Source organism: Hibiscus syriacus, unplaced genomic scaffold, assembly GCF_006381635.1.
Source record: "Hibiscus syriacus cultivar Baekdansim isolate YM2019G1 unplaced genomic scaffold, ASM638163v2 tig00110633_pilon, whole genome shotgun sequence".
Lineage (NCBI taxonomy): Eukaryota > Viridiplantae > Streptophyta > Magnoliopsida > Malvales > Malvaceae > Hibiscus > Hibiscus syriacus.
Window position 1 is genome coordinate 1,527,872 of NW_024062806.1, and position 72,089 is coordinate 1,599,960.

A 72,089-nucleotide genomic window follows, 5' to 3' on the forward strand; every position below is an offset into this window, starting at 1 on the left:
TACTACTTTCTACTGGCCTATCCTCTCCCACTTCACTTCAGGAGCTACCGTGTCCGGATATCTAATAAGATATAACCACATAGTTCTACTAGCAAAACAGTATACTCGTTACCCTATCAGATCAGAAGTTCTTACTATTTTATTGGCATGTATACATTTAAAGACACTGTAGACTTTGGTTTATGCCTAGAATCGGCTAAACCATAGCTCTGATACCATTAAATGTAACACCCCCAACCCGTAACCGACCCAAATACGAATCCAATGTGTCACATTGACTATTTAAAACGTTTACATTTATATAAATCATGGAAAATTTAAACTTTCATTAAAATAAAGTTAACCGTTTACATAAGTACAATCAAAATATTACAAAATCGATAAGGGCATATGTAAATCACAATTTATCTACATGCCAACACATTTGATACAACAAAATACATACTGTGTAATTTACTTCTGATCTGATCTTTAAGAGGAGGTATGATGTTTTGTATATCCTAGGTCTGATCCTCCTGCTTCTCAGTACCTACGTGTAAAATGCTTACATGCTAAGTCATAGACTTAGTGAGGCATAAAAGTACAATAATGCATTTCCTAAAAATCTGAACATGCAATCTAATTATTTCAAATACAATTACAACTATTATATCATTATTCAATCATGTCATATATGATCCATTATAAACAATAATAACATGATAGAATATAATAATGTAAACACTTTTTATATCTTTTATAGGCCCATGTACATTACTGAGAACTTAAGGTATGTGAGTACATTGAGGTTGTGCACAAATACTGTCACCATAGCTCGTATAAGGGTCCACTGAGTGGCATGTGAAATTTTCTCGAATAACATCAAGTATGTCCCGAAAGACCTAATATAATCCCTCAACTCTTGGCATGTCAAATATACCTATAGCTCTCATCTCACATAACATGGGCTTACATATTTATATGTTATATATTATCACTAATTCATCATATGTTCATGTATTCATATCATTTCTCTTATAATCACATATGACTTATCACATACCATGTATCACATGTAAATATAATCAACTATATCATATCATATAGCTTATGTCAAAACATATAAACATATAACACTTATGCATGTGTTTATAATAATCATAATATATGCATGTTCATAACTATTGAACCATGAACTTTAACATAGAAAATAGACTTATCGCAAGTCTTATTTCCATTAACTACATCTATACTATAACATGCACTCGCGTTAGCCTCACTTGATCCCAATCACTTTTATGACTTACTTTCTCTCTCTTGATCATTTCTAACTCCTTGGTTGTTCCGGAACTTGCTTATGCCCAATATCTACACAATCATACATTTTATATACATATCAGCATTCTAAGTATCATATTTCGATCCTTAATAATCCAAGCTAAAAGAAAGGCTTTATACAATTTTCCACTTGAGTAGTATTGGTACCCCTCAATGGTACCGATACTTCCCTAGCTTTGGTATCGATACCAAGCCTGGGTATCAATACCCAATTTTTATTCTGTGATCCTTATTTTCAAAATGGTACCGAGACATGCCTTATGGTATCGGTACCCTTGGTAACGATACTACCCCTAGGATATCGATACCCCATGAATAACTTATCAAATTCAGGCTGATGGTATCGATATTGTTCAACTAATATCGATACCCCTACTCCAATTTTATTCATTTATCCTTGAGGTATTGGCACTTGATGAAGCAGTACTGATACTCATAGCCTAGAATTCACTTTTAAAACCCGAAAAATTACCCATATTAGCTCAATTCCTTCATGTCTTATTCTCTTTCATACTCTTAACTCAAGTACACATATTCAAACCAATTTATATTCATCTAACACATCCTTATCTTAAAAATCTCGTCTTATATATTGAAACCAAGAATCCTATAAATTTTCCAACACACTCCAACAAATTTAGTTTCAAACTTTACTTACTAACTATATTCCAAGATTTCACTTATAAACCTCTCATCTTTAATCCTTTCTAACTCCTTCATCTTTTGATTTTAAGATAACTTAAGCTTTCCTTAAGCTTAAGTATCATCTAAGGAATATAAACTAAACTTAAATTCAATTCAAAATTAACTAACAAGAAACTCACCTTTGATTTTGGATAACTCACGGCTGAAAGAGGAAAAAGAGTGAAGAAGAGTTCTTTGGAAACTTTCTTTTCCCTCAATCCTTCCATTCCACGTGTATATATCCTTACTATAATACATTTTTAATTCATTTTTGGGTTAAATGACCATTTTTCCTTCCATTCATCATTCTTTGCTATTTAGTCCTACACAAATTTTTATATATAAGTCCCTGAACTATTCAATTTATCTATTTTAGTCATTAAATTCTGAAGTTTTACAATTTGGTCACTAACCCAGTGTTGAGGGTGTTACAATATTTACCTTTAGCAGAATTTGCCTACAACAACAGTTATCAATCGAGCATCAAGATGGCTTCGTAGCTTTATATAGGAGAAAATGTCGAACACCATTAAATTGGTTCGAGTTAAAAGATTAGAATCTTGTTGGCCTAGATTTATTGAAAGAGGTTGAGGATAAAGTGAAGATAATTCAAGATAATCTCAAGATGGCATCTGATTGGAAGAAGTCTTATGCATACTTGAAGCGAAAAGAGATTGAATTTCAAGAAGGCGATAAAGTTTTTCTTAAAGTATCCCCTTCGAAAAAGGTATTGTGTTTTGGGCACAAAGGAAAGCTAAGTCCAAGATTCATTGGACCTTAAGAGATCTTAAAGAGAATCGGACCGATGGCTTACCAGTTAGCATTACCTCCGGAGTTAGACAAAGTTCACAATGTTTTTCATGTGTTGATACTTAGAAAGTATCGATCGGATCCTTCACATGTCATTGCATTGGAGGAAATTGAGACCCGACTAGATTTGAATTATGAAAAATAACCAGTACGGATCTTAGCTCGAGAAATTAAAGAACTGCGTAGCAAGATGATTCCTCTAGTCAAAGTGCTTTGGCAAAATCATAAAGTCGAGGACGTTACTTGGGAAATAAAAGATGACATGAGGAAGCAATATCCATACCTCTTAATATCAGGTACATCTTAAAATTCGAGGACAAATTTTATTTAAGAGGGGGAGAGTTGTAACACACCAAAATTTTAAACCAAAATGCAAATTTTGAAAGTTTAGTGACCAAAGTATAAATCTTGAAAAAGTTTAAGGACCAAAATGATAATTTTAAAAAGATACAAATTAGCCCCTTAAATAAATATTTTATCTTAAGAATAATGTTTATGTGGGAATCAGAATTTTGGAACAAACAACCTTTTGATCCTAAGATTTATGGTCCCTTACTTTCATATTTTTGAATCTCACAATGGAATTTGACTACCCAAGTCGATCCTATTGGCAACGAGCAAACAACGCTTACGCGGGATCTCGGTGCCTTCTCTTGAAAGAATAGAAGTTGAGTTGCCAATTTCATACGACCAGGTGGAGTGGCATAAGATCTGCCTCTTGGCTTATGTCGAGATATTGATTCCTCCACACAACAATTTGCTTCTCGTATCGACGAATTAGAAGAGATGTCAACCGACAACCGTATCTGGAAATAACGATTAATGGATATTGGTACTGTCATTGCATAGCAAGCAAAGGATTGGGGATTCAGTGGTGTAATGTTAAGAGGTCGTGTGACATGAAGACATTGAGAATCAGATTTTTTATACAAGTTTTGTATTAAAAGTTATAAAGCAATGAAGTTGAGAAACAATTCGGTAAATCAGATCGAGTAGAAAATTCAGGAAAATCTGAAGGATGATAAATTAGACCTAAAAATATTATTTCCACATTTTTAAATGTTGTAAAATAATATAAATCTTTATATTTGAGGATTTAAGTCCATGTTTAATTTGGATCGTTGGATTAAAGTGACAAGATTCTGATTTTTGGAAAAAGGCAAGGGTAAAACGGTAAACTAAGATTTTATTTGTTCATCTTTGACTTAAGGAAGATGATAAGGTTGAGGTGTCTTGGTTTGATGGTAATTATGAAGTTTCATTAAGGGTAAATTGATATTTTCCCAATTAAATGAATTTAATATTCATTAAAGGTGAATAAGCATGAAATTAATCTAAAATTCATGCCATTTTGGATCAACTTCTCCAAGTTTTCCGTGAACCTCTCCAAGGGTTACAAAAATATTGGTTTTCCATTTTTGAGCAATTTCTTTTGGATTTCTAGTTATGTTGTGAAATAGAAAAATGATCTATTCGAAAAACGATATCTTTTGGTACCAATTATACTTGCTCAACTTGCTTGATTTTCAAAGATCCCAAATCTTAGGGTTTATGTTCATGCTAGGGTTCATGAAATTGATGATGAATCTTGATATTTTTGAGGTTGTAGATTCATTTTCAAGCTTGATTTATGATTATAAACATGTTCAAACTTCCTAGAAATGATCCTATGAATTTCGATCAAATGAAGAAATTATAGAACTTTTTGTTTTGATGAGAGTTTATTAAGGATTTTATTTTAGATATGTTGTAAGGTTGATTGGAAGTTGATTTCATGCTTGAATCAAGCAAAATCATGAAAACTTAGTTTTATAAGTTTAAAGCATTTAGCCAAGGGTTGTTTGAGCGAGAAAAATTATGAAAGGACTTGAAATTATGCAAAAAGTATTCTACAAGCCTTATAAAAATTTAGGGACCATTATGTAATTTTTTAAATGTTGGGGGACCAATTCAACAATTTTGGAAAAGTTATGAATGGTTGTGTAATTGTCTAATAATTGATGTGATATGCTGGAAATTACTGTTTTGAAATTGAAATGTGTGTTTAGATGTGAATTATGACCATTTTTGGACGTTTGAAATGTTTGGTGACTTAAGTTCAATATTCCAATAGTTGGGGTGCTTAAATGTAATTTTACCTTTGTAAAAGCACTTGGTTGGTAATAATTTCAGTGCTGAAATTTTGGTATTAAAAATTTAAGTGATAAATTGGTGAATGACCATTTTGTGTAAATTAGAAAAGTAGGTGTCAATATTAAAAGAATTATTGAGTGTTGAAGTATTTTGGTACAAAATATGTTTCAAGTATAATTATGGATTTTGTTTTGGAAATGTATTTATGTTGGTACAATACTAACATATGTATCGACATCAATTTGTGATTTTGTACAGAATGTGATTGATTTTTGATCGAAGCAAATCAAGTATAAAAGGATCTAGTGTGGAGCATAATGAGGCACATCATTTGGATATATAAAGTGTCAAGGTGAGTGCAATACATGCATGACACTGTACATAGATGTTTTATACATCATCAGGAATACTTGCAAAAAGTCTACTTTGTTTAGATCAACATGATATTATGTCATGTTTATAAATTTGACATGACAATTATATGTCAGTGTGAAATTATAATGCATTGATCCCAGATAATGTGATATTTTACCATGGATGTTATTTTGGGTATGAATTGCCCTAATGTTAATTATATGGTCATAAGATACCATGGATGAATGAATTAGACTATATGCTCAAGTAAGTCGTTGAAGGACAAAGTATAGTTGGCATGCCATAGAGTATAGCAGTTGTAGGTTTATATTAGCACTATAGTGTGTAAGGGCACTAAGTGTATATGGTGGACACGACCTTATGTGTAAGCACTACGGTGCATATATTACTCGAATACCCAAGGTCTTCATAGGTTTACTTACGGACTATAGTTATTGGTAAAAATGATAATATTTATATCATATCGTTTTGATTATGGTAAAATATTGGACATGCAGGTAACGTGATCTTATGGCATTTGAATATGGCATTAAATTTCATGAATGAGTTGTATTGCACTATTTATTGTTTTAATTGCCTCACTAAGTATATACTTAGCATGTGATAATTTTCACGCGAAGGTGAAAACCAAGATTAGAAGCAAAGAGTACAGAGCAACTCCGGACATCAAGGAATATACTACAATATCAGTAAGACATCCTATGATGTAATGTTGACTTAGCTAGTGGCATGTTCTTACAAATTTCCTATTAACTCTGTTAAATTATTTTGGGAACTGGTTTGTAATGAATAAACTAAATCGTTTTATGCTATTTTAATACGGATAATATGAACCAATGTTATTATTATTATGAGTAAACGTATTTGATTATGATATATCTATGATTTAAATATTATATGATAGTTTTATTTGAGATAATATTTTTATATTATCAATTACGATTTTAAGAAAATAAATTTTTAAATCACTTTTAAATAAAGAAATATTTTAAGAAATCCATGTGACATCTATAATCTGTATTGATATAATTATACGGGTTTTAGGTGTTACAGTTCCCTCCCAAAGTACTCGTATAAAAATGTATTAAAAATTTAAGAATAAAAATATTTAAATAGTACCAATTGAATATTAGTTTGATTGATATCTTTAGGATTCTTAGCTCGATTTTAAGGAACCATAAATAGTTTTGGTATTGTATCAAAACATATGTTTTTTATATGTTATTCACGTTCAAACTCTCTTTTTTATATATATGTTTTAATTGAATGTATAAGTTTTAAAGACTAAATTAATATTATATCGGACCTTATCATATGTATGTTTTATTTTTAACGGAAGAGTATATTTATTATAACAAAATTTTAATTGAATGAAACATAAATAAACTTCAAATGCAAGAAATCTTTTGAACCACAAAAGATAAGGTCTGCAAATGCATTCGTCGATTCGATTCATTTGCAGTTCTTGGTGCTGTTCATGGAGCTCCAAGTTCAAAGATAAGTTTACAACATGTGCCACCAATGGAACTTACAATCTTTTAATAGCTTTCATTGCATGAATGAAACCTTTAAGAGTACCACTGGAGCACAATAAAACCGAGAAATGAAAATTGATTAAAAGAAATCGATCTCTAAATAGTTACCCAAAGGCTTCACATTTAAACCGGGAACCTTATTGTTCGGTACCTTCGGGATGTCGGTTCGGGTGGTTGAAAAGTCCATCATCGCTTGCTTAGGCACTTCAGGTGGATTCGCGCAACGAATGAGTGCCCAGTTTACGCTCTGAAAGAACGGATGTTGCTTAATTTCAGTAGCACCGCGCCTATACGCGAGCCGATGCTGTGGTTCCTTTACGAGTAAACCTCGGATCAAGTCCCTAGCAGCAAAGCTCACATTAGGATACTCTGTAAATCTCAATGGCTGGCCAACAACATTGAAGAGCATTGTTTTGAAAATCGGACCGGATCGGCCGGTTCAATCGGTTCAATCGGAAACCGTTGTCTAGTCCGGTTCAAATTAAACCGGTTGAACCGTTATTAGTGAACCGATTGGAACCGTTCGAACCGGACCAGTTGAAAACCCGGAAAAACCGAAAAAAACCACCAATTTGATTTTTTTTTTTAAAAAAAATTAAACCAATTGACGTTGTTTGTTAAACGAGCCAAGTCGAACTCGAATATTGCTAAGCTTGACTCAAACTTTAAAAGTAAGCTCAACTCGACTCAAACTCACAAACTAAAAATTATCAAGTTCAACTCGAACTCGAAATATAATATTGAAACTTGAACTCGAAAAGGCTTGAACCCAAAAAAAAATTAGAAGCTCGATTGAAGCCTAAAATTCGAGCTTGATTGAAGTGAAAGAATAGTTCACTCTATGCTCACCAAAAGACTCCATGATTTTGGATGTCAAATTACCTCTATTATTTATAGAAGTTAGTTAGGATGCTCTTCTATATTTCTTAACCATGTGAGATTGTTTTGTACTCATATTTTTACTCTTTAGACTTTTGGGATGTTCTTCTATGTTTTTTAGCTATGTGAGATTATTTTTTTTAAAAAAATTAAACCAAACAATATCATTTTGTTATGATTTTTTTAGCCCCAAATTTATTTTTTAATTATAGTTATATAATTATATTTATTATTTAATATGTTTTACCTTAAATATTATGTTGTAGTTAATTTGAATCATTTTGTTTCACTTGATTTTATGATTTTTAACTTATATATGTTATGATTGCTTTGAATATGACTTGTGATATACAAAATTATTTTTTATTAAATATTTTTGGTATTTTTATTTAATTTTTTAAATAATTATGATGTCGTCCGGTTCTTTCGACCGGTCGGACCGGTTCGCTAACCGGTCCGGTTCTGAAAACCATGTTGAAGAGTGTTGCTCGGTTCCCAGACCCCTTAAATGGTGTTTTACCAAACAAAAGCTCATATAAAAAGATCCCGAATGTCCACCAATCTACAGCACTTCCATGGCCTTCACCTTTAATGATCTCGGGTGCCAAGTACTCGTGAGTGCCGACGAACGACATCGATCGAGCATTGGTAGGCTCTGCAATGAGCTCAGGGAGAGGACTCACTTGATGATTCGTCTCATTCTTTAATTTGATCTTCTTGTCTTTCTTTGCCTTGCTCGAGAAAAACCGGGGTCCAAAACATGCAGGTTGGATGCAATCCGGCTGCATTACACGAGTTGGTTCAATGCATGCAGGCTGAGCACAGTAGGCCAAAATTTTCGATTCCTGGTTTGAGTTCGAAGATTTGACAAGAGTCGGGGAGACAGCACATCGAAGAGAGAGGTCGAAATCCGAGAGCATTATGTGACCGTCTTCTCTAACCAAAATATTCTCAGGCTTAAGGTCTCTGTAAATAATCCCAAGCATGTGAAGATACTCCAAAGCAAGGAGAACCTCTGCCACGTAAAATCTGCAAAGAAACATAAAACAATAATGCAGTTTACAATGGTTAGTAGTAAACTACTTGTCTTTTAATCTTCTTTCACTGCAATGCTTCAGTAACAGACTTTGTTATCGTCCGATATGTCGAAGAACACAAGTTATTTTTGAACTGCGAAACTGCAAGAATATAAATACTTGAATTGACAAGACATCGACCAGGGATATGCAAATCGACACAGGGAAGACCTTGTTGACAACAAGAGTGAGGAGGAACATAAAGGTTCAATGATCAATATCTAAAAACGTGAATAACCATCAAAAAGTGGTGTTTACATACAGGATTCCAAACGCACAACCCTCTAAGGATCTTCCAAATTCGATACATACTCGTATTCGATACACACACTCAAATCCTAATTCAAGTCGAGATATCTTCTTCCATCAGAAGTCATCAACAACCTCTCAAATCAGCTACAGTGTGAAAACAAGACCCTGAAGACAAAACTATTGACAGACATGAACAACGTACGAATACAAATTCGAAAAATCTGACTATCATATCGATTTAACCTGTCTGCATATGAATAGTCATGGTATCAGACATCATTAGACAAAACCACTATAAATCCTCCTCAATTATGAGAGAGGAGGGGCTTCTTTTTCCTTTTCCTCCTTTTTCTTCCCCATTCAACGTTTCCTTCCATAAAGAAACACAGACCGAGGGCGGGCCATTTACTCACCACCCACGGCTTTCCATCCAAATAAAAAGAGCTAAACAGTCAACGGACGAGGAGTCAAACTTATTCCCATCAACAAGTTACGACCTAGATGGCAACATTGTCACATTCGGACATGAGAATAGGTTTAAGACTCTCTAAGGAGCTTCCAAATACGATACATACTCGTATTCGATACACGCACTCGAGTCCGAGTAACATAGGTTAACATGAAATGGATCACCTTAAATACATACAACAGTTAGAATTAGAAATCCAACAATGGAAACTTGGGAAATAAAGAGTAATGAATGGTAAACCAGGCAGCTTGTTCTGAGAAGTACTTTCCAGGTTTTCTTTGCCTGAGAGCATGCAAGTCACCACCAGGGCAAAACTCCATAACCAAGCAAGAAAGCTTCTCAGTCTCAAAGTGAGTATACAAAGTTGGAAAAAATGGATGATCCAATGATTGAAGAATCTCCCTCTCAGTCTGAGCTCTAAGAAGCTTCTTTCTACTTGCCAAAAGAGTTTTATCCATAACTTTCATGGCAAAATAAGTCCTAGTTCCAGTCAATTCAGAGAGATAAACACTACCAATATCCCCACATCCCAATCTCCTCAACACTCTAAAGTGCTTAAAGTCCAAATCCCCTTTCCTTGATCTCACAGCTTGGATTGCTTCCCATCTTATATCATTGGCTTTGTGTGGCTTGTAAATGGCACTGCTTAAACAACTTGAACTGCTCTCTTCACTGAAATCACTCCCGGTGCTCCCTCTGTAGATGCTTGTTTTCCTACTCACTTCACCACTGCAGCTCCCACTTTCACTAACTTCAGTGTTGTTGAAACTCGGTTTGCCATTGGACATATTAGTTGAAGGGCTTTGACAAAAGCATGATTCTGATTGAGATACAGTATCATCCATGGGATGTTTTGATGATGAAGAAGATTTGGCTTCCGATGTCAAGTTCTTCATCTGGTTAGCAACAACAACCTCGTTGTTTTTCACCATTGATTCATTATTCTTCTGCATGTGTGAATGCTTTTGATACCCTATGGAACCATTCGGATGTCGGATGATCCGAACACCATCATTGAGATCAGCTAAATGGGATGTTAAAGGACCTGGATTTTTATTCTTTGATGAAGAACTCACAAGTGATTCCATTGAGAAATTTCAACAAACACCAAGCAAACCAAAACTCCAATTTCTTAATAGTTACTGACAAAATGCATGAAAACCCAAAGCTTTAAATCATAAAACAGCAAAAACAATGGAGGACAAGTTGAAATCTTTCATGAAAACCCAGAAAAAGAAGAAGAAAAAGAGCTGTCTTTTAGAAGAGGAAAGTGAAACAGGTTTGGGTTTTGCCTTGTTAATGTGTTTAAGCTATGCCAGATCCGATCCAAACAAGGAACATGAGAGAAAAAGAAGAGAAAATGATGATAATAAATTTAGCTTCTTCTTTTTCTTTCTTTTTTTTAGTTTTTCATTGTTTAATGGAATTAAACAAGAAACAACATAGCCAACATAACAAGCAAAGCTTTAAAGCTGTCTCTGTCTTTTGATTGTTCATTGTTGCCATCTAAGAAACTTAAGTATCAACCAAAATAAATATAACAAAGGGTCAATTACATGGTTAGTATATAAACTACTTTTTATTCTGTTTTGGTACTTAAAACTTTACTTTTTTCAAAATCATACATATTGTTTAGTTTATATCTCATTTTAGTACCCATTGTTAAAAAAACTAACAGTGATGTTACCGCGTCACCATAAGGTAATGCCACATCATTCCATTAAAAACATATCATATCAGTAGTTCTATTATTTTTTAACAATGGGATACCAAATTGAAATTTAAACTAAATATTATGTATATTTTAAAAAATAAAATTTAGACATTAAAACAAAACAAAAATAATAATTCAGATATTAAACTTGTAATTTAACCTATAATAAATTAATCAATAAACAAACAAGTAAAGTTTCTTGCTTTAGTTCTTGTCTCTGATTTGCTTGGATTCGTCATCTTTTTTCTTTTTTCTTGTTTTTATAAATTAAACAAAAAAAATTGTTGCAAGTGAAAAATATAAAAGAATAATTATTACCGAATATCAATCGATCTATTAGGATGAGGTGAGTTAAGTATTCGAAATTTAATTTTGCGAATAAAATAAATTAAATTAAAAAAAACACGTTCATAATAAATTTTTACTATATTCGATATGAAATTATTCAAATACAAATGATTATAAAAATATAAAAATTAAATTGTAGACCACTCAACTTTTTGATATAAACTCTCTCTGACTCTTATTTAGAATTGTAAATGAGATGAGATAAATCGTAAATTATTTGAGTTTGATTTAGTCAAAGTTCAATTAATATTTGAATGGAATAGACTTTATTTGAGCTTGAATTTGACTCAAATTCTTAACGAACTGAAATGAGTTACTTAATACCAGACTCGAAAAAGTCGTGAGCAATTCAAAAAGTAATATTTTATTTTTATTTTTTAAATTAGATTATTAATAATATTAATATTTAAAAATGTTCTTTCTTTAAATATAATATAACATTTTTCATATACTTATGGCTCAAGTTCGAGTTTGAACTTGAACTAAGTTGGAGTTCGAGCTTCGTTTGAGTTAAATATGAGAATATTTCGAGTTCAAATTTTGTTGAACTCGAGTCGAGATTCAATTTTTTATTTTAAGTCTGAATTGAACCTAAAAATTTTAAACTTACAAACTTTGAAGTCGAATCGTAAGATTAAAAATTAAATGGTTATAATTTTTAATAAGGGCCATATCAGAATAATCTTTAAAATTAAAATTATGATTTTTGGAGAAACTATATTTAAAATTATCAATTCTCCCATATTTGCCATGGAGAACGAGGATTAAAAATGAAAGTCTTTGAAATTAATAAATTTTAATTGATCATCATAAGATTAAAAATGGGAAAAATTACCAAATTCAAAGATAAATATTTTTAATGATCGGATTAAAAATATACTATTTAGAATTAAAAAAATTATTAATTTAAAAGTACAAAAAATTAATTAATTATATTTTAGTAATGGAACTTAGTCTACCTCAGAACCTCAGATTATTATTAATTAATTTTGAAGAAATAAGGCAGGTTATAATATTTTAAAAAACAATATATTGCAGCAAAATCTAAGCACAATCACAAAGTATGGAATACTTAAATGTCTATCAATGTAGTCAGGAATAAGATTCTTTCTCCGGGAAAAAATCAAATGTATAGTTTATTTATTTAAGTTTTATATTTTTATTATTTTTTATAAATATGAGAATATAAAATAATATTTATTCAAATGTTATCAATTATTTAACAATGAACGTTCATATCCTTACATATGTGATGCTTTAAGTCGAGACTTAAAATGACAACAGCAAATCCTTAATCACTTAAGTCACTTAATTTATGCTAAGGTGTTTATGGCAACTTATTTTGGCTAAGGTGTTTGCAACGATATTTTATTGTATTTTGATCAATTAGATATGTGCCTATTGACCATCTTGCAGTCGGTTTAAATTCATTTTAACTAGAGCATGTTCTTTTAGAGAGGCTGATAAATTGTGAGTAACTTTTATCACCTCTGAATTATCGGTTTCAAATATAAGCTTTCTGATGTCCAATCTCTTCGCATGTTTACGAATTCCATGGAATACCCATAGTTCCACTATCAAACTCGAACAACTCCCAAGGCTCTTAGTAAAGCCAAATATCCATTTCCCTCGTTCATCTCTAAATGTGTGTGACACCCTTAGTTAAAGGGTAAAGTACACAAATGATCCTCGATTATAGTGTATTATTTTGTTGAGTCATTCGATTATTAAAAGTTATAAAATGGTCCCCTGACTATAAGGTGTTGCTTTGTTGAGTCTCTCGACTATTAAAAGTTAGAAAATTGTCACCCGACTATTCATATGTTCCAAATTCGTTCTTTTTTATTAAAAATTTGACGACAATCTGATTTGTGTGTTAATTTGCTAACTGAGATGTGATGAAAATCTAATATCATAATCTCAAACGACTATCATTTCTCAGTTAGCATGTTAACGTCCAGCTCATAAGACCATTAATTTTCTAATAGAAAAAGACGAGTTTGGAACACAATGAATAATCGAGTGAACATTTTATAACTTTTAATAGTCGATGGACTCAACAAAGTAACGTCTTATAGTCGGGGATCATTTTGTAACTTTTAATAGTCTAGTGACTCAACAAATAGTCGGTGGACCATTTATGTATTTTACCTTTGGTTAAAAGAACTCATTGAGTGGCACCATTGGTTAAAAATGAGTATTATTCTTTCTATAGGCTATGAGTTCGAATAGTTGTATTTGTAAAGTATGTGTCGAAACCGTTTGTCGAAAGGGGAAAAAGGAAGGGGTCTCGTTTCGAAATAATTTTTGATAATCGATTAATTATAAAATGTGGTTTGAGGATTCACCACCAATCTTTGATTAGGGTGTGATTAGGCACCCAAAAACGTATTTTCTATTTTAATAAAATATTAATTTTAATTAAAACCACAAACTTGCAGTCTACGTTACCAAAATTCGAGTTCGTAATTCGGTTACGTGTGGGGAAGGATTAGCACCCCCACAGCACCCTATATCGACACCTAGTCGATTAATTAGTTGTCTTTGTGATGAAATTTACGAGAGTCTAATTTGATTTAAGATCCCCTAAAAATAATATTCTTTGAATTTTTGGACAAAACATGATAATATTTAATTATTTCCTATCAAGAAGAATCGATCTCTCAGACCTTAAAGCAATCGATTCTTACTACAATCAAATAGAGAAAATATTAAAATTCCATTCTAAGTTCATTATTAATTCAAAATAACAACACCCAAAATAATTTTAAGAGAGAAAATGATAATATCTAATTATTTCCAATCGAGAATAAATGACCTTTCATGCCTTAAAATAGTCATTTATTACTCCGATTGAAATGAAGAGATATCACTATTCCGTATTAAAATTCAATATCGATTCGAGTGAAAATGATAATATAAAATAATTTCCAATCGAGAATAAATGATCTCTCATACCTTAAAGCAGTCATTTATTGTTTCAGTCGAAATGAAGAGATATCACTATTCCATCTTAAAAATCAATATTAATTCGAGAGAAATAATAATATTGAATTATTTCCAATCGAGAATAAATGACCTCTCATACCTTAGTGCAGTCATTTATTACTCCAACTGAAATGAAAAGATATTACTATTCTCAATATCGCTTCGAGTGTTATTATTTCTAAAACCCATAGGGGAACACATGCAAAAATAAAGCAAATTAAAAGTATTTATCAAGCAAGTATAATTAATTATTTATTTTACCAATATTTAATGAGAATAAGGATGTTCAATTATTTAAATATCTCGAGACGAGACCTTAGATTCGATTTAATAGTCTTTTCTCGATGAATTTCATTAAAAGAACATGATCTTTTTCTCAATCCCCGAATTTTAAAATGAATTTGATTTAATTTGTGTCACTAAATGGGATATATTTTCGTTTTAAAATTATCGAAAGTAACTTTCTTATAAGTCAAGACAGTAAATTTACGACAATATTAAAATGAACGAATATTACCCTTAGTCAATTTATTTTAATTCGAGTCAATAGATTCTTATGAGGGTATCATGCAAAATTAATTAAGGACTAAAATGAACTAACATGCAAGCAACATGCAAAAATTAAAATAAAATAAAAATAGAACTAAAACATAAACAATCAAATCATCATGTTAAAATTAAAATAAAATAAAAGTATAAAAGTGACTAAAATGAGCATGCTTAATGTTGGGTGCTAAATTACAAAGAATAAAAATAAATAAAACATGGAGACTAAATTAAAATAAACTAAAATTGCATGGCCAAATTAAAATAAATAAAAAGATAGATTCTGTTTTGAAATACAAACATGCAGAAACTACAGGGGCTATTTACTAAATATTCCTTTTTTAGCTTAAAATATGAATTCGAATAAAAAAGGGAAAATTACTAAATCAGTCTATAAGCATTTAAAAAAATTAAACAGTCACTACACATGACCAAAATGAAAAACACACATAAATATATAGGGACTAAATAGTAAATAAACCTAAAAATGTATAGTATGCGTAAAAGTTGGTAAAATACAAAAGCAGTCCTTACAGGTGACTAACATGCAAAAACAAGCTAAAATTAGGGGGACCAAACAATAATTAAACCAAAAATATATAACATGCATAAGAAATGGGTAAATTTTAAAATCAGACCATACAGATGACCATTTTGCAAAAACATGCATAACTTAGGGGACCTAAGTGCAATTTCCCCTTAAATTTTCTATAAAAGTCACTTTATCTTCTTATTCTTTTCTTTTTTTTAAAAAACTAGAGAGATAAGCTCTATCTTCTCTCTAAAAGTCGGTCCCTTCGCCTGCCGTTTGGCTGCCCTTGTCGTCGTCTGTGGTCGTTGGCCACCAAATTTTACCTAGAGATCCATCTCGACCCGCTCGTCTCAAATATAGGGTCTGTTTTTTCGTGAAGGAGGCTCTATCATCGTGAAAATGGTCGAGACTCTTCAGCTTTCTCGGGCTCTGAGCATTATCTTCTGCCGTTGGATCGGGCCCATTCGAAAGTATGTTTCTCTCATCTCTCGGGCACTCCTCCTTGTCGTTCAGATTTGGCGATGGAGGCTCCGAACGTCGGTAAAGCCTCTGAACGAAGGTAACATTTCTATCTTCTTCCTTTTTTTACTCTATTAATGCTAAAAAATACTTCGAATGAAAAGGAAAGAACAAAAAAATTGCTCTGAACTATTTTTTTGTATTATTCCTCTTCGAAAACTAGGAAAAAACCCTAACCCATGTACCATAGTGTTCTCAGGTTTTATAACCCTTTTACAGACTTCTCTTTTTTTCATTTTTTATAAAATAAAATCAAATGGTTTTTGTGGTTTGCGTGTGGATTTGTTGTTTCCTAAAAAGATGTGATTTGGCGTTTTGGAGCAACAAGCTCCTTGTTTGGAGCAGATATCTGTTATTTTGGATTTCGTGAAAATCTGACCCGACTCGGCTTAGTGGCTCTTGTAACATCCTCAATACTGGGTTAGTGACAAAATTGTAAAGTCTTATAATTTGGTGATTAAAATAGAATGATTGAATAGTATAAAGATTTATTTGTAAATTATTGTATAGAATTGAATTGAAAGGAAGAAGGAATGGAAGGGAAAAGATGTCATTTATAAGGAAATAAGAAAGGAAGGGTTATATATTAATCCACGTGGGTTGAAGAAGGGAGAACACAAAGGCTTCAAGAGTTTCTTTTCTTCTTCTTTCTTCCTTGTACGAGTAAAGCAAAACAAATGTGAGTTTTCTGATTATTGAGTTTCTTGTTAAATTTAAGATTGGGTTTTGATTATTAGATGATAACTAAGATTAAGGAAAGCTTAAGTTATCTTAAAATCAAAGGATGATAAAGTTAGAAGAGATTAAAGATAAGAGGTTCTTGAATGAAATCTTGGAATATAGTTCATATCTAGAATTGGAAGTTAAATTTGACTCGCCATCAATCTAGTTAAGACATATTAAGTGTTAGAAGTGGAATTAAATCATGTTGCAAAGTTGGTATAATTCTTGAATTTCATGAGGAGGATAGGATTTTGAAGTTTAAGATGAAATAAGTGAGTATAGATTGGTTTAAGTATGTGTACTGGAGTTAAGAATATAAAAGGGAATGAAAGATGAAGGAATTAAGCTAAAATGGATAAGTTTTTGGGTTCAAGAAGTGAATTCTGGGCAGAGTGCATCGATACACATCCATTATGTACCGATGTATCAAAGATAAAATTCCAGAAATTGTTGAAGGTGCATCGATGCACATGAAGTGTATCGATGCACTCCTTTAAAATAAAAACATCGAATGACATCAGTGTATCGATGCACCCCTTAATATTCAAACATCGAATGGGATTTGTGTACCGATGCACTGGTAGTGCATCGATGCACCCATTAAGGGATGCATCGATACACTGTAGAGTGCATCGATGCATACCTTCATTAAAAGATGAAAATAACTTCCTTTTTAGCCTAAGGAGTAATAGTTTAGAATATATCAATTAGTATTCTGATATGTATCAATGTATTACTATGTAGATATAGAACATAATCTTGTTCCGGAACAATCAAATGACTAGAATCGAATCAAAACAAGGCTAAGGTGAGTGTATTTTATAGTTAAAATGTATAAAGACAAGACTTGTGATAAGTCTATCTCTGATAACTGAATTCATGATTCTATACTCATGTACATGCATACATATACTATTGTGATAGTGATTGCATGTATAATTCATTATGTGTTAATATGATATTAAATGAACAAATGCCATTGCCAGAGAAACAATCTAGGTATGAGGAATAATGGAAATGATTATATGTGTTTATATGAAAAGTAAGGAAAGAGATATGAAATGAGAAATGTATTCATATTTAAGCCCATGTTATATGATATGAGAGCTGTATGTATAGTTGGCATGCCAAGAGTCGAGGGTTTATAGTGGTCCTTCGGGACATATCCAGTGGTCCTTCGAAATGTATCCAGTGGTCCTTCGGGACATATCCAGTGGTCCTTAGGGACGTAATGGTCCTTCGGGACAAATATTCACTGCCCTAGTGGGAATTTATCGAGCTGTGGTGACAGTGTTAGTGCACAGCCTCAATGTACTCACGTACCTTTGTTCTCAATAATGTACATGGGCAATTAAAAGATAAATTAAAGTGAAAGTGATACAAGAGGTAAGTTTCATATGTGCATGACATGATTGTATATGTTATAGTGAAATCTATACATGCATATTGAAATGTCATGATCAAATTGTAAGAATGCATATTCATGAATCTATTGTTACATATTCATTTATTGCCTCACTAAGTCTATGAATTAGCGTGTTAGTGATTTACACGTAGGTACCAAGAAACAAGAAGAGCAGTACTAGAAGTGACAAGAACAACATCACTACTAAAAGATCATATCAGAAGTAATTGACAAAGTAGGTATTTTGGGTTATGCATAGAGTGTTGGCATGTAATAAGTTGTTAATTACGAATGCTCTGATCAATTTTTTATTTCGTGGTCTCTCTTATGTAAATGAACATATTTTGTTTTAATGAAAGTTTAAAATTTTGCTATTTTTCTTTAAGTATCAAAGTTTGAAAAGTCAATGTGACACCTCGGACTCATATTCGGGTCGGATGCGGGTTAGGGGTGTTACAGCTCTAACGATCGGCGCGGGTTAATTCTCGACTGAACTCGGCGGTGACATGCTCTTTATCTGGTGGTTGTAGCGGTGGTTGGTGGTTACCCCTAAAATTAGGGTTAGTTAAAGTTTATAAAATAATGGGCCTTTAAGGTTTGGTAGTTGGGCCCGGGTCAGATTGAGTTTGGGCCTGATTTGTTGTTAGGTTTTGGGTGTAATTCTGGGCTCGATTGGGATGTTTTATTTGGTCCTTGACCTAAAAATTAAATTATAAAATTTTAGTATGATAATAATAATAATAATAATAACAAGACGAAAATGAGTATCGATAGCTGCCACTCTTTGTCTATTCTTGTGTCAACAAGAATAGGTCAAAGACGAAGAGACAACGAGTTTTCGTCCAGTCGACTCCGTGCTTTGAAATCTGATAAGAAATATGCTTCATTGTTTCTTCAGGGTTGATCAGATTAAGAAATGTTTATTCATTTCACTGTTCTTCAGGGAAGATTAAATCGATGTAGACTTGTTCCATTGTTGCTCAAGGAAGATCAAATCTTGAAAACAAGGGATATGTTCTACTTCTTTTTGAGAGAAAATCAGATATGGGGACGTTGATTCATTCCACTATTTTTCAGGGACAATTAAATCGAGGCATACTTGTTCAACTATTACTCAGGGAATATCAAATCTTAAAAGAGAGGGATATGTTCCGCTTCTTCTTGAGGGAAAATCAGATCTGGAAATGTTGATTCATTATACTGTTCTTCAGGGAAGATTGAATTGAGGCAGACTTGTTCTGTTGTTCCTCAGGGAATATCAAATCTGGAAAAAAGGGAAATATTTCGTTGCTTCTTGAGGGAAAATCAGATTTGGAAATGTTGACTTATTCCACTATTCTTCAAGGAAGATTGAATCGAGGCAGACTTGTTCCACTGTTCCTCATAGAAGATCAAATCTGGAAAAAAGTGGGATCTGTTCCGCTGCTTCTTAAGGGAAAATCAGATCTAGAAATGTTGACTCGTTCCACTATTCTTCAGGGAAGATTGAATCGAGGCAAACTTGTTCCACTGTTCCTCAGGGAATATCAAATTTGGAGAAAAAGGATAAGTTCCTCTGCTTCTTGGGAAAAAATCAAATCTAGAAATTTTGACTCATTCCACTGTTCTTTAGGGAAGATTGAATCGAGGCATACTTGTTCCACTGTTCCTCAGGGAAAGTCAAATCTGAAAAAAAAAGATATGTTTTGCTACTTCTTGAGGGAAAATCAGATCTAGAAATGTTGACTCATTCCACTGTTCTTCAGGGAATATTGAATCGAGTTTGATTCGTTTATCTTATCTTCGAGAATATCAAATCTAAAAATTAAACATTACCATTTGTTAGTATATGTTTGAAAATTTGAAAAATCATACTTGAAGATTTGGATTTCAATATAAACTTTGAAAATTGATTTTTCTTGTGGAAACTCATCTCGCATCCACCGAATATTGGAGTCTACCTCCCTAAATATGATTCTCTGTATTTGAGGTTTAAATTCTAGCTTCCACTTATTGGGATTTTGATATCATGAATCTTGTCTTTTCATTGAAAGATATGAAAAACCATACGTTTTTATGTGAAATGTGAATGCAATGTAATGCATTTTCTTTATACGAATGATGTTCTCATGCATACATAAATGTTGATTCAATTTTTCTTTGACTTCAAAGTAGGGAACTAGGTCTTTTTCCACTTGATCACTCTTCTATAGGGTTTACTCAGATACCAGTGTAGTAACTTAATTTCAAGCTTACATTTTTGAAGATCCATCCGATCATCTTATGTCTTTATGTCTTCTTTGCCTCTCATCTGCATTAAAGTATCAGAAGAAATGTTGTATTTCTTGAATTCTTGCTACGGTCGAAAATATGACCATGATGACTCTTTCTGTCATTGACTCAATTGAGCTAACAGGGTTGTTTTCTAGGATCATACTATTAGTTGATGCTAGACTGATTTGCTTTACAAGGTAAGCTCTTCTCAAATCATGGTATGCCCCTGAAACTCCAAGTTATGAGACTCATTTTCAATGTCCTCTTCGTCTAAACCGTATTATCTCAACATTATCTGGATTTTTGGTCATGCCCCAAGGTGGGTATTTTCATGGCTCATCCCTATTTGGGTGCCAAAATTTCATCCTTGACTGGTCTCACTCTAGACTTTTTGCTATGAGCTAGGATATGTGCCCCTTTCAAATAAGGCGATCATCTGCTTCTTGACGGGTTATCGACAACATCACAAGGAAATGCTACAAGTTCTATCCTCCAGTCTTGATGATCTCACATGCTTCAAGGACCTTTCACATTTGATATTGTCTTGTTTGAAAATGTTTTTCTACTTTCTTTTATTTTAGAAATCAAATAATGAAAAAATTTGTAAAGTATTACTCCTTTATTCAGGCTCACAATTGAAGCAAATCATGAACATGAGTTTACAGAATATCAAAAGAATCAACAGCTCTTTTAATATTTTCAAAGTTATAGATATTTGACAAGTGTCAAAATTGATGGGTTGGCTTCAGGTTGGCTTCCTCTTTTCCAAGGTTCTAGTCATCAAAGATGTCATTTCAACATGCCCCTCTTTATTGGCTTGGTATTTTAATTGGATGTAAATAAAATGATGCAATTAGCATATTCAATTACTATATTTTCTAGAACACTTTTATTTTGGTTCTCTGAAATCTTCCATTTGTTCAAAATTTATAGACTTCCTTAGCAGTGGTATTACAGAAATATTAGTCTAAATATAAAATTCCTGAGTGCTTGTGTGAGGTTGACTATAATATGTGTTCATCAACTCTCTTAGTCTATTTTACTGAAACTCGTCATTAGATAAATTTGATTTAATTTGTCAATCTTTGGCTATTCAGATTTATTGTATATATATGTATACATATTATAATTGCCTTTATCGAGCTACCTGAAGAGTTCATCTCATCACAAAGTCTTTGACTTGACAATCACAGTGCAATAAACACCTATTGTCGAGTATCCGAGCAATGTCATAGTTTGAATGCAATTTATTCATAAAGCCATGGCTTTTGAGTTTTCTCTATAACCAATTGCTTTAGGAATAGCTCATCTTTATTGTATAATCCATAATAATATATTAACCTTTTGAGTATTCATATTTAGAATTTCTTAAGATCATCGAGAAGAACCTATTATAGTCTTGGTGTCTTTGATGGTCAGACAATCCTATATTTAGAGTTCAGTTCCCAAACAACTGACCTATACTAAATTCATCCACTCCACCATTCTATTTGTGAAGATCAGGATCATCACTGAATGTCCTCAACAAAAGTGTAGTCTAGTCAGTTTTTCAATGTCATACATAAGAGATGCCTCATGTTGTCCACTCCTATGCATACCTGAATACCAAGCCTCTTGTTCATTTTCTTATTATAAGAGAAGGCTATATTGGTCACTACCAGAGAAAGGTATGGTTTTTGAATGTATCTTCATGGGTAAGGTCAAGGGTCCTTGTTTTATCAGGGTTCAGTCTTGTCACTTTGTCAAATGTTTATAACTCTAATAATTTAAATAGTTTTTAATTCAGTTGATATTCGAAAAACTGTAAGATTTCAAATTTGATTCAATGTTTACCATCCTTAAAGCAACATACGTTCATTTAAATATCCTTACAAAAGAAGCTGAGAAAGGACAAAAAACAAGTTCAAACAAGATGCTGCAAATGGAATAAAGCCTCAAGATGGATGAATTGATTTCTTCCTAATTAGGATGCCTCATTACTCATTAGATATGTGGGTGCTCGACTGGATCTTCAGGGTTGTTATAATCAAATGCACCACTTGTTCATTAAAAAAACCATGCCCCTAAATGATCAGAATCTGTAACTTGCTCTTCGTCGCCCTATAATTCTTGGTGGCATACCCCAAACTTCATATCTAGCTCTCAAATATTCTCTAGGCACTAATGGGTGGCCTTAATTTACCTTCAATATTTATGTCACAAGATTCTCCGCAAGTTACTACCAGGATCCGTGATTAATGCACGTTAAGATGCAATATATATTATGCAATGTTTGACGTATATATGTGAATGTAAAGATTCAAAAGTGCACATACGAATGTGAAAAATATAGAAATAAGAATGTAAAATGTGCGATGCAAATATATGTATGCAAAAGATGTCATTCCAGAGTGACCATCTTAAAATAACTTTCATTGAACACAAGGGTCTCGGTATGTCAAACAAACTTTACATAATAGGGATAGATTTAACTCCTAACTTCTCTATCTCTCTTAAAAGTCAAGTTAACGTATACTCATATTCAGGTGTTGAGTTGTCAATCTGCTTCAATTCTCTTGCAAATCTAGCTAAATCAATCAACTTGTGAGCCATATTTCTTTCTTGGATCATAGCTTCTTTCATGTCGTCGTCTTTTCCCTCCATCTTACATGTCAATTCTTGGAGCTGTAAACAAAGTTGTTCATTTTTCCTCGTAAGAAAGTCTTCGTAGTTATGATATCATTGGGCAATATTTCCAAAATCATCTATAATCCTCATTAATGTCTTGTTCCTGGCTCTAGTTGCTTCTAGCTCAGCATCAATCTCACGCTTGTGGGGCTGATATGAAGATTTCATGTGGCTTTGAACATATTCGACATCTGATTTTCGTCTTTACATCTTCCCAAATCAATAACAGTTGTATTGCACCTTTTTTATGCAATATGTAAATCATAAGAGAACTTATTGGCTAGACCTTTATGCATTTTGCAATTCTTTCTCCAGTGTTCAGCGTCGTTTCTTAGTTTAGTGACCCATGTTATCCACTCTTCTGGGGTATTTCATATACCAATATTTTCAAAGGCTTGACTGTCCATTTGAAAACCATCACGCATGGTTTCTATCTCTCTATTTAGTTTATCATTTTCATTCCTCAAATAACAAACTTGAGCTTCATAATTAGCAAATATTCTTCCTCCTGGATGCCTCCACTGATATCCTTACCTTTGAACACTTTTGGCTCCAACCTAACAGGACAATCAGTTACCAAACAAGGTCGACCTTTCATCTCGAACTCCAAGATTACATTATCCAAAAGATGTTTGACTCGATGCTTGAAGGCGGTGCAATTCTCAATGATATTCACAACGAACATTGATGTCATACCAATTGGGATACGAAGGTTGCAAGATTTCACATAATACGGGGCCACCTCTCGAGTTTCTAAAAGCTTATCATACAACTCCTTATATGATAAAGGTATAAGGTCAAAATGAGAGCCACCTCTTGGTTTGGATTGAACAAGAGTCTTCATATTTACTTCTCTTGAGCTGAAAGTATACTCTCAAATACCCATGAGTTCTGATTGTATGGCTTCTTTTAATGTTTCTGAACTTCTACGGTTGTCACCATTTCCTTGGTTTCTCCAGACAACTTGTTGATGCGAATGGTGAATGTGCATGATTTCTCATATTGGCTAGGATTAGCTTGTTCTAAAGTAGTCATTTGTGTACTTGACATCGTATGACATTTTCATCGAGTTCTTTTCTTTCTTTTGCAGCAGTCTTTGGCCAAAACAACTATTTTATCCATCTTATACATTTTCTCTCTCATTTTTCTTATCTTCTTTTGCTCTTCATCAGACATACGATCTTTGGGTGCATAGATCTCCACTATTCTCGGAGCTTCTTCAATATGTCATTCCCTAGCCGTGTTATAGTTTACTTGATCATGAAACCCTTTGTCCATCATGAAAGCCTTTTACTCTGATGATCACTCACAAATCAACACTTTTTGATTATGCCATGATCATGTGATTCAAGCAAAAAGAAAAGCAACATAAAACAAGTTAGTATAAAGAAATGACAAGAGTTATTATAAAACAATAATAGTAAAATAGATAAATTAATAAGCTAATGCTAAACAAGAATGAAAAATCAAATGCAAATGCTCAAGGTGTTAATTCCAAAAGCAACCACCATATAACAACCTTCATCAGACCATAAGTGCTCCTTAAACTAGACAAACAAGCTTCATTTTCTTCATTTACTTGATCTAAGCCTTTCTCATGATCTGATATTTTCTTCATAGTCGTTGTTGGACTTCTCAAAGTGTTGATCCTCCTTTGTTCGTTTTAAATCACCTAATGTGATTATTGGATCACTAGGCCTCCATTTCCTTGGGATTCTCCAAGAGGAAAGCAACCTTGATATCTTGTGAAGGATCTTCTCACTCTTAACTCAACTAGAATCTGAATATTTGATACCATCTTGATCTTTGTTCATTTAATAGGAGTCTTTGATCAACTTTGAGCTCTTCTCTCGTCGATCAACTTTGTTTGTAAGTCATCGATCTTCCGGATTTGACAATCTAGTTATGAAACTCTTATTTCAATATGAAGATCTTCTAATTTGGTCCATCACTTGTGAATTAACACCTTCTTTGGTTATGATGTGAAAATAAAAATGCAAACATAAGACATATAAAAATCAAATAAAACAAAAGAAATTGTTAGTACCACTTAACCAAAAAAGCAGAAGAAATTTTTACAAAAGGAAAAGATCTTACCCAACATAGTATCTACCCTGACATACTTATATAACAGTTCTACCCAGACATGTTTTTTACCCCATGACTTGTTCAACATATAAATCCTAACCTCATGTCATCTAGTCCACATGCTAGTTTGAAAAAAAAACGAATTTAACCGCATGATCTCTAGTTCGCATATATTTATTCAGAATTTAAAATTACACTGCAAAAATTAAAATGCTCAAAAAGGTTTTTCCTTGTGTACTCTCGTTACGGGACTCTTAAGGTCTGGGTAAAGATCTATCTAGATTATAGGTTCACTATATGTTGGGTTCAGTTCTAAAGTAAGAGGTTCTCGAATTGTCCTTATCGGTGTCCCCTTGAGCTGTCAAACCTTCAATCCTGACCCATCATAGGCTTTTAGATCGAGTTCAATTCGAGAGGACACACCTCCTTATGTCCATATAGAGGTGAAAACCATAATGATGACCATAAGGAGTGAGCCCCAAGAGTGATTCACTTTCCCATACAGAGGTGAAAACCACACGAGGGGGTAGCTTTTCACTTCTTCTTAAATATGACAGGGTGGGGTTTTAGCTCATGTTATTAAAATGCAGTTGTGCAGTGTGTGAGGAAAAGTGAAAACAAAACAATAAACACCAAACAGAAGTCTCAAAAACTTGAACATTTATTTACCTTAAAAACATTAGCAAATAAATCAGTACAACTATTTAGTGGTTAGTAAAATTATAGGTGAATAAAATTATTTAAACACACATGAGATCAAAAATCAAATTAGAACAAACTTGTAATTTTCATTTACAAAGACAATTAATTTGTCGACTGATAGTCTGACTCTCTAAAAAAAACGTCCCCAACAGAGTCGCCAAGCTGTCGAAACAATTTTATGAAAAGGAAAAATGAGGGGGTCTCGTTTCGAAATGATTTTTGATGATCGGTTAATGATAAAATATGGTTTGAGGAGTTATAACCAATATTTGATTAAGGTGTTATTGGGCACCCAAAAATGTATTTGCTATTTTAATAAAATATTAATTTTAATTAAAACAATAAACTTGCGGTCTGCGTTACCAAAATTCGAGTTCGGGAGTCAGTTATGTATGGGGAAGGATTAGCACCCCACTGCGCCCTAAATCGGTACCTAGTCGATTAATTAGTTGTCTTTGCAATGAAATTTACGAGTTCGAGTGTAATTTGATTTAAGATCCCCTAAACATAATACTCTTTGAATTTTTGGATGAAACATGATAACATTTAATTATTTCCTATCGAAAAGAGTCAGTCTCTCATACCTTAAAGCAATCAATTCTTACTCCAATTGAAATAGAGAAATATTAAATTTCCATTCTAAAGTTCATTATTAATTCAAAATAACAACACCCAAAACAATTTTAAAAGAGAAAATGATAATATCTAATTATTTCCAATCGAGAATAAATGACCTTTCATGCCTTAAAACAGTCATTTGTTACTCCGATTGAAATGAAGAGATATCACTATTTCGTATTAAAATTCAATATCGATTCGAGTGAAAATGATAATATCTAATGATTTCCAAATGAGAATAAATGACATCTCATACCTTAAAGCAGTCATTTATTGCTCCAATCGAAATGAAGAGATATCACTATCCCATCTTAAAAATCAATATTAATTCAAGAGAGAATGATAATATTGAATTATTTCCAATTGAGAATAAAATACCTCTCATGCCTTAGAGCAATCCTTAATTACTCCAACTGAAATGAAAAGATATTACTATTCTTAATATCGCTTCAAGTGTTATTATTTCGAAAACCCATCGGAGAACACATGCAAAAATAAAGCAAATTAAAAGCATTTATCAAGCAAGTATAATTAATTATTTATTTTATCAATATTTAATGAGAATAAGGATGTTCAATTATTTAAATATCTAGAGCCAAGACCTTAGATTCGATCTAACAATATTTTCTCGATGAATTTAATTAAAAGAATATGATATTTTTCTCAATCCCCGAATTTTAAAATGAATTCGATTTAATTTGTGTTGCTAAATGGGATATACTTTCATTTTAAAATTATCGAAAGTAACCTTCTTATACATCAAGACAATCACTTTACGACAATATTAAAATGAACGAATATTACCCTTAGCCAATTTATTTCGATTCGAGTCAAGAGATGAATATGAGGATATCATGCAAAATTAATTAAGGACTAAAATGAACTAACACGCAAAAATTAAAATAAAATAAAAATAGGACTAAAACATAAACAATCAAATCATCATGTCAAAATTAAAATAAAATAAAAGTATAAAAGTGACTAAAATGAGCATGCTTAATATTGGGTGCTAAAATTACAAAGAATAAAAATAAATAAAACATGGGGACTAAATAAAAATAAACTAAAATTGCATGTCCAAATTAAAATAAATAAAAAGATAGATTCTAGTTCGAAATACAAACTTGCATAAACTACAGAGGCTATTTCCTAAATATTCCTTTTTCCTAGCCTAAAATATGCATTCGAATAAAAAAGGGAAAATTACTAAATCAATCCATAAGAATTTAAAAAATTAAATAGACACTACGTATGACCAAAATGCAAAACATGCATAAATATATAGGGACTAAATAGAAAATAACCCTAAAAATATATAACATGCATAAAAGTAGGTAAATTACAAAAACAGTCCCTACACGTGACTAACATGAAAAAACACGCTAAAGTTAGGGGACCAAACAATAATTAAACCAAAAGTATATAACATGCATAAGAAACAGGTAAATTATAAAATTTGTCCCTACATATTACCATTTTGCAAAAACACACATAAACTATGGTGACCTAAGTGCAATTTCCCCTAAAGTTTTCTATAAAAGTCATTTTATCTTCTTTTTTTTAGTTTTTTCATTTCCTTTTTTAAAAAAAATAGAGAGAAACTCTCTATTCACTATAAAAGTCGACCCATTCACTAGTCGTTTGGCTGCATCCAGTCACCGCCGTCAGGGACGTCGCGCCTCCACCGTCGTCGGTGGCTTTTAGATACCAAATTTTACCCGAAGATTCGCCTCGACCCATTCGCTAGTCGTTTGGCTGCATCCAGTCACCGCCGTCAGGGACGCCGCGCCTCCACCGTCGTCGGTGGCTTTTAGATACCAAATTTTACCTGAAGATCTGCCTCGACCCTCTCGTTTTAGATTTGGGTTCCTTTTTTCGTGAAGGGGCTCTATCGTTCTGAAAATGGCCGAGACTCTTCGGCTTTCCCAGGCTTCGATCACCGCCGTCGGCCGTTCGATCGGGCCCTTTCTGAAATATGTTGCTCTCCTCCCTCGGGCGCTCCTTCTCACCGTTTGGATCTAGTTATTGAGGCTCCGAACGTCGACAAAGCCTTCGATCGAAGGTAATGTTTTTTTCCTTCTTCCCCTTTTTTTAACTTTATTACTGCTAAAAAAATACTTCAAACAAAAAGTTACTCTGAACTATTTTTTTTGGTATTATTCCTCTTCGAAAACTGGGAAAAAAAATCCCGCCCTTATACCATCGTGTTCTCGGGGATTTATAAACCTTTTACATAATTTTCTTTCTTTCTTTTTTGCAAAACAAAAATCAAATGATTATTGTGGTTTGTGTGTGGATTTGTTTCTTGCTGCAAATATGGGATTCGGCGTGTTGGAGCAGTATGCTCCTTGTTTAGGGCAGATCTCTGTTGTTTTAGATTTCGTGAAAATCTGACCCGGTTCGGCTTGGTAGCTCTGACGATCAGCACGACCTGCTTCTCGACTGGACTCGACGACGGCGGGCTCTTTATCTGGTGGCGATGACGGCTGGTAGCTTACCCTAAAATTAAGGTTAACCAAAGTTTGTAAAATAATAAGCCTTTAGGGTTTGATAGTTGGGCCTAGGTTAGATTGAAATTGGGGCTTGATTCGTTGTTGGGATTTGGGTGTAATTCTAAGTCTGGTTGAGTTGTTGTATTTGGACATGACATGAAAAATAAAATAATAAAATTTTAGTATGATGATGATAATAATAATAATAATAATAATAACATAACGAAAATGAGTGTCGACAGTATGTATACGTTATTAATACTAAAATAATTTCTAAACAGATATAATTGATTTAAATTATTAAAAGAATCATTAAATTTTGAAGGGTGAAAAATTAAATGAAATCACATGAAAATTTCACGAAGATTTATAGTTTAATTTTATTTTATTTATGGGAAGGAGAAAAACTATTCACATGTTGGCACATGGACTAGCTGTCATGATATTCCCGTGTACCTCATGGGTGACATAATAAACACTGCCCAAATTATTTTAGGGGCACCCTCTCATTAATTAAGTAGTAATTAACGCCCTTAATCAACGGGGGTAAAATAGTATTTTCTTCATTCACCCTAATCTCTTTATTGAAAAGGTGGTGGAAAACAATGCCTAATCTTTTTGATGAAACCCTTTAAGACACGTGGGCCCACCCTGCCACGGTAGGGGTCTCACAATGCTTTTGTAAGGGCATGTGTGGGACCTGATTTGTGGGCCTTTCCTGGAATTTTGCGGGGGTATAGGTAGGTATTTAATTATCTAAAGTTAGTTAGGGTAAATTACCCTATTGGCAACCAAACTATTTTAAATAGTTTTTGATAATCAATGTTAACATTACTTTTTTTCTTCATCTTATTTTATCACTGATTTTTATATTTTTGTCAATACGTAAGAGGGGTACTAATGCGATCTGATATATTAATAATAATTTTTTTTTTAAAAATTATACTCTATTGATTTAATCATAATTAAAAAATAATTTAATAAAATAATCTTAGATATTTAAAATTCTAACGACTTAGTTCTTCTCATATTTCTCTTTGTTCTCTAGAAAAGATGGTCGACCACCTTCAATGATCATCACCGATAACTGTTAAATTTCAAAATTTTGTCCAATCTTCCTTCTTGGAACTATTGTTTGATGGGATAGAATTCACCGTTTCTTTCTTGCAATCCCTGCAAAACGTGATTACTGTTGACTGTATATTTTTGTTTGTTTTCGTTCAAAAATTCTAGTTTGATAATTGAAGGTGGAGGAGGGTTTTTATCGAAATATCATCCGTACATCTAATAATTATTTTTTAGGTACCCTCTCTTTTAATATTATCGATTTAACACCCTTTCTGACAAACGCGAATCGCAATCTGCACTTTCGCGGGGTTCTGTCCGAGCTGGCACCACGTAAAGAAAAGCGTGGATGACCGCGCCTTATCTGGTTATGTCTGAGCTGACGCCACATAAGGTAAGGAACGGATTACCATCTGTTCCTTCGCTGATTTCTGACACATACGTAAGGCACAGATAATGATCTGTGTCTTTCCTTTAATACACCAATTGTCCACCTTCCATATTTATAGGAATCTGTCTACCCCATCCCCTCTTCTTATAAATACCCACTCCTTCCTATAAATATCATACCCAAACACAACCTCCAAATCACACTCAAATCTCAAATTATCTCATTCTTCCGAGTATCAATCTTTCTATTAAGAAGTTAAATATTTTTATTGTATTATAATGAATCAATAATTTATTATTTTATTATACTATTTTTTATTAATTTTTGTAGCTATAAAATAGAAGATGATTTGTTACGTTTAGATGAGAATCATATCTTGAGACATGATACGTTAATAATTTTAAATTTTGTTGTAATTTTAATTATTGTTAATGTTTTATTTATTTTTAGTATTAATTTTTATTTTAATTTCTATATTATTTATTAAATTATGAGAGATATCGTGTATTAGATCCATTCATTCGTAATCTTAAGTGAAAAATGCCTACTCGTGTATGGCTGTATTTAGTCGAGGTTGGATTCGATTACGTTGCAAAATATGAAGGGCATTGTAACCTTGAATCCAATTTTATTTCTGCATTGGTTGAGAGGTGGAGACTAGAGACACACATATTTCATATTTCGTGAGGAGAGTGCACAATTACGTTGGAGGATATTTCAATGTATTTGGGGCTTTCGGTAGATGGGGATGTGATTTTTTGGGGTGGCGGATGGTGATTCGCATTCCTTGTGCGAGGAGTATATTGGAGGTGTCTCGCCTAATGTCAACAGTGGTCGAATACCGTTAAATTTGTTAGATACAACTTTCTAACATTTGAGTCGCGACGCCTCCGAGGAGCAAGTTAAAATATATGCACGGACTTGCATATTACAGCTCATAGGAGGGATCCTGAGGCCCGACAAATTGCGCAACCAAGTTCATTGTATATAGTTGCGTCACCTCACAGATTTTCATCATGCTGACACTCAGTTGGGGCTCCGCAGTAAATTATATATAGGGAAATGTGTTGAGTTACTGACTATCAAAAAAATACTATCAGCGGATGTCTCCTTCTTCTCCAGTCTTGGGCGTGGTATCGCATGTCCTTTTTATATCCGGTAGTGAAAAACCCGTTGGTCTTCCCGCTATTATTGATGTAATTTCAATATTGATTTCATATATAAATAATTTTGTTTAGTATATAATGAAAATTATTTCATTGAATAGGTGGTCAAGTGCAAGAAAATATCATCGGGATTTACCTGATGAATTGGAAGAAATTATGCTACTCATTGATCAGAAGGCTGGTATAGAGGCATGTATTTAAATATTATTATCTACTTTTAATTATTGTTATATAATTAGAATAGTATTTTGATAAGAATTATATATATTTGTTTTAGTTTCAATGGGCTCATTATTCTGCTAAAGAAATGAGTATTTGCATCCCACATCACTTAAGAAGCCCATTAGATGTCTGGATGGTGGTGGTCCATCTGATATGTTATGCTATTGTCGAGTGGCATCCTACTAATCGCGTGCTCCGCCAATTTGGTTTTGTACAATCTATTCTGAAATTACCTAAGAATCTAGACGATATGCATATCATCGATAGACGGGGCAAAAAAGAAGTCGACTGGCTGCTGAAGCACATTGAGTGTAATGATATGGGAAGATCGACATGGGCGCATTCCCTGTACGAAACCCATTTATGTGAATCATTACTCGGTTGCGGATGATTATTATGACTAGTTTAACACGAACAAGAAATTGTTTTTATTTTCTGAGAAAGCACGAGGCATGAGCAAGAACTATCTCATGGATGAAGAGCAAGAACTTCCGGCTCGTCCTCAGCTGTAGCACTGGAACTATCTCAACAGTCATTGTCTACACCGGTGTATATTGCACAGTCATTTCAGATGGCATCGCATCTATTTCATATGCCACTGCAGCCAGGTCAAAGGCCACCGCTTCCATAACAAATGTCGCCACCGCCGCAGAGTTTTATGACCCTTCATGGCGAATATTATACTTCTATGCTTGTATATCCAACTTGGGGTTCATATATTGATTACTTGATGGGTGAAGCTTCACCACATGTACAGACACCTCCAGTGTAGTTTTCACACTCATCGATGTCGGTGTTTTCGGAGTTTTAACATATTTCTGTGAGTGGTGGGATAGTCAGTCATACACCTCCAGAGTCCTTATTTTATGGAGGTGCTACATCGTCATTTGTCCCTCATCAACAAAATGTCTTTGCTCCTGATGATGATGATGAGAATGAGGAGGAAGAACAAGTTATACGAAGAAATCCTTATCGACACAGACAACCACCACCCTACGGAACATATTCAAGACGCCGACATCGATAAAGTTGTTTACTTCATTATGTTTTTATTTAATTTTGTTTGTTTACCAGCAATTGTAAAGTTTTTATTTAATTATGGACTTTTTATTTATTATGTTTATTAATATTTTTATTATTTAATTGTTTGAATTTTTTATTATTTAGTTGTTTTTATTATTTAATTTCTTGAGTAGCGAATTACTCGGTATGCTCAAATGACATTAACTGAAAGTAAATGAAAATTAAATAACAGAAACTTAGATTTCATAAACAACAACTACATCAATCACAACATCAACAGTTCCTTGATGACAAAAGAAATGGACAATTTTTCCTATTGTGTCCTAGGTTTCTACAATGCCCGCATCTTTTGTTTTCTCTTAACGTCTCCTAGATATCCATATCACAATGAATTCGAGTGGAATTTTGACGATTGGGCTCCCTTAATAAAGATGGATCCGGTACAATCAGAAGCCAATTTTGAACCTCATCAGGGTATTTCTCATTACCTATAGGGGGAATTCAAATTCATATACCTTAAACACTTTTGAAAGTCGATATAAGGGAACTACAAAACGGTTATAGTCTTGACAAGTATGAGAGCAAACTGCTATGACATGAGAGCATGGATACTTCAGAGCTCGAAATAACCCACAATCACACCATCTAACTCGTATATTAACTCTTAACGAGTTAGCTTGAATCCCTTGAAGAGGTCGCAACATCTCTATGACACGAAATAATTCATGGGTTCTCGATAAGATTGTTACAAACATTCCATTTGATGCAACAAATTTTTTTTTTGTAGATTTGTAACTAATCTTGGGTGATAGACATGACCGTTTTGCATCCAAGTTTGAGCTTGGAAAAAAGCGCTCCCAAATGAAAATATTTTTAACCAAAGTCGTTACTGGTAAATGGCGTGCCCCCTTTAAGGTCGAATTGATAGCCTCAGCCAAGTTGGTCGTCATGTGTCCATATCGATATCCACTATCATATGCATTTGTCCATATTTCTTTGTTGATTAGACTAATGTAATTGTATCCTTCCTCGTTCTTTCTTCGCAAATCTTGAAGCATAGACTCAAATGTTTTAGGTAATAGTTTGTAGCCAGAGCATCAAATGTAGAACTTACTATTAAGTTTCCATAAAAAATGAAAATGACTGAGAAATAAAAAGTAGCATTTTGACATACCCATGCATACAAGTAATTGACGTTCATCATTCTTCTTAAACTTTCCATGGTAGTTAGCAACAATGTGTCGGGTGAAGTACCGATGTTGGACATAGGGTGGTTGCCATATTGGACCCAAAGAATCATTGTTGCTTTGATCTCAGCTCCACGGTCTGAAATGACATAGATTTTTTCCCTCATGACAACATGTAAATGTAAGTTTATGAGGAAAAAAACCCAAGAATCTGTGCATTTTCCTTCAATAAGGGCAAAAGCAACTGAAAGAATGTTGCGATTATCATCTTGGACAACTGCCAATAGTAAAACTTGCTTGTATTTTCCATACAAGAATGTCCCGTCAATTTGGACCATGGGCTTGCAGTATTTTACAACATTAATGCACTTTAGGTAAGTACAAAAAAGCCGGTAGATTGCATCGATCGTGAAGAACTCGATCATTGTGGTATGCATGACAAGTTTCAAAGTCGACAATTATCCTATGATTCAATCTGCCTACTGTTAGAGTATGCCCAAAGACCAATCATATGATGATTGTAATAATACTTTTATTTACCGATTTTATTGAATAAAGGCATTGCCGCTATTATTTTCATTTATATATATATGTGTTTAACATAAACTGGAAGATAATAAAATCCATATAATTTCATAATTGTTATTATTAAAAGATCCCTAGTCAAGTATTATTATGGGCATGGACAATAATAATACACTTAAGACTAACATGTTATTGATTGATGACAATGAGTTGTCATTGACATAGAGATGTCAGAATTGATACATAATTATATTGTTAGAGAACAATGTATTGGATTGACCGACCATGAGCATATGCATTGGATTATTATGTGACAGTCATAACATTGCTCATGGTGATGACTATATGTATGATCCTCAGACTTGAGATCAATATTATCCCAACATATATTGTTGTATGTTTTGATGCAACTAAACAAGCTCCGTAATTGGTTGCTCTATAAAGACTGTTATTGAATATATCTCAATATATGTAGTGGGTGTGTATGATTAAGATATGATTTGTCCTTCCTACATAATAGGAAATATATCACATGCCACTTGATTGAGTAAGACTAGAAACGTATGGCCATGCTCGAATAAGTTGATATGAGATATCATAAACTATTCGTTAATTAAAGTCTACTCTAGATATCAAGAAACAATAGATGGGCTATACAAGTGTGACTAATTGCACAACGATTTACAGTGGTTCGACTTTATCAACCAAAGTCTACGTCCACTATTTTAGCTATCCACACTAAGGATTTTCCAACAAATTCGCTAATTTGTTCTTTCTTTTGAGGCCAAAGAGATAACCTTACAACTCCCTCAAGAATAAACCCCAATTCTTGAGAACACTCTTTTCTCAAAGAGAAGATTACAAATTTGCAAACTTACAAGAAAAAAACCTCACAAGGCAAATATGTTTGCACAATTCTAGAACAAAGAAAGAACACTCAAGAATAAATACAATTGAGTAAAATAAGTGTTCTTGAAAGCAAAATGAATATTGAATGAAAAATAGGCTTTAAATGCTCAAAACTTGAGTTTTGATGCTTTCTCTTTGATTCTCTCTTGATTCTAGTTGCTTAATGTTTCTTGTTGTTGATCAATGGCTTCTAAGCTTGTTTAAATACACCTTCAAATGATTCTAAATGTTGAGGATGATTAGTGGAGTCAATAGAGTCGTTATTGTGTGAAAATAATTAATAAAACTGGTTGGGAGCGTCGGTGCATTGATGCATGACCATAGTGCATCGGTGCATCAGTGTAAAATTCAAATATTTTGACCGTTAGAACACTTAGTGCATCGGTGCACACGATGCATAAAATGCATTCGATGTTTGAAAATAGCCTGAGTGCATCGGTGCATTGCTTGTGCATCAGTGCATCGATGCATGAAATGCATTCGATATTTAATTTATTCAATTTTGCATCGATGCATGGATTGATGCATCGGTGCATGCCTTTGAAAAATTGGTTTAAGGCTTGATTTTGGTTCAAAATACTTTGTGAAAATTGTTTCAAAAATAGTTTAACTACAAATCACAATTTTACACATTTAGTAAGGATTAAAATTGATCTTGAAAGACTTGGAGTAATAATTTGATATCCGATTAATTAATTCGAATATACCTTAGAAAATCATTTGTAAAATCTTAAAATTCATTTAACTTAATTTGTTATATCGAAATATCAAAATGTTTTCAACAGAGGTTCTTTTGGTGGAGATGAGGGTTCCTTCACGATGTCAACATTTAGGTCAAACAAGCTGGTAGTTAAATGCATTCCCCTTGAACTTGAAGGCATCTCGACATTAAGATCAAAGAAGCTCGCAATTGAATGTCTCCCGTTGGAACTTATAGGCATCATGTCAAATAGGTACTGCACAGATTGTTGCATCAAGGGCATCTCCATATTCAGGTCAAAGAAATTGGCAGATGAATGCCTTCCCCTTGAACTGGACGCAATGTTGGCATACGGATTGCTTGTGGAGCCACCTCGATACATATCATAACAAGTTGCTTATGAATGTCTCCCCATTGAACTTGATGGGATCACATCATGATATGGATTTCCCATTAACGAGTTAAAATCATTACACATTACTTTAGTCGGGTTGTCAACTTGATCAACTTGTTGAGCCAGCCCATAGTGGGAGCATAGTGACATACCACGAATATCACACACTTCAACAAATATCGCATACATCTATGTATCGACATCTGAATATTGATTTTGAAAATCAACCATCATACCAACATCGTCATAGTTGGAGAGTTCGAACGTTGTATAAGTTAACTGAAATACTACAGTTGGAAATCTGTACTGAAGTGAGGACAATCTTCTAGTACTTTCAACATGAACTTTCCTTGAAATTTTTGTTATCAGCTCCTCAAGAGTGATGTTTCTCTTGAAGGATATTCTAACAGAATGATTTGATACGAAGACGACATCGATTTCATCTTCCCGAATTTCTCCATCCCGAATTTCTCCATCATAGTAAACAATAGTTGAAATACACATCATTTTGAGAGTTTGAAAGATAGAGAGTCTTATATATGCAAAAAGAATAGTTGAAATACGCCTAATTAAATAACTAGTAAATTAATTAAAATATAAACTAATCGAAAAAAATTAAAAATTTTCACAATAATTTAAATAATATAATTTCATATTGTTTTCGTATCCACAAAAATGTCTCGAGGTATGATCCCACTTTCTAATTTTACAACCGAAAAAAATAATAAAAAATAATTATCACAATAAGGGTGCGTTTGGTTCACGGAATGTAAGATTACCAGTGATAATGTATGATTACCAGGAATAGAATTACTGTAAATGTTGTATTTTGTGTTTGGTTAGTTTAGCAGGAATATAATATTACAGTGTTTGGTTAAAGGAATAAAATATTATTGGAATGTATATTTGACCAAATTGTCCTTATTATATATTTGTTTTTTTAACAAGTTGGAAAATATTTATATATTTTCTTTAAAAAAATTAAATTCATAAAATTTATATATATATTTTTACAAAATTGAAAATATAAAAAGGTTTAATGAAAGGGTAAAATTTTATTTTAACCCCTGAACTTCATATAAAATTTTAATTATAGATTTTTTTTGTAAATCTAAAATACTTTAAGGATAAATTTGTAATTTAACCTTTGTAGAATTTTTATTATTCAATGACAGAAGAAATATATTTTTGAAAAAAAATAAATTTTAAAGGCATTTTAGTCCAAAACGTCAGTAATCCAACAATACCTAAGGAAAGGAAGGTAATGACATTCCCGGTAATATACCCCAAAAAATCTACTATTGGGAATATAACATTACCGTGAATGAGATTCCCGGCCAACCAAACATGGGAATGTGGATTCCATTCTCATGGGAATCCCACATTCCTTGAACCAAACAGCCCCTAAAAGTTATTCAAATAATCATATATAAAATAAATATAAAAAATTAAAAATAGTTTTACCTTACAACAAAAATAGAAGGAATTGATAAAAGCAAAAAAACAAGAAAGTAATTTTGGTGTGGTGACATTTGCATTCAAAGGGAGTTCTTATTTATAGGGGAGGAGAGAGTTTAAAAGTCAAGTTACTCGAGTAATAATGGAGTACCAATAATTCAACGTGCATAATAGACGGCGCAGATTATTATCTGCGCGTTACGTACGTGTCAGAAATCCGCGAAGGAGTGGATCGCTATCCTGCTTAGACAGAACCCCACGAAAGCGTGGATGACGATTCACACTTTGTCAGAAAATGTGTTAGATCGATAATATTAGGAGAGAGGGTGTCTGACATGTAATTATTCGGTATACAAGAGATATTTCGATAAAAAAGTTGAGGATGAGACGTGGTTGTAGGTAAATTTTAGGACTTAATAATATGTGACGATGACAGTCGTTGACGATCGATGTATAGGAGTATCACTGGTTTATGAGCTTAGTTGAGAGAAATAGCAAAAGTGGAATAAAAATGATACATAGAATATGAGAAAAATAAGCTTTGACTAAAATATTTGATGAGTTATTTCGAATTAGGATCTAATTAGTCGAATATTTAAATTTTATAAATTAAAACTTTTATTATATCATACCACATCATCATCTTTGTTAAAATTTTAACTGTTGGTAATCAAAATAAAAAAAATGTAATATTGATAACGAATTTATAAAATAATCAATGAACAAAGTAAAAAGGGTATAATAATTTAATGACCAATAAGGTAATTTACTCATTTATTTGTATCATAATAATGTTATGTATTTATAATCTTATTTCTAAATTATATTGTTTGTAATCACCAGTCATAATCATTACTTTCATTAAACAATACATCTTAAGATTATATATTACTTTTTTATTTAATGTAAATAGATTTTAATTTTATATAATTATATATATAATTTACATTTTAGTCAAACTTTTATAAATCTCACATGAATTTTTTTTATTAATTGGGATAAATATAAGTTAATATTTGTTCAAAGATAACTCTTAATGTTTTGACATTGAATGCTCATACCCTTGAAATTCCTAGTGTTCAAACATAAGACCTCAAGACACAACAACAATTCATTTACTAATGAGATCACTGGGTTCGTGCTCTCACATGGAATCTCAATTATTCACATTCGAATTTTATTATGCATAAATATCTTGTATGAATTTTTTATCTATTTTCCACCCCAAATACATTGATTATATTTACATTCTATTTGCGTTTCTAATTGAATGGAAAAATGATTAATTAAATCCTAAAATTTTGGATAATATTTTTTAATAATTATTTTAAATTTTAAACTATATATATTAATATATTAAATTTTAAAAAATAGTTCATTAATTATGTCATTTTAGATAAAATATATAACAGGCCACTCAATTATTAATAACATTATAAATGAGTCATTGAATTTTAAAAAATGAGTGTTACAAACCCGCTACATTATTAAATGTATAACAAACACTAATCTTTTTAGTTACAATACGTTTCATTTTTAAAGATTGAATAACTTATTTATAACAATCTGACTAATTGAACCCATCAAGTGGTATTAGTGGTAAAAGGAAATGTTGTTTTCCCTCGAAGTTATAGGTTCGAGCAGCTGCGTCTATGAGATTGTTTAATATCAATAGGTTAATAAAGTTCTGAATAGATACTACATTGTAATAATTCTAAACTATTAAAAGAAATCAACTAATTAACTCATTTATAACCTTTTGAATTTTTTTATAATTTTATCTTATAATTTTAAACATTTTATTAGATAGTGTCGATAATTTTCTATTATTTTTATTAGTCTGCGGTAATTATAAAGTATTATCTGTTTGAAAGACTCTTAATAATTTGAAAATGAACATCTCTACAAAGGTTGTGTTTAAATTCGAAATGTTTAGGGAAAATAACCATCTATTTATCCAATTAGATTGTTTGATTTGTGTAATTTTCTCTTATTTGGAGAAAAAAATTAGGGATAAAATCTTATTTTTCTTTTACGGTTCATTTTGAATTGGGGCCATTACAGAAATTTATGAAGATCCGACGGTGACCAATTTCCCTAGGGAGGCGAAGGGGGATGTTTTGACCATGGCAACCGTCGTCTCTGTCACGATTCCTGATACAGACACGTGTAAGAGTAGGTGGTTAGTGGGACCCATTATTGTCATCCAAGGGGGAAAAGGACATGTTTACAAGTATCATTTTCAGTGTGCAATGTATGCAATCATTCTCTTCCACCTCCCATTATTTCTACTTATCTCAATAGCCAATGGGAAAAATGTTGCTTTTGAGGATGGAATGAGGAGGCTAATAGGGCCTTCTGTATATTTAAAATTATTATATATTTTAAAAATTTTATATATTTTTATTGAAAATTTATTTTTGTTCTTCATTAAAGTTTTATAAGTTTATTATTTTTTAAAATTTTAAAAAGTTCACTTCCTAACAAAAAAATCATACACCCCTCTGTTGTTAATTTAATATTAATTATTTCTAAAAAAAGGAGTAAATTATTGAAATGGTCACTTGATAACTTATATTATTGATTTATAATAGTTTGTTCACTAAAACGTCATTAGTTTGATAAGACAAAAAATCAACAAAAGAAATTACTGTTTTATTTTGACTCTTAAATTTTAGATAAAATATTAATTTCACCTCCAAGCTTTAGATAGATTACCAAATTGATCTATAAATCCAATCAAATTCTCATGTCGACATTCTTCGCTCGACCATCATTTTTGATCATTGTCAACTGCTAACAACCCTCGTCGTTGATTATTGTTGGACCCTAAAATTATCAATTCACTTTTTTGCCTATTGAATGCAAATCTAATGTATATTTCATGAAAAAATGTCACGAGGTCCACAAATTTAACTTAGAATCTTTAACTTCCTTTAAAATTAAACCGTAATAATAATTTATCACTAATATTCTTTAAAAAAACAAAAACACCAAAAATGAAAATCTATATCATACTTAAATTCATAATTGTTTTTGTTTATAACGATATAGATTTAAATAAAAATAAATTGTAACACCTGTTAAACAAATTCATGAGGTGATAAGTGAACTCTCTTTTTTTGATTAGTCTGAAGTTAATATAGAGTATTAATTGTTCAAAAATAACTTTCAACCATTTAATATTTAACGCTCATATCCTTGATATTCCTGATGTTTGTACTGAGACCTCAAGAAATGGCAACAATTTTTATTCATCACCAAAGTCGTGATTATAATTTAGACCCTTAATTTCATTGGTGCAATGCTTACCCAAAACACTCTTAAAAGCATACAGAGGGTTCATTTTGTACAAACCGAGACATTTCGATAATTTTCTAATGTCATTATTTTAGAATTTTACAGCGACTACCGACTTTCTTATTTATAATAACCTATTCGACAATCAACCTAAATAATACATGGCCCAATATAGATTTCCTCTAACCTAATTCAATCACAAGCAAATATTAATCGTGTCACTATATTAAGGGAGCAAGTCTTGTATCTTTCCTTTTTACAGAGAAAATAAATATTTCTCTTTCTTCTAAAAAAAACTGAAAAAAATAGGTCATATATATATATATATAATATAATACTATTAAACAATATAAAACTTTTTTAGTTTTATACAAATTTAAAACTGTTGGATGAATAAAAATAAATGATTAAAATTAACAATAAAAAGTGAAAAATATTCCTGATAATAAATAAAATTAATCTCACCCATCTATTTTTTCTCATCCAACTATCTTAAATTTATATAAAATAAAAAATTATATTGTGTAAGAAAATCCTAACCCAGTATATATATTGGTAAAGTTTGCATTTTAGTGTCAATAAAATCATACCACTTGGCCCTCACAGTTTAGCTTTTAATTAAAACAAAAGGGTGAAGTGGCTGATCAAATCCTTGAACGTTGAAATCTCAAATTCTGAAAAAGAACAGAGAAACTAAACTAAGAACCAATCAACATAGCACAAAAGAGCTACAATGATACAAATTCAGACAACATTCTTTAACCTCTATCTCAACGGAGATTTTATCTTCCATACGGGTGGTACCGACCGCTACCCGCACCACTATATCCCCCTCTACTTCCGTAGAAGGAACTTCCACCTGCACCACCACCACCAACTCCAGTATCGTAGCTATAACCATAGCCACCACCAGCTGCTCCAGCACCATAGCCTCCATAAAACTCACAAGGGCCTCCATAGCCACTTCCCATGTCATATCCTCTGTTGAAATTTCCTCCATAACAACCCGAGTATCCAAGGGACGGCTCTCCCCTGTAAGGCCCTATACCATCACTGCCAGCACCAACGTAACCTCCATAACCACCAAAATCACCTCCCCCATCGGCCCCATAACCACCAGTTCGACCCCCATAAGCACCACTTGATCTATTATAACCACCACTACCAAATCCACCACCTCCGTATCTACCATAACCATCTCCGAATCCACCTCCATATGCAGTCCTAGAATCATCGTATTGCTTAGAAGGAGGTGGGGGAGGGTTCGATTTCTTTGGCTCCGCTCTTTTTATCTCCACCTGCCGACAAAAGGACACATCATGAGATTCATTTTAGGGTTTGCAAAATTAACCAAAAGATAATAAATATTCTAAATTCACCTTATTCAAACTCACGGGTAAAAACTAAAAAAAACCAACAGCTAATATAATGGAGAATATCAAGAAGCAATTTTTAAGGACTAAAAGTATCGACTCGTCAAAGCAAAATGGTAAGCGTTCATGGGACTGCCATCATACCTGAGCACCAACAAAGTCGATCTTGTTTCCCTTCTCCAAGAGATCATCAACAGCTTGCTCTGTTTTGAAAGTGATAAACCCAAAACCACGAGAACGATTGGTGGCATGATCTCGCATGATTTGCTGTTCTCTGACTTCTCCATATTGTGTAAAGAAATCCTTGAACTCATCTGTCAATTTGCACCAAATAGATTAACATTTACAAGAAATATTGACAACGAATCAAGACATTTCAAATGAAATGGCCTCAAGCTTCAATGTTATATGCATTAAAGAAAGGAAAAGATCGGTATCACCTTCAGATACAGTTGAAGGAATTCCACCTACAAAAATCTTTCTGGTCTTAAAATCTTTACTTCCGCCAGCTCCTTTTGGTATTGTTCTCTTAATCTCTACCTAATAGGCCAAAAATTGAGCCAAAAAAAAAGAACCTCATGTCAAAATCGAAGCAGCGTACACCAGACTACAGTAAGGAAACATAACAATCAATTTAACATAGAGACTAAAGCTGATTCTTACTTGTTTCCCATTAATAATACGAGTGTCCTCAATGACTTTATCAACCACAGAAGGCTCTGCATAAGTTACAAACCCAAACCCACGAGGCTGTCCCGTTTTCCGGTCCTTCATTATCACAGAATCCGTAATTTCACCATATCTACCAAAATGCTCAAGAAATTGTGCTGCATAAAATACATAAAGCAACCGAATTCGCACAGACTACGGACGAAGCAATTCGTGCTATAATATTCAATGCAATTAAGAAAAAATCTCTAACAAACAAGCTAAAGAACTAACCAGAACTTGTCTCTCTCGCTAAACCTCCTACAAAAATTTTGCTGCAAATTTCCAAATATTGAATATAAATGATAAATCATTTCCAAAGTATTCATGCTAAAAGTGACCTTTCAAAGAAACAAATACCTCTAAACATATCAAAACATATCCTACACAAGCCTAAAGCAAAAGAGAAAAGAAGAACCTAATTCCTATTCTTTCACTTTCATCTTCATTTTACAATGACATGCAAAACCAAACTTTTTAAGGAAAAAATTGAAAGAGAAAAAGGAAAAATGGGTATTTTCACTTCACTTAAACTCACAGGTTTCTATCATTCGCAGGAAAACAGAGTAAATCTAAAAGTACATATACATTAAAAGAATGAGCCAATCTAGTTTTCAGTCAATTACGTTTTTTAAATGTCATTAAGCAATGGGTATTATTCAAGATTTTCCTCGATTTCCCCCAATTTTTTCTCAGGAAACAAACAGAAAAGACGGAAAGAAATTTACCCAGGGCTGGCGCCATCGCCGGTGTGAGGGTGATACCTGTCGTCAGAGGAATTGAAATCGTTGATTTCGGCGTCGGGAAGGGGTTCACCGCCTCGAGGGTCCATTGGCAGAGCAGGGAAAGAAATAAAGAAAGAAAGAAAGCTGAACCCTAGAAATGGGATTTTTTTTTTTAATTTCAAAGTTTTCGAAAGCATTAGAAGCTAAAAATAGAAACCACCGACGGTTATTATTGGCTAAAAAGGCAAGGTTGTGTAAGAATGTTTGTTTATTTGTAAGAAAATAGTAATAGTTTAAATATATTTGATTTTATATTATATTAATAATAATATCAATCAAATAAAATAATAATATTATACATTATTATTAATTAATTAATTTTTAAAAATATAAAATTGTATAAAAGATTAATTTAAAATTATAAATAAATAAAAAATTGATAATAGTACTGATATTTAAATATAAAATTTACGCATGAATTTGGATATAAATTTATTATGATATAAAGTCCATTATTTGGGCATGTCTAAAATTATTCTGGTCTATGTTGATATATTTTGTTTATCAATTTATTCAATTGCAATTATATAAATGTCTTGGTTGTATTTCCGTACGTATATTATATTTAATATAAGTGGTAGTCCTACACAATAGATTAATCAACTCGATGTTTACGTTACATTGTTAACAAAACTTATTTTGTTATGGATAGTTCAAATAATTTACCGTAACACTAACTCAGTCATAAATTTAATAATAATATAAATACATGGAAAACAAAAAAGAAATTTTAAACTTCAATTAATACAATGTTGATCATTTCAAACTCGAGTTGGTATCATGTCAATAATTTTTAATTTAGTAATTTCTGATTATTTTATTTAAGGATTATAAAAATATAAAAAATATTATTATAATATTAATTAATATTTTAAAAAATAATTTAATAATTTTTATTCATTGTGTTAGTGATTAGATGATTCGATCGTCCAGCCAATAAAATTTGAGATTATAAGTATTGCATGTACATACATACATACATACATAGAGATTTAGTAAGTATTCTGAGGATTAAACCTCCTACCCTCTTGCCGATAATACGGTGTTTCATCTATCGTTCTTCTCACGTAATCTACAAAGAGTTGTGGTGTTCGCGGAAATTGTTCATCGAAACTAAGGGGACTTCTCCGGTCGGGTGTGCCGGGTGCAGGTATGATTGAAGTAGGCTGGGGAGTGCGTGGGGGCTAAACTTTTTCCAAAGAAGGAGAATAGTTTGAGATTCACCGCTTACTTTTTCCAAGCTAAACTTTACTTGATCAGAAAACAATAAATCAGAAAAAATACTGACGCTTTCTATAATCCTGTTTCTTAAAACAATCAGAAGAAAAGAGAGAGGGCAAGTGAATGACATTTCACCTCCTTGGTATCATGATGTCCATTATAGTAAACTAAAGAAGCTGTCAGTTTCCCCGTACCCTCTGAAGTTGCTTCCAAAATTCTAACACTACTCCAGCTGTGTACGGGTGCAAAAGGCTCAACACTGGGACAATTTTCCAGTAGCCAGATTGGTTGTCATAGAACTCAATATCATCATTCTGCAATGAAGGAAAGGAAGTCTGATTTTTTTTATAAAAATGAAGGCATTGTTAAAAACCCCTTATAACCGTCAAGCAACAAAGACTCAACGGACATTGGAATGAGAAAAAGAGTGCCTTAGAAATTTTATTGCATAAGAACCTAGTATAATAAGAACAAACTGCCACCAAATAACCTATGGCAGCCCACTCAACACTGTGCAAAACAACACTACTTACATGCATATGTTATTACCCTACACAAAAACTACCTCCTAGATTACTGGACCAGATATAAAAATTTACCATGCCCAAAGCTCCCCGTTTAAAACCAATAATAAAAAATCAATAACCCAAAAAATTCCCCACCATTTAACCAATCCCTTGTTTGGCAAATTCATCTGCTTCACAATTAGCTACTCTTGCCACATGACGAACAATGACGCCTTTATTAACCACAATATCTGTAATATCTTTAACAATGGATAGAAACATCAGAGTGGAGCTAGCTGGATTTTTTATCCAATCCACTATCACTGCACTATCGGACTCCAAAATAAGCCTACGATTCTCTAACAACCCTGAATCTAAAAACAGATTCAATCATTTCCTCACTGCCATAAATTATGCCATAATAAGAGGACTGAATCCCACTCTTTCTGAGAACGAACCCATCATCACTCCTTTCTCATCTTGGATCAGCCCACAAGATCCCCCACAAGACTATCGAAAAAGACCAACAATTTTGGAAATTTTGAAGAAAACCATGATGCCACTTTGTACCTTGAGAGAAAAGATAGCAAAGTGCAATCCAATTTCCCATTATTAAAAATAATATCATTCCTCATTTTCTAAATTGACCAAAAAACAGCTCCTGGGATGAAATCTCAAAGCATGAAAGGGGCACAAGATCAAACCAAACTAAAATAAGGCTACGAGGCACTCCGGAATTGCAAAGGAAACCTCCCACAGGCACAAAAAGCTAGCCCATAACCCCCAAGACACTTTGCAAGAAAAGAATATGTAAGAAAATGTTTCTTGAACCAACCCACAAAACGGACAATATGGATCTCCTATACCTTGCACCCCACGTTTTATTAGCTCAACCTTGACTGCGACCTTCTTGTGCACCACCTGCCAAATAAAAGATTCAACTCGAGGAGGAGCTACACCAGCCCACACATTTATTTCCCAAGGAAAACTATCGACCGAGCTTCCAAGAAAAATTTTAAGACAAGATTTCATTGAAAACCTCCCATCACCTTCTTTCGCCCATACAAGACTATCATCCATCAATGGCGAAGAATTTAAATGTAACATCCCAAAATAGGGCTAGTGACTAAAATGTAAATTTTGAAAACTTTACGTTTAATTTCAAAATAAGTTAAAAGTTCAGGGACATAATTGGAGAATTTTGATGTTGGATTTAATAATAAAGTTTGAAAGTAATAAGGGTATTATGGTCTTTTCTAAGAGAAGATTTTTATTTTCTCTTTTTAAGGGATATAAACACGTGGAAATGGGAATAAAAAGGAAATGAAAAGTTTGGAGAATGGAGCTTTTTCTTCTTCCACTTCACGTGAGCGTATTTCAAATGTGAGTTCTTACAAGTTGATTGTAACTTTAATTTTAAGTTTAGCTTTTGGTCTTTGGGTGTTAGAAAAGCTTAAGAAAGATTAAAGATAAGTAAAAACTCAAAGATGGATGAGTTATAAGAGATTAAGTAAAATGAGTTTTGAGTGGATTATTGATTAAGAAGGAATAAAGGGATTTTTAAGTTGAATTTGACTTGTCATCAGTCAAAATAAGAAATTCAAAGTGTTAGAAATGAATTTGGAACATGTTGATTCATTGGCATAATTATAGAATTTAAGTGTGTATGTAGGATATGGGATATTGGGATGAGTTAAAGTGATCTAAGTTGGTTAGAATAAGTATAGTTGAGCTTAAAGGACTAAAAGGAGGTTATGGTAGAAGAATTAAGTAAGTTTGGTAAGATTTTCGGGTAAGATAAATGAATTCTGGGCAGGGGGTATCAGTCCTGTTCATCAAGTACCGATACTTCAAAGAGAAATGAGTGATAACTGAAGCATGGGTATTGATACTGGTTAAATAGTATCGATACCATAAGGTAAATATTTATAAATTATTCAAAGAGTATCGATACCAAGGAGCAATATCGATACTGGAGTATCGATACCATATAACAAGTATCGGTACCATTTTGGAATAAGGATGATAGAAAATAAATTGGGTATCGATACCGTGGAAGGGTATCGATACTACAAGCATAGGGGTATCAATATTGTTCTTGTAGTACCGATACTACTTGAGCTCGAAATTAGAGATTAGTGTTTTGATTAGCTTGAAATAATAAGAATCTTTCCAAGTAATTTGAATTTCGATATTTATTTGATTGTGTATTTGTGTAGATAACGATCGAGAGCAAAGTCTGGACCAGTTGATCAAGTAATAGTTATCGAGGAAGAGATAAGAGATCGATATTGACTAGTAAGGCCATGTGAGTGCATGTTATTATGTATAGGATGTTTTATGGAAATAAGACTTGCGATGAGTCTATTTCCACTATTAGATTATATGAGTCTATGAATGCAATTGTCATATTGATATGATTTCTTTGTGGACATGAGTACATGCATATGTTTATATGTTAAGTATGCGAGTATTAATCATGAGAATACATGTTTATATGATACATGCTAAGTGCCCATGATACATGTGTTATGTGATCTATGTGAACACATGATAATATGATATAAGTTAAGTTATGTGATACTAAACTATGAAACTATATGAAAAGGTTATATGAGCTTGTAAAATAAGTTATAAGATCACGAATCATATAAACTAGTAAATGACTTATCTGATAACAACAGAAAGAATATGAGCTAAGTGATTATAAAACATGTATATATATATATATATATATATATATATATATGTTTAGATGAAGATATGGTAACAAGATATAAATTACATGAGTTAAGTTTAAAGGAAACTAGTATAATAGACTTATTATAATAAAGGAAAAGTGAGAGAAACTAACCAGCATTGATCTTTAGGATAATAGGAGAATAGTATATAAAATAGGAAACAATAGCATAAATAATTATACGAATATGTAAGATAAACTATAGGAGGATAATTATGTTCTTACATGAACCTATAATATATGAGTCATGTGGTAAAGATCTTTGAAGCCATAGTAAAAGATTATAAGATCCATATAAAACTGAACTAATGGAATATAGGGAAATTATTATATAATAAAGTTATATAAGTGATATATGTTGGTACATTATAATATATGTTATGTGATCTAGGTGAACATAAGAGAATAAAATATAAGCTATGTGGTATAAGAATAAGTGATTATATAAACATGTAATATAAATTAGGGAATGATGATCTAGATGTTATTTGTTTATATGAAGATATAAGAATATATATATAGAAGCCATGTAATATGAATTACGTAAGTTAAATGTTATGTGATATTGTCTATGTGATTATATGAAAATGTGTACATTAGTACATGTATAAGTTTATTTGTTATTGCATGTGTTACATGATTTGTATGAATATATGCTAGTTTGATAAACCATATGAACCGATAAAATTAATCTATGTAATTATATAAGTTATATGATATGGACATAAAGAATGATATACATGTATGTGAAAATATATATATATGCTACGTGATATATGTGAACAAAAGATAACAAATTATAAGCTATGAGTTTCATATGAAAATGTTATATGAGCTATGTGATAAGAAACTATGTGATAAGAAGCTACGAGCCTATGTGATATGAATATGTGAAATTATATAAATGATAATGCCCATGTTATGTGTCATGAGAGCTAGAGATATAGTTGGCATGCCAAGAGTCGAGGGTTCTACGTGGTCATTCGGGACATATATGTAATCTTTTGGAACATATATGTGGTACTTCGGTACACCTATTTGGTCCATTGGAGTATGTATGTGGTCTTTAAGGAGTGGTCCTTCGGGACATATGTGTTATACGTGGTCCTTTGGGACATCTCTACGCGGTCGGGACAAATTTTTAAGTGCCCCTGGTTGGAATTTATAAGAGATGTGGTGACATCATATGTGCACAACCTCAATGTACTCACATATCTTTAGTTATAAAAAATGTACATGGGATAATAAAAGAAATAACATAAATAAACATTGTGTAATGATATATGCTTTGTTTGTGAAAGGTTTGGTTTGAAGTGCTACAAACGTTAACTATCAGACTATATGTTCTAAATGGATTAATGATAGTGATAATGACAATAATGTGACTAGGATAATGATGATATGTGTGCATGTATATAAATGGTTAAATGAATCATATGATAGTTAAGAAGGTTAAGTATAAGAATAGATAATTAAAAGATATGAATGAATATAATATTAATAATAATGACATGATTTGTGTATGTGTACATTTGGTTACATGTAATGATATATTGTTTTGGGTGATAATATTGTATGATATGTTCATGCATAGTTAAGTAGTTAGAGTTTCCTTTATAAGTTAATGCCTCACTAAGTCATCGACTTAGCATGTGAGTATTTCACACGTAGGTTCCTAGAAGCAAAAAAGATGAGCAAAACAATGATAGCCAAGGCAGGTCAATCTCTCATTTCCTATGATTAGATCAAAAAAGAGTTTTGAATTATATGTATTTTATTTATTGAAAGTAATTGGCATGTAATTAATGTTTTGAATTGTATACGCTCTGATCAGTTTTGTAAACCTTTTATTTGTAATAATATGAAATATTCAGTTTTATTTAATATAATGGGGAAATTTCATATTTTTATACAAGTATAAGTTTGAAAAGTCAATGTGACACCTCGAACTCGGATCCAAGTCAGATACGGGTTGGAGGTGTTACATTTAATGGTATCAGAGCTAAGGTTTAGCTGATTCTAGGCTCAAACTGAAGTTAAAGGAGTTTTAAAATATGTACATACCAACACAAAGTGGATAATTTCTGATATGATAGTGTAAGGAGTATGATGTCTTGCTAATAGAATAAAATTAGTAGGTTATAATAGAAATCTGCTTATGAGAATTGTAGAAGTAAATCGAGAGGTGATAAACCTGATAGTGGTAGCAATTTACCTGCTCTGGCCAGGCAGGATGAAGAGCGGATACCTCAGGGAGCGCCTTTGTAAAAGTTAAGGATTATTTTCAGAGGATTGAAAATGCATTCGAATAGTATTAAAGGATTTTCATCGTTCTGAAGTGGAATAGTTCTTTTGCTACACTGGCAAGATAGAGTAGAGTGGATAAATGTTATCACAAGAATATTAAAAGATCAAGTGATGGAGTTATTGTTTTTGGAAAAGTTAAGAATAGGTACATCGGTAATCAGTTTATAAGACAAAGAAGTTAGAACGTTTGAGTTTGAAATATGGGAATGGTAATGTGTGTGAGTAAGAGTACGGATTAGATAAGTTGAGTAAATGGCTGATGAGTTATTCCGACTGAAAGGAATGTATATGATTGGTTTGATGAGGACTTGCGTCTTATATTGAAAGAGTTAGTGACGATTAGCAAAATTATGTGATAGTAAGTGTTAGAGTTAAAGAATTAAAAGATGATGCCAAGATAAGCTAATTAAATATGATGTGGATTTGGGATATGTTTGCATATTTTGATTATGTAAATATGATATAGTGAAAGAGATGATGATTCGTATGTTTGAGTAAAGTTAAGGATTGATAGAAAAAGTTTAAGATGATAAAAGGGGATATGTGTATTGTGATTTGAACATGGATTTTATCAGGAATAAGATCTGTGCAAATAGGGTGGATTATCAGAGTTAGGAAGTTGTGATAAAGATTGATAATCAGGGATAAGTATAAGTGACCTGAAAAGTGTATGTGAATATGAAGGAAAAGATATGACCTATGTTATAAGGAGATTTTGATTTATGGAAAATAATGGGATAAGGAAATGAAAAGGATGGAGTTTAAAGGATCAGATATGATAAAGGTTTTGTTAAAGCATAGATTATAAGTTTGACTAGAAGTAAGAAATGTACGTCGGGTGATATGAAATATTGTTTGATTCTGCAAAGTATATGTCTTAATCATCTATGATGAAGATTTGAGGTTATGTTTCTTGGTCAAGTAGATGTAGTCAGAGAGATAAAGAATGTTTTAGATGTATTAAGGAAGTTTAGAGGCAGTTAAATGATGATGGAATAAAAGTTTGGTTATTATTGCAAGGTAATTAGAGATTAATAAGGAAATTGATTGATTTATGATTTTGAGTGATAAGAACTAATGTTATTGTCTACATGATAAGTGACATGATATGGATGTATAAAGGAAAAAGATAGTTGAAAAATTGAAGTAATGAAAGCCAAGTTATTAATGATAACACGAAAGATTAAATGAGGAGGCAACATGTGAATATGAATGAGATATGTGTAGACAGTATCTTCATCTATAATTGCAGTGAAAATTCGAGGAAGAATTTTCTTAAAGGATGGGAGATTTGTAACATCCCAAAACAGGGCTAATGACTAAAATATAAATTTTAAAAACTTTGCGCTCAATTTTTAAACAAGTAAAAAGTTTAGGGACCTAATTAGAGAATTTTGATGTTGGATTTAATAGTAAAGTTTGAAAGTAATAAGGGTATTATGGTCTTTTCTAAGAGAAGATTTTTTATTTTCTCTTTTTAAGGGATAAAACACGTGGAAATGGGAATGAAAAGGAAAGGAAAAGTCTGGAGAATGGAGCTTCTTCTTCTTCCTCTTCACGTGAGCTCATTTCGAAGATGAGTTCTTACAAGTTGATTGTAACTTTAATTTTAAGATTAGCTTTTGGTTTTTGGGTGTTAGAAAAGCTTAAGAAAGCTTAAAGATAAGTAAAAACTCAAAGATGGATGAGTTATGAGAGATTAAGTAAAATGAGTTTTGAGTGGATTATTGATTAAGAAGGAATAAAAGGATTTTTAAGTTGAATTTAACTTGTCATAAGTCAGAATAAGAAATTCAAAGTGTTAGAAATGAATTTGGAACATGTTGATTTATTGGCATAATTATAGAATTTAAGTGTGTATGTAGGATATGTGATATTTGGATGAGTTAAAGTGATCTAAGTTGGTTAGAATAAGTATAGTTGAGCTTAAAGAACTAAAAGGAGGTTATGGTAGAAGAATTAAGTAAGTTTAGTAAGATTTTCAGGTAAGATAAGTAAATTCTGGGCAGGGGTATCGGTACTGTTCATCAAGTACAAATACTTCAAAGAGAAATGAGTTATAATTGAAACGTTGGTATCGATACTGGTTGAATAGTATCGATACCATAAGGTAAATATTTATAAATTGTTCAAAGAGTATCGATACCAAGGAGTAGTATTGATACTGGAAGTATCGATACCATATAACAAGTATCGGTACCATTTTGGAATAAGGATGGCAGAATCGAAATTGAGTATCGATACCGTAGAAGGGTATCGATACTACAAGCATAGGAGTATCGGTACTGTGCATGTAGTACCGATACTACTTGAGCTGAAAATTAGATATTAGTGCTTTGATTATCTTGCAATAGTAAGAATCTTTGCAAGTAATTTGAATTCTGATATTTATTGGATTGTGTATTCGTGTAGATAACGATCGAGAGCAAAGTCTGGACCAGTTGATCAAGTAATAGTTATCGAGGAAGATATAAGAGATCGATATTGACTAGTAAGGCCAGGTGAGTGCATGTTATTATGTATATGATGTTTTATGGAAATAAGACTTGTGATGAGTCTATTTCCACTATTATATTGTATGAGTCCATGAATGCAATTGTCGTATTGATATGATTTCTTTGTGGACATGAGTACATGTATATGTTTATATTTTAAGTATGTGAGTATTAGTCATGAGAATACATGTTTATATGATGCATGCTAAGTGCCCATGATACATGTGTTATGTGATATATGTGAACACATGATAAAATGATATAAGTTATGTGATACTAAACTATGAAACTATATGAAAATGTTATATGAGCTTGTAAAATAAGTTATAAGATCACGAATCATATAAAATAGTAAATGACTTATATGATAACAACATAAAGAATATGAGCTAAGTGATTATAAACAGGTGTATATATATGTTTAGATGAAGATGTGATAACAAGATATAAATTACATGAGTTAAGTTTAAAGGAAACTATTATATAGACTTAGACTTATTGTATAAAAGGAAAAGTGAGAAACTAACTAGCATTGATCTTTAGTATAATAGGAGAATAGTATATAAAATAGGAAATACTAGCATAAATAATTATATGAATATGTAAGATAAACTATAGGAGGAGAATTATATGCTTACATGAACCTATAATATATGAGTCATGTGGTAAAGATCTTTGAAGCCATAGTAAAAGATTGTAAGAGCCATATAAAACTGAACTAATGGAATATAGGGTAACTGTTATATAATAAAGTTATATAAGTGATATATGTTAGTACATTATAATATATGTTATGTGATCTAGGTGAACATAAGAGAATAAAATATAAGCTAATGTGGTATAAGAATAAGTGATTATATAAACATGTAATATAAATTAAGGAATGATGATCTAGATGTTATTTGTTTATATGAAGATATAAGAATATATATATAAGCCAGGTAATATGAATTACGTAAGTTAAATGTTATGTGATATTGTCTATGTGATTATATGAAAATGTGTACATTAGTACATGTATAAGTTTATATGTTATTTCATGTGTTACAAGATTTATATGAATATATGCTAGTGTGATAAGCCATATAAACTAATAAAATTAATATATATAATTATATAAGTAATATGATATGGACATAAGAAATGATATGAACATGTATGTGCATATATATATATATATATGCTACATAATATATGTGAACATAAGAGAACAAATTATAAGCTATGAGATTCATATGAAAATGTTATATGAGCTATGTGATAAGAAGCTACGAGCCTACGTGATATGAATATGTGAAATGATATAAATGATAATGCCCATGTTATGTGTCATGAGAGATAGAGATATAGTTGGCATGCCAAGAGTAGAGGGTTCTACGTGGTCCTTTGGGACATATATGTAATCTTTTGGAACATATATATGGTACTTCGGTACACCTATTTGGTCCATTAGAGTATGTATGTGGTCCTTCGGGACATATGTGTTATGTGGTCCTTCGGAATATTTCTACACGGTCATTCAGGATAAATTTTAAGTTCCCCTAGTGGGAATTTATACGATTTGTGGTGACAACATATGTGCACAACCTCAATATACTCACATATCTTTAGTTCTAAAAAATGAACATGGGCTAATAAAGGAAATAACATAAATAAACATTGTGTAATGATATATGCTTTGTTTGTGAAAGGTATGGTTTGAAGTTCTACAAAGGTTAACTATCATACTATATATTCTAAATGGATTAATGATAGTGATAATGACAATAATGTGACTAGGATAATGATGATATGTGTGCATGTATATAAATGGTTAAATGAATCATATGATAGTTAAGAAGGTTAAGTATAAGAATAGATAATTAAAATATATGAATGAATATAATATTGATAATAATGACATGTTTTGTGTATGTGTACATTTGGTTACATGTAATGTTATATTGTTTTGGGTGATAGTATTGTATGATATGTTCATGCATAGTTAAGTAGTTAGAGTTTCCTTTATAAGTTAATGCCTCACTAAGTCATCGACTTAGCGTGTGAGTGTTTCACACGTAGGTTCCTAGAAGCAAAATGAGGAGCAATGCAATGATAGGCAAGGTAAGATAGGCAAGGCAAGACAGGTCAGCCTTTCCTTTCCTATAGTCAGAACAGAAAAGAGTTTTGAATTATATGTATTTTGTTTAATGAACGTAGTTGGCATGTACTTAATATTTTGAATTATATACACTCTGATCAGTTTTGCAAACCTTTTATTTGTAATAATATGAAATATTAAGTTTTATTTAATATAATGGGGAATTTTTCATATTTGTATACAAGTATAAGTTTGAAAAGTTAATGTGACACCTCAGACTCGGATCCGGGTCGGGTACGGGTTGGGGGTGTTACATTAAATTATACAACAAAGCCATAAGCTCATTCCATTGCATCAACTTTTGAATAATGGGATCCATAGAGAAACTAAGTTTTTCTTTTCCCTAAGAGGAAGCCCTAAGTATTCTGTTGGGAAAGAACCCACTGTGCACCCTATTGCAGCAACACACTCAGAAATAATCCCATCATTCACGTTGATACCGAATAACTTGCTCTTTGAAAGATTAATCTGCAACCCTGACATCAACTTAAAAATCATAAGCACCCTTCTCACGTTCTTAAACTCCCCAATTGACGTATTACAAAAAATTAATAAATTATCTGTGAATTTTAGATGGGAAACCTCATAAATGTTGACAATATCAAGCTCAAAAGTTTGCCAACCAAAGTGAACAAGAGCGGGGAAAGAGAACAACCCTGACAGAGACCCCTCGCGATCCAAAATTCATCCGAAGGAGAACCATTCACCAACATCAAAATGGAAGCCGTAGAAATGCATATTTTAATCCAAGATCCCCACCTCTGACCAAACCCCCATGTAATCCACTATTTTTAATAGCAAATGTAAATCGATTGAATCATACGCTCTTCTGAAGTCAACCTTAAACGCTACTCCTTGAAGACCTTTCCTCTTCCAACAATCGATCCCCTCATTCGCGATAAAGGAACAATCCATGATTTACCGACCCAGAATGAAAACAAATTAGGAAGGGCCCATGACTGCATCCATACATTACCGTAATCTTTTGGATAACACCTTTGATAAGATCTTATAAAGTCCACCCACAAGACTTATCGGTCTAAAATCCTTGATATTTTTTGAACTCAACTTTTTTCGGGATTAAGGTAATGAATGAATGATTTACCCCTTTATCCCAACTTTTCCCATCAAAGAAATCACAGAAAAACTTCATAATGTCCTCTTTTAGTTTCGGCCAAAACCTTTGAAGAACCCCATTGTTAGTCTGTTCGGTCCCGGAGCCTTGTTGCTAACTGATGAAAAAATTGCATCCCAAACTTCTTCAACTGAGAAGGGTTTCTCTAAAATCGAATTTTGATCCTCTGAAATCTTGGAGAAATTAAAATTCATCGCCTCCACCTCAACTGTAAGATTCTTATTAAACGCTTATTTGAAAAAATTAACCATGTTTGCTTTAATATCATCATGATCTGACGTTAGCTGACCCCACACTTTCAGCGCTTTAATAGCATTCACCCTTCCTCTGTTTGCTGCACATATATGAAAAAATCTAGTGTTGCTATCACCTTCCAAGCACCATTTAACACGTAATTTCTGTAACAACACTGCCTCTTCTTTTTTGAATAGATCCCAAAGCTTTCTTCTAGCCGAACCTAAAGATTCCATATAGACAGAAGTGGAATCTTGTTGTATTTCTAGTTCTGAGTCATGAATAAGTTTTTCCAACTCCAAAATTGATCCTTGCAAACTGCTGAAACTGACTTTAGACCACTCATTCATTACAGTTTAGAGCTTTTGAGTATACTGTATAACCCTTTCCTTCGACTACCCATCCTTACTCTCTGGAATTTCTCAACCATCCTTTCCTTGAAGCCCTATTCATCCAGCATGTAATTGAATAATCTAAAAGATTTCGGCCCTAATCCACACCATAACTTTCCAAACTAACTGCATTGTGGTCCGATAATGATCTCATGAGAAAACTTTGATTCATAGTTGGAAACATCGACAAGAAGTTCAAGTCCACTAGAAACCTTCTAATCTGAAAAATGTAGGATAAACCCTATTATTGTGTCAAGTAAAGCTACCACCTGACATATGGAGATCATTCAGGCTATCCTTCTATACAAACTCGTTAAAGATTCTCATCGAGAACCTGTTGTGACCTCTCCCCCTTTTCTCTTCTTGTGACAGGTATGCATTAAAGTCTCCTCCCAAACAAATAGGACATTCCAATTACCACACAAAGGCTAACAACACCTCAAAGAAGGATTTTTTCTCCGTATCAACAGAAAGCCCATACACGTTAATAAACCAATATGAAATAGACAATTCTTTCAGATTATCTTTAACTGCAATAAACCTCTCCTGCACATGATCAACCTCTACCTCTAATTTATTTTCATCCCAAAGCATTAACAATCCTCCTAATGACACAACCACCGGAGATATCACAAACCCGCTCAAATATTTCCACCTAATCTCCTCCTTAAGGAAGGATTGATACTCTCCAACTTCGTTTCTTGAATGAACATCAGCTTTGGCTTCTTCCCTGCGATAATATTCCTCAAAGCCCTAGACTTCTCTTTTATTCCCAACCCCTGTACATTCCACGTTAGCATACTAAAAATCAACATAAAATGAAAGAAAAAATACCCACTTCCCTCAAAACATCAGATTCCACTCCACAACCTCCTTTCCTCAAACATAGCCGAGCCTTTTCCATGAAAGCTTTCTTCCCTCCTTGGAAAGTAACACCTATCAAGTTGCTTACCTCCCAACTAGCCCAAACTTCTTCCTCCTCATTCGAACAATGGCCTAAGGACTTTTCTTTATCCTTCCTCACCTCTCTCGAATTACCCCTTCCCCTTCTTCTGCTATATACTCTCTTGTAGGATTTGTTCCCGATTCTGTTGCTTGACGCATTCCTCTCTATCGAATGACCATGGTTTGGAGAAGAACCCATTCTCCGGGAAAAAGACCTCAATGGGGAAACTAACTTTTTACCCCATCTATTATTTTGTGATTTATCTAAACCCCCTAAATAATTCCCGTTACTGTTTTGGGAACCCACCGACTTAAATCTCCTATGACCACCAAGCTAAATTGAACCTCCTTTGCTGGACCCTAAAATAACCCACAAATTGGGACTATTTTTATTAGCAGAATTGGGTCTGATAGGCCCAATCTCACTATCTCCAATATGCCTATAATTCTCCATATTCAAACCCGACAGATTCTGCAGCTTTGGGATTGCACAATTCTCCTTTTATTAATATCCACCTCCACCGAAAATTTGAATTCTATGAAATATTTGAATTCTATCAAAATTATCAATGAAAACCTTGCACTGGATCACAATTCCAGTGTTCACGTCCTAGTATAAACCGCAGTTTCATTTCTACCCGAGTAAGGCGCAATCGATCTCAGTCGCGCATTTGTTGAGCAATGATTGATCACATTATCCTCCGGAAGAACTGATAAAATCTCATGATGATCCCACGACCTGAAAAGATTACCGAAATAGAAATGTCATTTGTTTTATATACGAATATACATATATATTTTTTAAAATGTGCGGAAAGAGCACCATTTGAAACAGCCGTCACTTCCTTGAAGCCGGTATTTGAAGGGGTTCATCATTTTCAGAGGTAAAAGTATGTTGATGTCTGCTATATGAGAACCAGAGCTCGAATACGACGTTGTTCAGGTCACCGCCATTAACGAAGCAGAAGAAAACAAACGAAGCAAATCATCTTTGACAACAACAATTTCTGCTAGAGCCAGAGCTAGGGAAGTTTGCACATAGTAAAAATTACATGGAGTGGGAATTGAAGAGAGAAAGAAAAGCCCTTAGAAGAAGAAAAGAGGGTTTAAGAGGGGATTTAGAGGGAGTGGAGCGGTGGGGCATGTGGCGGGAAATTATTGGCGATAATGAAAAGGCATGTAATTTTGTATTGAGTAAACTCTCCTGGAGGTAATTTTGAAGTTCTACCGTACGCCGGTCTTAATATACGGTTAAGGAAAGGCGTTATCGATTTTGTTATTTTTTTAATAAAACCGATAAAAAATTATCGGAAACATTATTATTTCTACCAAAATATATTGAGCGCTTTTCCTAGCTTGGTAATATATCCGGCATAGCGCTACCTAAAACATTATTTTTTTTCTAGCGGATATATTACCAAACCTAATAAAGCGCCCAATAATAACAAAACTAGTAGAAATAATAATGTTTCCGATATTTTTTTATCGATTTTATTAAAAAAATAATAATAAAACCGGTAGCGCCTTTCCTTAGTCGTATATTTGGCTGCCACACGTGAGACTTCCCCGTTTTGGTTTTGATTTTATCTTATTTTGGTCGCTGAAATTCAAAAAGTTATTTTCCAATCATTTATATTATTAATTTGTTATAATTTGATTACTAAACTATTAATTCTCGTTACTTTAACTAAATATATCACATAGTTAAAGTAATTAAAATTAACATATCAATGATTAGACTGTAATAAAACATAACATAAAAAATTTAATTAAAATTTTTAAAATTGTAACCATTAAAATAAGATAAAATAAAAATAAAAGTAATTTCGAGAATAATCTACCCTTTATATTTACATAATGTTAAAAATTATTAACATTTGACTAAATAATTGATCTCTAATATATTTTTGAGATATTTTAGCCCAACATTTCATTTTTTAGGTAAAAATCCTCTTATTTGATTAAATAGTTATTTTGGTTCTTATTCTTTTTTGAAATATTTTGGCTCCAACGTTTTATATTGAGATAAAAATACTCATATTTTGGATCGTTAATCGTTTGTTGACTAACAATTTTCATCAATGGATAGATCTTTTTATCCCATAATAAAAAACTGAAAGTTAAAACACTCTTTTCTAAACCAATTGACAATACACTCCTTCCAGACTCAACTATTTAAAACTAAGATCTCAGAGAAAAAACAGCATTCTCTTTTACCACTGAAGTCACTTCATGTGTTCGGAGTTAAAATACTATAAAAATTAAAATGGCTATTTAATCTAGGATAAAGTATACAAACGATCCCCGACTACAGGGTGATACTTTATTGAGTTATTTGACTATTAAAAGTTGCAAAATGATTCTTCGACTATAGGGTGTTATTTTAGTAAGTCATCCAACTATTAAAAGCTATAAAATGGTCACCCGACTATTTAGTATGTTCCAAATTCGTCCCTTTCCGTTAAAGAATTAACGACAATTTGAGTTGGATGTTGACTTGATGACTGATATATGATAAAATTTGATCCCATGATTTAAAAAAAAACTATCATATCTCAATCAACAGGTTAACATCCAGGTTATATTGTTTTCAATTTTTTAACGAAAAAAGACGAGTTTGAAACATACTAAATAATTTGATAATCATTTTGTAACTTTTAATAGTCGAAAGACTCAACAAAATATATCTATAGTCAAATGACTATTCATAACTTTTAGTAATTGATTGACTCAACAAACCATCTTATGTTAGAAGAATTAGTTGTGTACTTTACCCCTTAATCTAACATAAAAAATATTTTTATCATTAATTATTTTTATATCTTGCACACGAAAAGGAATAAGGTGCTTGTCACGTGATTATCGACTTGGTATCTGGTTATTTTGTCGTTTAAATTATTGTTATTTTCAATAAGGTGCCTTTATGGGTTATTTTACCAAGTTTGACTATTAAAAAATAAATTTGTGACACATTTACTCATTTTTAGAAAACTGGAGGTAAAATAAATTATACTAGCATCTACTGTAATCAATTTAATTTATTAATTCAAATGATATAGTTATTTATAATATTTAAAAAAGTTTTTCAAATTAAATTATTTTACTAACAATCAATTGGTCTAGAGGGATGAGACACTAAATTCTTTAAGCAATGTCATGGGTTTAAACCCTAATGTTTGATGTCAGAACCGTCTTTCGGGTGGGCCTGTAATTGGGCTTCGACTTGAATGGAATGGTTAGAGTCACAACCGATAATTTATTTTAAGAACAAATGGGTTGATCAGATACATTTTTTTCTTACCTGATCTGCATCTTACCAGCGATATGTCGAATTCAGGAGTCGGTTACAGTCCAGGAAGGGTTAGCACCCTTGAACTGCCCTTTCGGTACTAATTAATTTCCAGTTGTCTTTAATTAAGAAAATTACAGGTTAAATTAGAAGGTAAAATTTTGATCCAAATTACTTACCTTTAATGGATTTGAAAACATACCCTTAAAAAGTCAAGACACGTGTTAGGTGCAATAAAGTGCAGAATTTGAATTAAAATATAAACACAAAATACATGCCGAAGAATTAAAAGAAATAAAATAAACAAAGCAAATAACAGGACCAATCGAATTGAAAAAGAAAAAGAATGCATAAACATAAAAATACTAGTTAAAAATTAAATATAAGCAAATACTACCATAAAGAAAAGAAGTGAAATAAAGCATAGGAACCCTAAATAAAATCTAAATAATAATAAATAAAACAAAATATAAATATAAATAATGAAAGACCAATCACAAAAAAGAGGAAATTAAAAATAAAACACAATAAAGGAAAAAAAGTAAAATGATAAAACAAAACAAAATAAGATAAAAATGAAAATATGAAAACACATGGAATGAACTAAAATTAAAAAACATAAACAAAACAAAAAAATAGAAAATAAAATTTTGAAGGAAAAATGTAAAACGAAAAAACAATATATGTATATATAATAATATGTAGTATTAAGTAAATAGAAATAAAAAGGAAAAATAATAAATAAATAAATATATATATATATATATGCATATAAAAAAATAAATTGTTAAAAAGTAAAAAAATAATAATATTAACATAAACAAAAACTCAAAAAATAATAAGAATAAATAAATAAAATAAATGAAATAATAAAAATATAAAAAATAAAATAATGATATAAAATATATATATATGCACATAATAGAAAATAAACTTTTTTTTTTAAAAAAGTGAAAATAAAAAAGGGGACTAAATTGAAAATAAATAAAGTACGTGGTAAAATTTAAAAGCTAATTGGGGTGAAAATCGAATTAAAGGGGGGGAAATAAATATTTGAAAAATACGGGGGACCAAAACATAATCCCTCTTTTTTGAATTCTCTCTTGTGTTCTTCCCTAAAATAAAGAACACGACTGAGGTTCAACGAAAACCCAGTTCCCGGCCAATCGCCGCCTCGACGGCCGCCGTTCCGCCGTTCATCGACGACGAAACCCAAAAAGTTTTGCTTTTTTTTAGAAAGCTCTTCGTATCCCCACTTCAAAAATTCACTTTGTTTTTGCAAAATGACCTCACGAGAGGCTAGATCTGAGAATGAAAGTCTCGAAATGCCTCCCCTTGTTCCTCGACCTTTTAGATTTTTTCGAATCCGAAACAAAAGAAAAAATATATCCCACATGCAAGCGTCGAAACTAAAAAAAGGTAAGAACTATACCAGTTTATTTCCTTTCGAAATATTACAAATGCTTTGATTTCTTGAGCGTTTCTTCTTCGGGTGATTTCTTGTGTGTATTTTGTGTGTTGTTACATGTTTATTTATAATCTAAAAATGATATATTTAGTTCGGTAGAATCCTAATGGTACTTAAACTGTGTTTGTTTCTTGTTGGTGTTGTGTCCCATGAACATACGTTACCAGGGAAATTGGAGGTTACCGTTGGTGTATGACTGCGTCGAAAAAAGTAGTCGGTTAGTTGCGTGAGGAACGAGGACTCTTCGAAGGGGGAAGATACGATGCTGATGAGAAAGAGAGGGTTAGGTTTCAAAACCCTAACCAATTCGGTCAGGCTTCCTGGATCTCGGGTCGGGTCGGTTTGGGTCGGTTCCAGATTCGGTCTGCAACTAGGTTTGGGTGTGTAATGAGTCAGTGTGTAGCATTTCATTTGGGCTTTGGGGCCTGACACATGAAAAACATATAATAAATGTAATAAATATATGTATCATACTATAATAAAATAATAAAATATAAATCGGACGAAAATTAGTATCCACAATTACCCCTTTTTGCCCATAGTCGTGTAACGAGAATAGGGCAAAGAATACAAGATACAATTTTTGTCTATGAATGTATCACTGAGCTTAACATCCTTCATCTTATCAAATGTCCTCTGTCATGAAGTTGAAATCCGATGTTATGACAGGTTTATTAATTTGGACTGAATCATGAAATGACCCCTTCGCCGTGAGGTTGAGTTGAACTGGAAAATTTTGAGATCGATATCCTCCGTTGTGAAGTCGGAACCGAGCTCGAAGCGTTGGGAAGTAGCCCCTAGATCATCTTCTAGCCCAAGACACATCGTCGCGAAGGTGAAACTTGACTTGAAGACTTCAGTGTTGCTGTGTTACAGATGACTCCTTCATCGTGATGTTGGTTAATCTTTTAGGCACGATATCCTTCGTGGTAAAGTTGAAATCGTAGGAAAATCGGAAAGTGGCTTCTTGTTGTCATTCTTGACCTTGGTCTTCTTCTCAACTTAAAGACCTTGGTGTGGAAATTTTGACCAGAAAGTAGTTCCTTGCTGATACCTTGTGGTGAATACATCCTCGAGCTGAATGGAATCAGACTCGAAGGTTCTTGTTGACAGATAACTCTTCTCGCCTTGAGTTATGTTGTACTAGGCTGGGAGATAGGCCTATGTTGTTGTAGATAACTTATTTGTTGTGAGATTAAGTCGATCCACTGGGCACGGTATCCTTCGTCGTGAAGTTGAAATTTGGATGGCTCATTCGTTGTGAAGTTGAGCTTTGAATTGGATATCCTTCGTTGTAAAGTTGAAAACCCATCTTGTAAATTTATCACTACGAGTTCAATATCATTCGTTGTGAAGTTGAAATTGACTATAACAAGAATCTGCAAAATTATGCATATATGCGATTCTCTGGATGCGATGCTCTTAGGTTTGCCTAAAATACATATGCGAAATATGTTATTTTGGACTCTGAGAGAAATCTCGATCTCGGTTGCCTGTCTTGGTGACTTTTGATTCTGGAATCTTGAATTTTTGATTCCCAATCTTGAACTCTTCAAATGTTTAAATCTGATGTGCAAAATTTTATCCTTGATTTGGGAAATGATTCTTAACTATCTCAAGTATAGGGTATGAGCCTTGATCAACTTTCGATTACCTGTACTTTTCAAAAATCTTTGTACAATAATGTGTAATTATCAGTTTTTAGAAGTGAATAAATCATTAGGTTCAAATTCAACCCAAGATGTTTAAAAAAAATTGATTTAGAGAAATGGTCGTCTTTATTCATAAGGGAAGAAGAACAAACAATACATGACTAACATTCTGAAAAGTAAATACATAGAAGAAGTATGAATGGATGTCTTAGATCTTAATAATGCAGGCGCTTCGGAACTGATAAGCCGTTAGCTGACCTTGAACGCAGACTTTGTCAAGGGATCTTCGAAGATGCGACAACGTTCAGGAGAGTGCAACCTTTTTCCGACTCGTTAAGTCTGTAGAAGATTCAGATGCCGGGATGTTTCACTGTCTGGATTAGGGACCTTCCTTAAATCAATATCCAAATCGCCCTTTCAGGTTTTCAATTTGGACACATTCTCGGTTTCAAGACGCCCTTTGTGGATTTTCATCTTTAACCCACCTTATTTCTTTTTATTTTTCTCTTTCTTTTTTCTCTTTTTCCTTTTTCCTTTTTGTCTTTTCTTTCTTTTCATTTTTTTTCAATTTAGAGCGCCCTTTCAGGTTTTCACCCTAAACGTTCTTTCTTTTTCTTATTCCTTTTTTTTCAACTTAGGACGCCCTCTTGGGTTTTCATCCTAAGCGAAGTATTTCTTGACTGCATCCGAATTAATGGGATTTGGTAGTTCTGGCTCGTCCATTTCAGCCAGGATAAGTGCTCCTCCGGAGAAGGCCTTTTTCATGACATAGGGTCCCTCCCAATTTGGCATCCATTTTTCTCTGAAGTCTTTCTGAATTGGCCAAATTTTCTTTAGTAAAAGATCTCATTCACATAATACTCCTGGGCGCACATTCTTATTATGTGCTCGAATCATTCGTTTCCGGTAGATTTGACCATGATGAATAGCATTTAATCTCTTTTCCTCTATTAGGTTCAATTGATCATATCGGGATTGCACCCATTCTGTATCATCCAATTTGACTTCTGACAAGACCCGGAGTGACGAAATTTCTACTTAATGGGTAGCACCACTTATATCCCATATGCCAATGAAAATGGGGTTACCCCATCGAAGTTCGTATCGAGGTTCGGTAAGCAAACAAAGCAAAAGGCAATTTCTCGTACCAATCCTTGTAGGTCTCAGTCATTTTTCCACTATCTTCTTGATGTTTTTATTTGCTACTTCTTCTGGTCTGTTCATCTTTGGTTTGTAAGCAGTAGAGTTGTGATTCTTTATGTTGAATTGCTCACAAGCAGCGTCCATCATTTTGTTGTTCAATTTTGTAGTATGATCAGTAATAATCCTTTCAGGTAAGCCATATTGACATATGATATCTTTCTTCAAAAACTTACAAATAGTGGATTGAGTGACACTAGTGTATGATGCGGCTTCTACTCATTTGGTGAAATAATCAATTGCCACGAGAATGAACTGGTGACCATTTGAAGCCTTCGGATGGATTTTCCCGATAACATCAATGCCCCACATAGAAAAAAAGCCATGGGGACGTCATCACATTAAGTGGATGAGGTGGAACATTTATTTTATCTCCGTAAATTTGACATTTATGACATCTTCTAGCATAATTGATGCAGTTATTTTCCAGTGTGGGCCAAAAATATCCGCATCTCATTATTTGCCTTGACATCATATGTCCATTCGCATGTGTTCCATAAACTCCTTCATGCACTTCTTTCACTATCATCTTCTCCTCTTCTGCATCTACACACCTTAACAGGACTTGATAATGGCTTTTCTTGTATAATACCTCCCCATCAAGGACATATCCAGCTACCATCCTTCTAATGGCTCTTTTATCAGTTTCGGTGGCTTTCTCTAGATAATTTCAATTCTTGATGTATTGCAGAATGTCATGGTATCAGGGCTTAGTGTCTTTCACTTCCTCAATTTGGTAACAATGAGCCATTCTCTATAGAGCTGATAGATTACTAAGGCTGAATCTTCATATACCCACAAGGTCTTTATATTTCGCCTCATTGCAGCTCGAATCCCCAAGACACAAGCCTTGTATTCTACCATGTTGTTGGTGCAATCGAAATTCAGTCTACTAGTGAATGGGTAATGATTCCCTTCTAGGGGGAATATATGGCCCCGATGCCATGTCCTAATGCATTTGTTACACCATCAAAATGCATTTTCCAGGAAATATCTGTGGAAGTACTTTCTTCTTCCAAGGATATGGCCATCAAGTCTTCATCTGGGAAGTCAAAGTCCAGCGGCTCGTAATTTTCATCAGTTCTGCTTGCCAAGAAATCCAATATGGAACTTCCCTTTATGGCTTTCTGGCTTACATACTCGATGTCAAATTCAGATAAGAGCATTTACCATCGAGCTAACATTCTGGAGAGAGCATGCACAACCATCATGTACTTTAGTGGATCTAACTTGGAGATCAACCAAGTGGTGTGATACAGCATGTATTGTCTGAGTCTTCGTATAGCCCAGACTAAAGCAAAGAAAACCTTTTAGATGGGAGATATCTGACCTCGTAATCGTGAACGTCTTGCTCAAGTAATAACGATGGTCTTTTCATTCTCCAGATCATAATGTTGAGATGGTCTTATGGATCTAACTTGGAGATCAACCAAGTGGTGTGATACAGCATGTATTGTCTGAGTCTTCGTATAGCCCAGACTAAAGCAAAGAAAACCTTTTAGATAGGAGGATATCTAACCTCGTAATCGGTGAACGTCTTGCTCAAGTAATAGATGGTCTTTTCATTCTTTCCAGATTCATCATGTTGACCCATGACACACCTCATTGAATTCTCGAATATGGATATATATAAGAAAAGAGGTTTGCCCGGGATAGGGGACACCAAGGTAGAAGTGTGAGACAAATACTCTTTTATCTTCTTAAATGCAGTCTGGCAGTTCTCATCCCATGCTCCATGGTTGTTCTTTCGGAGAAGGCAAAAGATTGAGTCACATTTTTTGGTTAACTAAGATATGAACCGTGCTATGTAGTTCAATATGCCTAGAAAAACTCAAACTTCATTTTGTGTTTGTGGAGAAGGTAAATTCTGGATAGCCTTAACTTTATCGAGATCAACCTCGATGCCTTTCCTGCTGACCACAAAGCCTAACAACTTCCTAGATATTACCCCGAAGGTGCACTTACTAGGGTTCAATATTAGCTGAAACTTTCTTAATCTCTGGAAGAGCTTTCTCAGATTCTCGACATGTTCATTCTCAGTTTGTGCCTTGATAATCATGTCTTCGACATAAACCTCGATTTCTTTATGCATCATATCGTGGAACTTGTTCACCATAGCTCTCTGATATGTTACCCCAGCATTCTTCAATCTGAAAGGTATCACTTTGTAGCAGAAAGTTCCTCACATTGTAAAGAACGTGGTCTTTTCCATGTCTTCAGGATGCATCTTAATCTGGTTATATCCTGAGAATCTGTCCATTAATGAGAAAAAAGCGTTCCCGTCAGTATTATCCACCAAAGTGTCTATGTGTGGCAGAGGGAAGTTGCCTTTAGAACTTGCCTTGTTAAGGTCCCGGTAATCGACACACATGTGCACTTTCACGTCTTTCTTCAGAACTGACACTATGTTAGCCACCCACTCCGGATACTTGGCCACTTAAAGGAAACCATCATGGAATTGCTTCTTGACTTTTTTTTTATCTTAAGGAGCATTTCGGGTCGTATTCTCCTTAGCTTTTGCTGCACATATTTGCATTCTGGTTTGATTGGTAATTTATGGACTACCATATCTATTTCTAGCCCCGACATGTCTTGATACGACCATGCGAACACATATTTGTATTCTTGAAGAAAGACTATCAAGTTTTGTCTTGCTTCAGCCAAAAGAGTTATGCCGATTTTAACCTCCTTTCTCTCCTCTTCGGTGCCCAGATTTAAGATTTCGATTTCCTCTTCATGTGGCAGTATTTTTTTGTCTTCTCTCTCTACCATTCTCAATAATTCGGTAGGTAATTTGCACTCCTCTTCATTGTCGCATTCATCAATTTCCCCGAGACAAATAGCCGATTCAAAATCCACTTCCAGATCAGGATCATTAGTGTCTGTATTATCGTTATTTGGGGACCTGAAGGAAAAAATAAAATGTGTATGCGTGAGAGAAAAATATCCCACACGAAACAATCGAAAATTAAATTTGAGAGAGAATGAAATGGAGTACTGAAATGAAGAAAAACTAAATTCAAATGAAACAACAAAACTGTTTGCCATGAAAAAAATTGCATCTTTTATTGAATTTAAATCAAAATGTTTATTCACCCTTACAAAAGATCGCCTATTGCCCCGGGTTTAGGTAAATAGGTATAGTTTGAATATTACTCTGAAAGACATTTGAAAATCACAATCAATTCTTCCACCAACCAGTTGCTAAGCACAGACTCGGGTAGTTGGGCGGATTCTGAATCTATTCACGTCTTCAACATTTTCTATGATTACAGCGTTAATACTGATATTTTTCATATCCGCTTCCAAATCTGATGAGGCGGTCTCAAACACATAACCACTTGGCTTAAATATGTCGTAAAGAGGTGTGAATACTATGGGTTCCCATTGGAATTCATTTCCCGTTAACCTGGCTATTCTTTTTTCCCGGTTCTTCTGAATTTTCTTCCTCTTTTCATGGTGACTAGGCTGAAAACCAAGCCCAAACTATCAAGTTTTGATATAGGAATGACTGGACTAATCCTTCCTTACAGTACCTTTCCAAATCCTCTTCATGTCTTGGAACCTCTTCATGACTTAGATGTATGGAGCGTTCATAGTCACACTTGCCACAATATCTTCCTCAGCGTTAATAATCATCAGGGCTTTATCGATGACAAACTTCACTTTTTATGCAGCGTGGATGATACTGCACCAGCTTGATGAATCCAAGGCCTTCTCAAAAGATAGTTGTAGGAATGCATGATGTCCATCACTAGAAATTCAATATTATAGGTGGTCGGTCCGATGGTTAATGGCACCTTAATCTTGCAAATTACCTCACTCTTGGTCCCATCAAAGGTTCATACCATATTCTGGCAGGTTCTCATATGCGAGGTATCCATTGGCAGCCTTTTCAATATAACTAAAGGCATCACATTAAGGGTTGGATCATTGTCAATTAATATACTTGGTAAAACATGCCCCTTACAGTGGGTGGTGATATGTAATGCCTTAGTTTGGCCTCTACCTCTAGATGGAATCTCATCGTCTGAAAATGAGATGAGATTATCAACTTGAATGTTGTTTACCAGTGATCCATCTTGCTCACTGATATGTTTTGTGGCACAAACATCTGATTCAGGACCTTCAACAATGCCTCTCGGTATGCCTCTGAGTTCAACAATGGTGCTAATATTAAAGTGTGTGTCAGGAAGCTATGTTGGTGTTCTACAATACCATATTAGTTGTGCTTCAAGAATTTGAGGAACTCTCTAGCTTTTTCCTCCTTTACGGGCTCGTTGATAGCCAATACATCTTCCTTGAAGGGTTCAAGTGTGTTGAGTTAATCGATCGACGGAATCGGCCAAGAGGGGGGTGAATTGGCAATTAAAAATTCGGTGGAAGCTTTTGCAGAAAATTGAAAAGATTTGCACAGCGATTGAGAGTGGTTCGACTTTCTCAATCAAAGTCTACGTCCACTACCTTAGCTATCCACACTAAGGATTTTCCACAAATTCACTAATTTTTCTTTCTTTTGAGGACAAAGAGTAACCTTACAAACCCTCAAGAATTATACCCCAAATTCTTGAGAAAACTCTCTCCCAAAGAGAACAATACAAATTTGCAAACTTACAAGGAAATCCTCACAAGGTAGATTGTTTGCACAATTCTAGAACAAAGAAAAGAACACTCAAAGATGAATACAATTGAGCACAATATGTGTTCTTGAAAGCAAATGAATATTGAATGAAAATAGGCTTGAAATGCTCAACTTGAGGTTGATGCTTTCTTTGATTCTCTCTTGATTCTAGTGCTTGATGTTTCTGTTTGATCAATGGCTTCTAAGCTTGCTTAAATACCTGAATCACTTTGAACGTTAGGGATGATTAATGAAGATAATATAGCCGTTTAAGTGTGAAAACATTATTAAAAATGCTTGGAGCGTGGGGGGGATCGGTACCCTCTCATAGGGAATCGGTTCCCTAAGTGTAAAATTCAAATATTTCGACCGTTGAATAAGGGGGAATCGGTTCCCTCCGAGCATTCTGGAAATCTCATAGCCAAACCATTCAGGGGGGAATCGATACCCCCTTGGGGGGAATCGGTTCCCTCTGAGCAATCTGGATTTTTGGCTTTGAAATGGTTCGAAATACTTTGAAAGATATTTTGAAATTGTTTTTAAGGTTAAAACTAATTTAGACTTAAGTAAGGATTAAAAATGATTTTGAAAATATTTGGAGTAATGTTTGATATTCGAATAATTATATCGAATATACTTAGAAAATCATTTGGAAAATATTAAAATTCATTAACTTAATTTGTTATATCGAAATATCAAAATGTTTCAACAATCTCCCCCTTTTTGATATAACAAAAACATTTTAGTAATTTTAAGATTTGAAATCAAGTTTTGAAATTACTCCCCCTTACTTTAACACTTCTCCCATTATCATTTAAACACTTTAACACTTCTCCCCCTTTTTGTTAAATCAAAAAGACATTTTAAAGAATTTAAACAAGGTTTTGAAATCAGTTAGCCAATTGATTATATATAATATAAGCTGCTAAGATCACAAGCAAGAGAAACATTAGCCATTAGCTTCATAATCAATATTCATATTTAATGTGATATGGAAAAATTGGTCATATATCTACATGAAGTAAATGATGCAATAATGAATAAATCACACAAAACATATAAGTTCATACCTAAATCCAAACAAAATTCACAATCAATCAATTCACAAATTCAAACATTCCAAAATATTCAAAATGTTAAAACAATAAGTTTGGAGTTCAAAGTAAAACATTTAATCACATATCCGGATCAGGAGGAGGAAAACGAGCTCGCATAGCGGCCATTTGTAGTGAGGTCATTAATACGTTCATTCATTGAAGCGTGTTTGTGCGCTCTCTCGGAGAATCTCTAATTGTTGAGCTCCCATTGTGGATAAAGGGACTCTATAGAAGTAGCGCGAATCCATGGTCGCATATCGGAAATCAAATATCTCCATAAAGGATTGAAAATATGGAGGCATTGAGTCGATTGTTG

At 33.0% G+C, this 72,089-nt stretch overlaps 1 protein-coding gene and 1 pseudogene across 2 annotated transcripts; both read right to left on the reverse strand.

Annotated features, from left to right (window-relative positions):
• Nucleotides 1-6,933: 6,933 nt before the first annotated feature.
• On the reverse strand, nt 6,934-10,674 carry LOC120136521 (annotated as a pseudogene).
• A 28,961-nt stretch (nt 10,675-39,635) lies between these two features.
• On the reverse strand, nt 39,636-44,455 carry LOC120136488 (heterogeneous nuclear ribonucleoprotein 1-like). Of its 2 annotated transcripts, XM_039152508.1 has the most exons (8): nt 44,275-44,455; nt 43,781-43,821; nt 43,502-43,665; nt 43,279-43,378; nt 42,983-43,152; nt 42,237-42,763; nt 39,754-39,758; nt 39,636-39,651 (listed from the first exon to the last, which is right to left on the reverse strand). In XM_039152508.1, exons 1-6 carry the CDS (start codon nt 44,376-44,378, stop codon nt 42,248-42,250), a joined length of 1,095 nt encoding a protein of 364 aa, XP_039008439.1. In that variant the 5' UTR covers nt 44,379-44,455; the 3' UTR covers nt 39,636-39,651; nt 39,754-39,758; nt 42,237-42,247. The 2 variants fall into 2 exon arrangements, with proteins under 2 accessions (XP_039008439.1, XP_039008438.1); XM_039152507.1 differs by lacking the exons at nt 39,636-39,651; nt 39,754-39,758 and having other exon boundaries at nt 41,990-42,763.
• Between the last annotated feature and the right edge of the window lie 27,634 nt (nt 44,456-72,089).

Bases quoted from the DNA above. Each gene is read 5' to 3' on its own strand.
- LOC120136488 (XM_039152508.1), bottom strand. From the start codon at position 44,378: ATGGACCCTCGAGGCGGTGAACCCCTTCCCGACGCCGAAATCAACGAT. The intron at 43,666-43,780 runs GTTAGTTCTTTA...TATTTTATGCAG, and splicing joins AGCGAGAGAGACAAGTTCTG to CACAATTTCTTGAGCATTTT. The intron at 42,764-42,982 runs GTATGATGGCAG...TTTTGTCGGCAG, and splicing joins TCGACTTTGTTGGTGCTCAG to GTGGAGATAAAAAGAGCGGA.